Source organism: Dryobates pubescens, chromosome 2, assembly GCF_014839835.1.
Source record: "Dryobates pubescens isolate bDryPub1 chromosome 2, bDryPub1.pri, whole genome shotgun sequence".
In the NCBI taxonomy this organism is placed as follows: Eukaryota; Metazoa; Chordata; class Aves; order Piciformes; family Picidae; genus Dryobates; species Dryobates pubescens.
The window spans coordinates 5,172,692-5,243,111 of NC_071613.1; positions in this window are offsets into that span (position 1 = coordinate 5,172,692).

Consider the following 70,420-nt stretch of genomic DNA (forward strand, 5'->3'; position numbering starts at 1 on the left):
AGCATCAGCTGGATCTGTGCTGCCCCTGGGAAATCTGTAAGGATGTTACATAGAATCATAGAAGTGTCAGGGTTGGAAGGGACCTCAAGGATCAGCCAGTTCCAACCCCCTGCCATGGGCAGGGACACCTCACACTACAGCAGGTAGCTCAGAGCCACATCCAGCCTGGCCTTAAAAACCCTCCAGGGATGAGGCTTCCACCACCTCCCTGGGCTGGAGGTGACCAGACAAGCAGAGGAGGAGTTTAGAAAGAGCATTAATGAGAGCCATGGAATCCTTTCAGCTGCAAGAGCCCTTTGAGATCCTCCAGTCCAACCATTCCCAACTCTGCCAGGGCTGGGACTAAGCCATGGCCCTCAGCACCACAGCTCTGCCTCCCTGAGACACCTCCAGGTTGGTTAAAAGCCCACAGCCTGGGGAAGAGCAGCCTGAGAGGGGATTTTCTGAATGCTGACCAGAGACTCACAGAAGCAGAACTGGAAGGGATTGGAAGGGACCTCCAGGATCAGCCAGTTCCAACCCCCCTGCCATGGCCCAGGGACACCTCACACCAGAGCAGGTAGCTCAGAGCCACATCCAGCCTGGCCTTAAAACCCTCAAAGGATGAGGCTTCCACCACCTCCCTGGGCAACCTGTGCCAGTCTCTCACCACCCTCATGGGGAAGAACTTCTTCCTAACATCCAATCTGAATCCCTTCTCCTCTAGCTTGGATCCCTTCCCCTCAGTGCTATCACTCCCTGACACCCTAAGAAGTTCCTCCCCAGCTTTCCTGTAGCCCACCTTCAGATAGAATCATTAAGGTTGGAAAAGACCTCAAAGATCATCAGCCTCTTCTCACAGGCAACAAGTGGCAGGACAAGAGGAAACAGCTTCAGGTTGTGCCAGGGCAGGTTCAGGTTAGAGATTAGGAAACATTTCTTCCCAGGCACTGGCACAGGCTGCCCAGGGAGGTGCTGGAGGGATGTTGAAGCTGTGGTGCTGAGGGATGTGGTTTGCTGGCAGGGGTGTGAGCTCTGGGCAAGCAGCTGGACTTGATGGCCTCAAAGGTCTCTTCCCACCCCAGCAGTTCTCTGATTCTGTCACCTCTGTGGCCATTGACCCCTGTCCCAAAGTGCCATGCCTGCACTCCACATGGATGCAACAGTCCCAGGGATGAATTCACACATGCACAGCATACCAGGTTGGAAGGGACCTCAAGGAGCTTTTTGCAGCCAGGCTGGAGGTGGCTGTGAGCAACCTGCTGTAGTGTGAGGTGCCCCTGGCCATGGCAGGGGGGTTGGAACTGGCTGATCCTTGAGTCCCTTCCAGCCCTGACACTTCCATAATTCTATGAAGGGACCTCCAAAGCTCATCCAGTCCAACCCCCTCTGTGGTCAGCAGGGACATCCTCCATTAGATCAGGTTGTCCATGTACACCATGCAGTCCAACCTTCCAGGGGAAGAGCACAGTTCAGCTCCTGCTTTGCAACATTCAAAGCTCATCTCCATTAAAGAGGGGGTGGGGGGGGAAATGGTTTTGACCTCAAACTGTGTTCAGTTCACCTTCCAAACCTGCTTTTATGCAACATGCAGAAGCTCAGAACCTTACAGCCATCAGCAGCAGCCTCTCAGTGCTTTCCAGGTGGGTCTGTGTCAGTGGCTTCGCTGATGTGAAGCGACAGAAGGGAGCTGTGAGCACTGAACTCAGCAGCACAGCTGGGTGCTCCTTGAGGCACAGCTCTGCTGGCCCAGGCAGCAGATGACAGATGATGGATTGCTCAGACCTGTTCCCACTGGCCACAGAATAGCTACAGGAAGGGCTGGCCTGCATCAGGAAGATTGTGGCCAGCAGGAGCAGGGAAGTCATTGTGCCCTGTGCTCAGCACTGCTCAGGCCACACCTTGAGTCCTGGGTCCAGTTCTGGGCCCCTCAGGTCAGGCAAGATGTTGAGGTGCTGGAAGGTGTCCAGAGAAGGGCAACAAAGCTGGGGAGGGGTCTGGAGCACAGCCCTGTGAGGAGAGGCTGAGGGAGCTGGGGTTGCTTAGCCTGCAGAAGAGGAGGCTCAGGGGAGACCTTATTGCTGTCTGCAACTCCCTGAAGGGAGGTGGTAGCCAGGTGGGGGTTGGTCTCTTCTCCCAGGCAAGCAGCATCAGAACAAGAGGACACAGTCTCAAGCTGTGCCAGGGGAAGTTTAGGCTGGAGGGGAGGAGAAAGTTCTTCCCAGAGAGAGTTGTTGGCCATTGGAATGTGCTGCCCAGGGAGGTGGTGGAGTCCCCATCCCTGGAGGTGGTTAGGAAGAGCCTGGATGAGGCACTTGGTGCCATGGTTTAGGTAGCCATGAGGTGCTGGGTGACAGGTTGGACTTGCTGATCTCTGAGGAGGTCTTTTCCAACCTTATTGATTCTATGGTGGGGATGGAGCATTACGTGGACATGCTCAGGAGGAAGCTTTAGTAGAGTGCAGCTGTCCCACCATGATTTGGGAATCACAGAATTGCTTTGCTGGAAAGGACCTCTAAGGTCATCAAGTCCAACCTCCCTGGAGATGCTGAAGGCCAGGCTGGATGAGGCCTTGAGCAAGCTGGGCTGGTGGGAGGTGTCCCTGCCTATGGCAGGGGGTTGGGACTGGCTGATCCTGAAGGTCCCTTCCAACCCAAACCTGTCTGTGATTCTGGGATTGATGCTGACCTCCTACATGATTCCCTGCAGTGCTTCACCTCTTCCTACAACTACTCTTAGCTCACTATTTGCTTCCTCAGGATTTGTGTGCCTTTAGCATGCTGCCTGGACTTAAGTTTTCCCCATCACCTCCTGCTTCTGTTTTGGTTTTTTTCTCTCCATAAGTATAATTTATGACTCCATGAAGTGAAAAGGCAGCACAGGCAAGAAGGAGGAGGGGGAGAAAAAAAGAAGGCAAGATTCCATCTCCATGTTTTCATCAATATTAACTCAATCCTCTGCAACCTGTGCTCTGTCTTCACCCATCCAGCTGCTAACTATGAATAATGACAGGCAAAGCAGCAGCAGGCCCTGCTTGTTCTATTATCCACCTCTCTGCCCATCCATCCATCACCCCTAGCACCCAGACCCCTCCACAAACAAAGGAATAGTGATGGATTTGGTGGCCTTAATGCAGCCTTTGGCACCTCTCCCATCCCAGGGCCAGCACTGTGCTGGGCTAGAGCTCTTTGGGTCTTGGTACTTGCTGTCATTAACAAAGAACCACAGAATCACCAAGGTTGGAAGAGACCTCAAAGATCATCCAGTCCAACCAGTCACCCAACACCTCATGACTACTAAACCATGGCACCAAGTGCCACATCCAATCCCCTCTTGAACACCTCCAGGGGTGGGGACTCCACCACCTCCCTGGGCAGGATCTCTAAGATCATCCAGTCCAGCCTTCCACCCATCACCTCCACAACCACTAAACCATGTCCCAAGGTACCACATCTACTTAGATTTTGGACTCCTCCAGGGCTGGGGACTCCACCACCTCCCTGGGCAGCCTCTGCCAGTCCCTAACCACTCTTGCAGCAAAGAAAATCTTGATTGCCAGCCTAATCCTCTCCTAGCACAGCCTGAGGCCAGTTCTTCTTGACCTGGTATTAGTTACTAGGGACAAGAGCCCAACCCCCAGATCATTGCAGTCTCCTCTCAGGGAGCTGTAGAGAGCAATGAGGTCTCCTCTCAGTCTCACAGACTCACCAAGGTTGGAAGAGACCTCAAAGATCATCAAGTCCATCTCCTCCTCTTCAGGCTAACCACCCCCAGGTCCCTTAGAGCTGCTCTCCCAACCCCTCACCACCCTGCCTGCCCTCTGATCTGAGCTACCTCTCACCCTCCAGCCTCGCTGGCTGGCCTAGCAGCCAGATCCCTGAATCCAAGCTGGGAGGTGTCCCTGCCCATGGCAGGTCCCTTCCAACCCAAGCCATTCTGTGGCTCTGGGATCATCCCTGATGGACACAGCCAGCTCTGTGTCCTCATGGGTCTTGCACACTACAGACACAGTGCTTTGACCTCGGGGCTGTTATTTTGCTTACTGATTGCCACAGTATTCTGTTTGCATTGGTTGAAAGCTGCTGCAGGCCCTGCACTCTCCAAGGTCCAGCTGCTTTCCCCTCTCTCTTCAGAGCCATTCTAGGAAGTCATTGGGGAAAAGGAAGGCAAAACAGAAAAATCCATCTCCCACCCCCCACCCCTGCTCCCCTCCCTGAGCTTCTTGGAACAGAAATGTCTGTCCTTAACCTGAGCAATTGGCTGCCACTCTAATTGGCTCACGAAAAGGAAGTGAGCCCCGACCTGCATTCAGATTCAAATGAGCAGACAAGCTGTGCCAGGAGAACGTTCTTCCCATGGGCTCTGGGAGGTATCCGAAGGGAACAATGGTGCTGGGGAAGGGAGAGGAACAAACCTCACTCCCAGCCTTGCTCTTGCTTTTGTGTGCAGGCTGCCTTTGAGCAGAAACCCTGCAACACAGCCGAGGAAAAAGCCTAAACTCCGATGTAAGCCTCTGCCTGGGGTGGGTTAAAGCTCCACCTGCCTTGGGCTGGGCTTATTTTTCAGCCTGCATTCCCACTTTGGCTGCTGAGGTGCCAGAGGCATCGCTGCACTGAATGGTAGTGCTTGGAAGGCACCTCCGGAGTCCTCCTTTCTGGGGGCTTCCCCTACCCTCTCTCCCCCTTGACCAGGGCTTTCCCCTTCCCTCTCCCCCTTGACCAGGGCTTCCCCCCACCCTCTCCCACCCTCTCTCCCTCTTGACCAGGGCTTTCCCCTTCCCTCTCTCCCTCTTGACCAGGGCTTTCCCCTTCTCTCTCCCAGTTGACCAGGGCTTTCCCCTTCCCTCTCCCCCTTGACCAGGGCTTCTCCCCTCCCTCTCCCACCCTCTCTCCCTCTTGACCAGGGCTTTCCCCTTCCCTCTCTCCCTCTTGACCAGGGCTTTCCCCTTCTCTCTCCCAGTTGACCAGGGCTTTCCCCTTCCCTCTCCCCCTTGACCAGGGCTTCTCCCCTCCCTCTCCCCCTTGACCAGGGCTTCTCCCCTCCCTCTCCCCCTTGACCAGGGCTTCCCCCCCTCTCCCTCTGTTTTTTTTTCCTCTCAGCCCTGCCTCCCTGTGCCATAACTTGTTCCTACTCCTTGGGTCTCAGGGGTGACTGATGCTGCCAAGAAAGAGACAGTTGAAACCCTTCTGGTGTCCTTGGACATCCAAGTTCCAGCTCTATACTGACCTCATTCTTACAGAGCATCATCCTGAGCATTGCTGCTTCTCAGCACAAGGAGGAAGAGGTGAGGGGTCTGGAGCACAGCCCTGTGAGGAGAGGCTGAGGGAGCTGGGGTTGCTTAGCCTGGAGAAGAGGAGGCTCAGGGGAGACCTTCTTGCTGTCTGCAACTCCCTGAAGGGAGGTTGTAGCCAGGTGGCGGTTGGTCTCTTCTCCTGGGCAACCAGAACAAGAGGACACAGTCTCAAGCTGTGCCAGGGGAGGTTTAGGCTGGAGGTTAGGAAGAAGATCTTCCCAGAGAGAGAGATTGGCCATTGGAATGTGCTGCCCAGGGAGGTGGTGGAGTCACCATCCCTGGAGGTGTTTAGGAAGAGCCTGGATGGGGTGCTTGGTGCCATGGTTGAGTTGATGAGATGGTGTTGGGTGATAGGTTGGACACTATGATCTCAAAGGTCTCTTCCAACCTGGTCTGGTCTATTCTATCAGTCTCTGAAGCCATCCTGACCCCCAGGAAGTGTTTCCAACAGGGAGGCTTCAGGTTCATTTCCCTGATCCCAGCTTTCCTCTGCCAAGCCTCTGATTTGTTCAGCAGATCAGAAGTGAAAATCAATGATGCCTCTGAGAGTTGGTTTAATCAAGACACACCAATGAATCAGGAGCTCAGTGACCCTTCACATCCTTCCCATCTTATTCCTCCTAGCACAGCTCGGGGGAGGATGCTGAAAATGAGGGCTACAGCTCTCAGGATCAGTCTCAATCACCCAGCAAGACCTTCTGATCCTCTTCTCCTCAACTTTGCATTTGAGGTGTGTGTGTTTGGGTTGGAAAAGACCTCTAAGAGGCCAAACAACAACCCAGCCCCACCAAGGCCACGGCAGCAGGGCCCCCAGGGGCCGTGGCCACTGCAGCAGGGCCCCCAGGGGCCGTGGCCACTGCTTTGTGGAACACTGGAAAAATAAAGGGGTCAGCAAAGGTCATATAGAGGCTCCAAAGGGGTCATCAAAGGTCACATTGTAGCCCTAAGGTCGTGAGGTCACCACAGGGCCCTGATGTCACTCTAGCACATGAGCACTTTAGAACCTCCCCTGTGGGGACAGGCTGGGAGAGTTGGGGCTGTGCAGCCTGGTGAAGAGAAGGCTCCAGGGAGACCTCAGAGGTGCCTTCCAGCACCTGAAGAGGCTCCAGGAGGGCTGGGATGGAAGGGCTGGGAGTGCCAGGATGAGGGACAATGGATTTGAGCTGGGAGAGGGAAGATGGAGACTGGAGATGAGGAAGAACTTTGTGAGAGTGAGGGGGGTGAGACACTGGCACAGGTTGCCCAGGGAGGCTGGGGCTGCCTCCTCCCTGGAGGTGTTCCAGGCCAGATTGGATGAGACCTTGAGCAGCCTGGGCTGGTGGGAGGTGTCCCTGCCCACAGCAGGGGGTTGGCACTGGATGATGTTTGAGGTCCCTCCCAGCCCAACCCATTCTGTGATCCTATGAACAGTTTGATGGAATTCTGATTCCACCAAACCTAAGCAACAACAAAAACCAAAGGGAATTTGCAAACCCTGCAACAGCCCTCTGAGACCTTCCACAAAGCAAAATGATTTCCCCAGGCACAGAAACCATTCCCAGGAGCCAAGGAGCTGAGGATGTTGAAACCATGGTTTAGTAGTCATGAGGTGCTGGGTGACAGGTTGGACTTGATGATCTCTGAGGTCTTTTCCAACCTTCTTGAGGCTATGATTCTATGTTGCTCACCTGTGAAGCCTCTCTCACACTCACAGAGGAAGGTGTTTGGGGTGAGGTTGGTGCAGTTCCCCTTGAGGCATGCCTGTGGCTGGCACTGCCCAACTACCTCTGTACAGTTTTGACCTGAGGCAAAGGAGACAATAACAACAGTTAGCAAAAATTCACCTTCCCTAGCCCCCCAAGCCCCTCTCCCCAGAACAGAATAGAATAAACCAGGTTGGAAAAGACCTCTGAGATCATCCAGTCCAACCTATCACCCAACACCATCTAATCAACTAAACCATGGCACCAAGTGCCTCACCCAGGCTCAACCTAAACGCCTCCAGGGATGGGGACACCACTACCTCCCTGGGCAGCACATTCCAATGGCCAATCTGTCTTTCTGGGAAGAACTTCTTCCTAATCTCCAGCCTAAACCTCCCCTGGCACAGCTTGAGGCCTCTGAAGTCCGTCCAGTCCAACCCCGCTGCCAGAGCAGGGGCACCCGGAATAAACCACCCAGGAACACATCCAGGTGGGTTTGGAATGCCTCCAGAGAAGGAGACTCCACAGCCTCCCTTGGCTGCTCCAGTCCTCTCCAACCTTCCAACCCTCTGCCATGGGCAGGGACACCTCCCACCAGCCCAAGGTCTCACCCAGCCTAGCCTTGAACACCTCCAGGAAGGAGGGATCCACAGCCTCCCCGGGCAACCTGTGCCACCTTCACTCTCACAAAGTTCTTCCTCATCTCCAGTCTCCAACACCCCTCTTCCAGCTCAAATCCATAGTCCCTCATCCTGTCACTCCCAGCCCTTGTCAGAAGTCTCTCCCCAGCTCTCCTGGAGCCCCTTCAGGTATTGGAAGGCAGCTCTGAGGTCTTCCTGGAGCCTTCTGTTCTCCAGGCTGCAGAGCCCCAACTGTCCCCACAGGGGAGGTTCTAAACTACTCATGTGCTAGAGTGACATCATTTTGCTAATGATGTTCTCCCTGATTTATTTCCAGTGAGGGTGGGGAGACTCTGGCACAGGCTGCCCAGGGAGGCTGTGGCTGCTTCCTCCCTGAAGGTGCTCAGGGCCAGGCTGGATCAGGCCTTGAGCAGCCTGGGCTGGTGGGAGGTGTCCCTGCACACGGCAGGGGGTTGGCACTGCATGAGCTTTAAGGTCCCTTCCAGCCCAAACCCACCCCATGAATCCCTGCCATTGTATGATCTGTGCAACATTCACTCCTGGCAGGCAAGAGCCTGACCTGAGAACATGGGAGGACATCTGCACTCGTAGGCACCTCCAGCAAGCTCTGGCCTCGCCGTGCAGGAGCCCTTGTTGCGGCAGGGGTTGGTGGAGCACACATCAAAGCTCTGGCAGAACCTCCCAGAGTAGTGTGAGGAGCAGTGGCAGCGATAGTCTCTGTCCCAGAGGTGGCTCAGGCATCTGCCATGGCCAGAGCACAAGGCTTCAGCCGGGGAGCCTTGGCAGAGCTGCTGCTTCACCGTCACGTTCAGCCGGAGCCCCGCGGGGCACCGAGAGGGACCCCGGCCCTGCAGCTCTGCGAAGTAATGGCTGCCAACACCGAGCCACTTTGGGGCCACCTGCTGCAGCCCTCCAGCCTGGCAGACAAGAACCAGCTGCTTCTGAAGGTCATCTGTGGGGCAGTGAAGGAATTCTTCCCTGGAGACGTTGGCCAAGCTGAAGCCATGGGGCTGGGAGGACGGCTCGGGGGAGATAAAGAGGCTGTCCCCCAGCTGCAGCTGCAAGGGGCAGAGCTGAGGGACACTCAGGGTTGCTGCTTCTGAGCTTTCCCCAGCAGCTCTTGGGTCCATGTTCCAGCACTGGGTGTAGAAGTCAGAGCAGATGTTCTCCCCTGGGCTCCACTTGACGACCTGAGCTCTGGGCTCCAGCCTCCATTCAGCAGTGGTTTGCCTCTCACATATCCCCTGCCCTCCTGCAGCCCCCAGCTGGAGCATCCACACCACCAGGACGGCTGCTGAGGCTGTGCTCATTGTTCCACCTGGGGCTGCCTCCTGCTTCAGTGCTGGGCACACCTTCAGAACCCTTCTTCCTCAAGGTTCAGCTCCACTTCCCATGGCAGCCTAGCAAGGGATGCAAAAGGAGGAAAACCTTTGTGTTCACAGCAAGTATGGCTGAAGATCAAAGCCTCACTGAACAAGAGAAAAGACACAACAAAGCAAAGGCTCCACCTGACTACACTGATGGGAAACTGCACTAAGTGCAAGGAGGCCACCAGCAGACCTCAAAGCTCCTCAAGTCCAACCTGCCACCCAACACCTCATGACTACTAATCGATGGCACCAAAGTGCCACATCCAATCCCCTCTTGAACACCTCCAGGGATGGGGACTCCACCACCTCCCTGGGCAGCACATTCCAATGGCCAACAACTCTCTCTGGGAAGAACTTTCTCCTCCCCTCTAGCCTAAACCTCCCCTGGCACAGCTTGAGACTGTGTCCTCTTGTTCTGGTGCTGCTTGCCTGGGAGAAGAGACCAACCCCCACCTGGCTACAACCTGGGAGTTGGAGAGAGCAAGAAGGTCTCCCCTGAGCCTCCTCTTCTGCAGGCTAAGCAACCCCAGCTCCCTCAGCCTCTCCTCACAGGGCTGTGCTCCAGACCCCTCCCCAGCCTCATTTCCCTTCTCTGGACACCTTCAAGAGTCTCAATGTCCTTCTTAAGCTGAGGGCCCCAGAACTGGACACAGGACTCAAGGTATGGCCTCACCAGTGCTGAGAACAGGGCACAATGACTTCCCTGCTCCTGCTGGCCACACTGTTCTTGATCCAAGCCAGGATGCCATTGGCCTTCTTGGTCCCCTGGGCACACTGCTGGCTCCTGTTCAGCCTACTCTCAACCAGTACCCCCAGGTCCCTCTCTGCCTGGCTGCTCTCAGCCACTCTGCCCCCAGCCTGTAGCACTGCCTGGGGTTGCTGTTGCCAATGTGCAGAACCTGGCACTTGGATGTGTTCAATCTCCTGCCCTTGGCCTCTGCCCATCTGTCCAGCCTGGCAAGGTCCCTCTGCAGAGCTCTCCAACCCTCTAACAGATCAACTCCTGCCCCCAACTTGCTGTCATCTGCACATTTCCTGCTGATGGACTCAATGCCCTCCTCCAGACCATCAATAAAGACATTGAACAGGCTGGGGCCCAGCACTGATTCCTGGGGGACTCCACTGGGGACTGGCCTCCAGCTGGATCACCTACCAATGTGATCCTCCAGGCCCCCATCACGAACAACCATCCCAGGGAGTTACCTTCTGCTGACACCAGTGCCTCGGTGTTCCTGGAAGGCTGTGCAGACTCCTGCTGAGTCAGCAGGTTTCTTGTCACCCTTCTGAGTTGCAGAAACACCTGAGGAGAGGAGAGAGAGTTTTAGGCAGCTCTGATGAGCTGCTGCTCGAATTCAATTGCCTGCAAAGATCTGGTTTGGGCCCTCCTGCTGCTTTTATTCAGGTGGTGATTTGCTGCAGCTCTATTTGTGTTCCCAGTCAAAGGAGCAAAGCTTCTGAGCTCAGAGGAAAAGGTAAAATGCATCAAAATTCATCCATGAGGCTTGGCTGAGCCTTGGTTGCTTTGCAGTGCCTGCACTGCCAGCGCTCCAGTGGCAGCTGTTGGATGGGCGAAGGGCATCTGCTCTGCTCAGGTTCTCATCACCATCTCAGCAAATTCATTTCTCAGGCAGCTCTGAGAGGTTCCTAGCTGCAGAGAGCAAGGAGGTCTCCCCTCAGCCTCCTCTTCTCCACTCTAAACACCCCCAGCTCCCTCAGCTGCTCCTCCCCAGCCCTGCTCCCCGCGCCTGTGCCACACAGGGACGTGTTTCACCCCGAAGGAGCTGCCTGTGCCAGAGCAGCGTTCAGCTGGGAGGGCAGCGAGCAGCCTGCAGCTGTCAGAGCAAAGCAGGAGCTGCTTCCATGCTCCCTGCTGAGAGCACTTCACTCTTCTCAGGAGGCTTTGGTAAAAGCAGAGAGAAAAGGGCAAAAAAACCCCAACCCAACCCAACAAACCCCCCCCCAACCCCAAACAAACCCCAACCCCATACAAACAAAACCCCATCCCCAAACGAACAAAACCCCACCCCAACCCCAAACAAAACCCCAACCCCATACAAACAAAACCCCACCCCACCCCCAAACAAAACCCCAACCCCATACAAACAAAACCCCATCCCCAAACAAAACCCCACCCCACCCCCAAACAAAACCCCAACCCCATACAAACAAAACCCCATCCCCAAACAAAACCCCACCCCAACCCCATCCCCAAACAAAACCCCACCCCAACCCCATACAAACAAAACCCCATCCCCATACAAACAAAACCCCACCCCAACCCCAAACAAAACCCCAACCCCATACAAACAAAACCCCATCCCCAAACAAAACCCCACCCCAACCCCAAACAAAACCCCAAACAAAACCCCAACCCCATACAAACAAAACCCCATCCCCAAACAAAACCCCACCCCAACCCCAAACAAAACCCCAAACAAAACCCCAACCCCATACAAACAAAACCCCATCCCCAAACAAAACCCCATCCCCAACCCCAAACAAAACCCCAAACAAAACCCCATCCCCATACAAACAAAACCCCATCCCCATACAAACAAAACCCCAACCCCATACAAACAAAACCCCATCCCCATACAAACAAAACCCCATCCCCATACAAACAAAACCCCAACCCCAACCCCAAACAAAACCCCATCCCCGTACAAACAAAACCCCATCCCCATACAAACAAAACCCCAACCCCATACAAACAAAACCCCAACCCCAACCCCAAACAAAACCCCAACCCCAACCCCAAACAAAACCCCAACCCCAACCCCAAACAAAACCCCAACCCCAACCCCAAACAAAACCCCAACCCCATACAAACAAAACCCCAACCCCATACAAACAAAACCCCATCCCCATACAAACAAAACCCCATCCCCATACAAACAAAACCCCATCCCCAAACAAAACCCCATCCCCAAACAAAACCCCAACCCCATACAAACAGAACCCCATCCCCAAACAGAACCCCATCCCCAAACAGAACCCCATCCCCAAACAGAACCCCATCCCCAAACAGAACCCCATCCCCAAACAGAACCCCATCCCCAAACAGAACCCCACCCCAACCCCAAACAAAACCCCAACCAAAACCCCAACCCCATACAAACAAAACCCCATCCCCAAACAAAACCCCACCCCAACCCCAAACAAAACCCCAACCCCATACAAACAAAACCCCACCCCCAAACAAAACCCCAACCCAACCCCAAACAAAACCCCATCCCCAAACAAAGCAAACCCCAACCCCACCCCAAACAAAGCAAACCCCAACCCAAACCCCAACCCCATACAAAACCCCAACCCCAACCAAAACCCACCAAACCCCCAACCAAACCCAACCCCAACTCAAGCCCCCAACAAAAGCCCAACCCCATACAAAACCCCAATGAAAACCCCAACCCCAAACAAACAAAACCCCAAGCCAACCCCAACCCAAACCCCAACCTCACCCCAACCCAAGCCCCAACCCCAAGCCAACCTCACCCCAACCCAACCCCAACCCATACAATACCCCAACCCCAAACAAAGCCCAACGAAAACCCCAAAGCCCCAACCCCAACCAAAACCCCAACCCAAGCCCCAACCCCAAGCCAACCTCACCCCATACAAAGCCCCCAACAGACAATACCCCCAACCCCAAACAAACAATACCCCAACCCCAAACAAAGCCCAATGAAAACCTCAAAGCCCCAACCCCAACCAAAACCCCAACCCAAGCCCCAACCCCAAGCCAACCTCACCCCATACAAAGCCCCCAACAGACAATACCCCCAACCCCAAACAAACAATACCCCAACCCCAAACAAAGCCCAATGAAAACCTCAAAGCCCCAACCCCAACCAAAACCCCAACCCAAGCCCCAACCCCAAGCCAACCTCACCCCATACAAAGCCCCCAACAAACCATACCCCCAACCCCAAACAAAGCCCAATGAAAACCCCAAAGCCCCAACCCCAACACAACCTCAACCCAACCCAAAACCCAACCCCACCCCACACCCCACCAAACAAAACCCAACCCCCACCCAACACCCCACCCAACCCCCACCAAACAAAACCCAACCCCCACCCCAAACAAAACCCCAACCCCAAAGCCCCAACCCCAAACAAAACCCCAACCCCAAACAAAACCCAACCCCACCCCCCACCCCACCCAAACAAAACCCCACCCCACCCCAAACAAAACCTAACCCCCAACCCAACCCCAACCAACCCCAACTCGCCCAAGACCCCACCAAAACTCCACCCAACCCCCCACAAAACACACCCCACCCCATCCCAACCCCTCAACAAAACCATATCAGAAGCCAAACCAACCAAGCAAGCAAAACCCTCAAAATAAACAAAGAAAACTCCTCCCCCCCCCAAATATCTGATCAAGATGGGGAAAAAAAACCCAAAACAAACCAAAAGGGAAGGAAAATATCTCAAGAACTTCTAAAGCTTAGAAACTGAGCCCAAATCAGCCCCCAGGTTTGAAAGAGGGAAGGTGCTCCCCATGGTTTCCAGCAGCCAGAGGGTCTGGGATAAGAGATCTCTAAGCTGGAGGTGACCAGACAAGAAGGGGAGGAGTGTAGAAAGAGCACTAATGAGAGCCATGGAATCCTTTCAGCTGCAAGAGCCCTTTGAGATCCTCCAGTCCAACCATTCCCAACTCTGCCAGGGCTGGGGCTAAGCCATGGCCCTCAGCACCACAGCTCTGCCTCCCTGAGACACCTCCAGGTTGGTTAAAAGCCCACAGCCTGGGGAAGAGCAGCCTGAGAGGGGATTTTCTGAATGCTGACCAGAGACTCACAGAAGCAGAACTGGAAGGGATTGGAAGGGACCTCCAGGATCAGCCAGTTCCAACCCCCCTGCCATGGGCAGGGACACCTCACACTACAGGGACACCAGGTTGCTCAGAGCCACATCCAGCCTGGCCTTCAAAACCTCCAGGGATGAGGCTTCCACCACCTCCCTAGCACCTGGGGCCATGGTTCAGTGGCCATGGTAGGGTTGGGTTGCTGGTTGGACTGGATGGTAGAATAGAATCGAATTGAATCAACCAGGTTGGAAAAGACCTTTGAGATCATGGAGTCCAACCTATCACCCAACACCATCTCATCAACTAAACCATGGCACCAAGTGCCTCATCCAGGCTCTTCCTAAACACCTCCAGGGATGGGGACTGCACCACCTCCCTGGGCAGCACATCCCAATGGCCAATCTCTCTTTCTATGCTGATCAGTCTCACAGAATCAGAACTGTCAGGGTTGGAAGGGACTTCAAGAATTATCCAGTTCCAAGCCCCCTGCCATGGGCAGGGACACCTCACACTACAGCAGGTTGCTCACAGCCACATCCAGCCTGGCTGCAAGCCCCTCCAGGGATGAGGCTTCCACCACCTCCCTGGGCAACCTGTGCCAGGCTCTCACCACCCTCATGGGGAACAACTTCTTCCTAACATCCAATCTGAATCATTTCTCTAGCTTGGATCCATTCCCCTCAGTCCTATCACTCCCTGACACCCTAAGAACTTCTTCCTAAGATCCAATCTGAATCTGGTCTTGTTCCATCCCAGTCCTCTCACACCCTGACACCCTCCCCAGCTTTCCTGCAGCCCCCTTCAGATACTGGAAGGCCACAACAAGGTCTCCTTGGAGCCTTCTCTTCTCCAGACTGAACAGATCCACAGCTGAAGGATGGAGGCCAAGAGGATGGGGCTGAGCTCTTCTCAGCGGTGCCCAGTGACAGGGCAAGGGGCACAAACTGGAACCCAGAAAGATTCCCTTGAACTTAAAGGAGAAACTTCTTTACTCTGAGGGTGACAAAGCACTGGGCAGGCTGCCCAGAGAGGTTGTGGAGTCTCTTCCTCCAGAGAGATTCCAGAGCCACCTGAGCATTGTCCACTGACCCTGCTTCAGCAGGGTGTGGGGGGGTTGACCAGATGGTGGCCAGAGGTCCCTTCAGTCCCTGCCACTGTGATTTTGTACCTTGCAACACTCCACACATTGAAAAATGATAGGAAAAAACCCCTACAAGAGAGACCCCCTCAGGGCTTTCCCAGAGAAATGCATTCCTGCTGCATTTGCCTGCAGAGCTGAGCAGGCCTTCGTACAAACACATGCATTGGTATAGCTTGGCAAAGCCCTCTGAGATCACCCAGCCCAGCCATCCCCCCAGCCCCACCGTGGCCACCAAACCCTGGCCCCAAGTGCCATGGCCACAGCTTGCTGCAACCCCTCCAGGGCTGGGGACTCCACCACCTCCCTGGGCAGCCTCTGCCACTCCCTGACCACTCTGGCAGCAAAGACATTTTTCCTCCTCTCCAACCTAGCCTTCCCTGGCAAAATTCCAGGACCTTTCCTTCTATCCCTTGTTCCTGGGGAGCAGAGCCCAACCCCCAGCTCCCTGCAGCCTCCTCTCAGGGAGCTGCAGAGAGCAAGGAGGTCTCCCTCAGCTGCTCCTCCCCAGCCCTCTTCTCCAGACCCTTCCCCAGCTCTGTTGCCCTTCTCTGGCCCTGCTCCAGCCCTCAAGGTCCTCCTGGGAGTGAGAGCCCAAACCTGAACCCAGCACTCGAGCTGTGGCCTCCCCAGTGCCCAGCCCAGGGGCACAATCCCTGCCCTGCTCCTGCTGCCCACAACCATTGCTGCTCCAGGCCAGGCTGCTGGTGGCCTCCTTGGCCACCTGGGCACCCCCTGGCTCATCTGCAGCTGCTGGCACCCAGCACCCCCAGGGCCTTTCCTGCTGGGCCCTTTCCAGCCACTCTGTCCCCAGCCTGGAGCCTTCCTGGGGTGGTTGTACTCCTCTCCAACCTAACCCTCCCCTGGCACAATTTCAGGCCATTCCCTCTCCTTGCATCCCCTGAGTCTAGGCAGATGAGGCCAAAACCCATCTGGCTCCAACCTCCTCTCAGTGAGCTGTAGCCAGCCTTCAACTCAAATCCTTCCCCTTCCTCCCTCCCCACTCCTCCTCCTTTTATCCCTTGGTTGCTTTCCCTTTGGCTCCTCTGGACAAAGAGATTTTTGTGTCCTCACCCTGGAGTGGTTGAAAGCCTCTTTTTTGTTTTTGTGGCTCACTTCCTCCTTCCTTTCCCCCACTGGCAGCTCTGAGAGGGATTTCCCCATGCTGCACATTGCCATTATTGCTCTGTGCCCAGCACCTTGCCTGCTGAGCTCAGGCTGCAGCTTCCTTTTGTGGAGCTGCTCTCTGGGGACGAAAGGGGACGTTTGAAAACTGTCGAAGGTTTGACTTCTAAGCCCTGAGACTGACATCCCGTCAGAATTAAGGCTGAAAGCGGTGTCCTGACACCCTCCCCAGCGAGTAATCCTCTTAACGAGCTCCTTTCTTTCCATGCTCAGGCTTGCAGTTGAAACAGGAAATGATTCTAATCCCTTTAAGCAGCACAAGTGCATTAAGTGCAGTCCTCACACAGGGACACTGGAATGGTGGAGACAGAGGGAAAGAAGAAGAGGAGCAACCACCTGGAGTCCTCCAGTGGAGTTTTGGAGCCCTCACTACAACAAGGAAGAAAATGAGGGGCTGGAGGAGGTCCAGAGAAGGGCAACCAAGCTGGGGAAGAGGTTCACCAAGGCTGAGCCCTGCACCTGGGGCACAACCACCCCAGGAAGGCTCCAGGCTGGGGGCAGAGTGGCTGGAAAGGGCCCAGCAGGAAAGGCCCTGGGGGTGCTGGGTGCCAGCAGCTGGAGATGAGCCAGGGGGTGCCCAGGTGGCCAAGGAGGCCACCAGCAGCCTGGCCTGGAGCAGCAGTGGTGTGGGCAGCAGGAGCAGGGCAGGGATTGTGCCCCTGGGCTGGGCACTGGGGAGGCCACAGCTTGAGTGCTGGGTTCAGGTTTGGGCTCTCACTCCCTGAAGGACCTTGAGGGCTGGAGCAGGGCCAGAGAAGGGCAACAGAGCTGGGGAAGGGTCTGGAGAAGAGGCCTAGGGAAGAGCAGCTGAGGGAGCTGGGGGTGTTGAGTGTGGAGCAGAGGAGGCTGAGGGAGACCTCCTTGCTGTCTGCAGCTCCCTGAGAGGAGGCTGCAGGGAGCTGGGGGTTGGGCTCTGCTCCCTAGGCTCAGGTGATAGAAGGAGAGGAAATGGCCTGGAATTGTGCCAGGGGAGGCTTAATTTGGAGAGGAGGAAAAATGTCTTTGCTGCCAGAGTGGTCAGGGACTGGCAGAGGCTGCCCAGGGGGGTGGTGGAGTCCCCATCCCTGGAGGTGTTGCAGGAAGCTGTGGCCATGGCCCTTGGGGCCAGGGGTTGGTGGCCATGGTGGGGTTGGGTTGGTGGCTGGATGATCTCTGAGGGCTTTTCCCCCCTTAATGACCCTGTGATGAAGAAGAGAGTCATGAGCAGGATAAAGCTTCCCCAAACCTCACAATTTCACCCTCACCTTCTGCAGGCTCTGTTTCCACTTCAGTGACTCTCTTGCTGCCTTTCCCCCAACCCAGTCCCTCCTAGGGAATCTCCTCTCCTCGAGCAGCTGCTCTGCCTGCCAGGCTGAGCACAAAGGTGCCTCTTGTGAGGTGCAGAAGCATCTGGATTCCTTAGTAGGAGCTAAAGGGAGTCTCAGGCAGTGCCTAATGAATTTGCACCAAGTTCTGCTCCCTTGTGCCATTTGTGATTTCCATCAGCTCCCCATTTCCAGTCATAATCTTCATCAAAATGAGGACTATTAACGAGCCACACTTCCAGCAGCTCATCTCTTTTAGCTGGGTGACAGCAATTTCCCCTGCTGCCTCTGGGACTTGTTCTGGAAGGGCCTTCTGTTGTGGTTTTTTAAGCTGGCTACAAAGAACAGCTCAGCATCCTCCCTCTAAAATGAGGGAAATAAAGGAGAACACAACCCCCCCTGCAAAGTGAAAATCAATATCCTGGCAGGTAAGGAAATGGGGGAGAAAATGATCCAAGTATTAAATGTCCCAGCTTTGATTGTTGCTCCTTCTGTGTAAAAGGAAATTACTACCATTTTCCAGCCCCATGTGACAGAAATTGGCAAGGATGCTGCAGCAGGAAGGCCTAGAATTTGTCAATTTGAAGGTAGAATCCCTGAGGCACACAGGCACAGAATCATAGAACCAGTCAGGATTGGAAGGGACCGCAAGGATCAGCTGGTTCCAAGCCCCCTGCCATGGGCAGGGACACCCCACACTAGATCACAGTATGACAGCATCACAGAATCACCAAGGTTGGAAGAGACCTCAAAGATCACCAAGTCCAACCTGTCACCACAGACCTCACGACTAAACCATGGCACCAAGTGCCACATCCAATCCCCTCTTGAACACCTTCAGGGATGGTGACTCCACCACCTCCCTGGGCAGCACATTCCAATGGCCAACGACTCTCAGTGAAGAACTTTCTCCTCACCTTCAGCCTAAACTTCCCTTGGCACAGCTTGAGACTGTGCCCTCATGTTCTGGTGCTGGGTGCCTGGGAGAAGAGACCAACCCCCACCTGGCTACAACCTCCCTGCAGGGAGTTGCAGAGAGCAAGAAGGTCTCCCCTGAGCCTCCTCTTCTCCAGGCTAAGCAACCCCAGCTCCCTCAGCCTCTCCTCACAGGGCTGTGCTCCAGACCCCTCCCCAGCTTTGTTGCCCTTCTCTGGACACCTTCCAGCAACTCAACATCTTGCCTAACCTGAGGGGCCCAGAACTGGACACAGGACTCAAGGTGTGGCCTGAGCAGTGCTGAGCACAGGGCACAATGACTTCCCTGGTCCTGCTGGCCACACTGTTCCTGATGCAGGCCAGGATGCCATTGGCTTTCTTGGCCACCTAGGCACCCTGCTGGCTCATGTTTAGGCAGCTGTCAATCAGCACCCCCAGGTCCCTTTCTGTTTGGCAGCTCTCCAGCCACTCTGAGCCCAGCCACTCCATCACCCCCAGCTCCCTCAGCTGTTCCCCCCCCAGCCCTCTTCTCCAGACCTTTCCCCAGCTCTGTTGTCCTTCTCTGGACCTGCTCCAGCCCTCAATGTCCTTTTAAGAGTGAGGGCCCCAAATCTGAGCCCAGCTCTCGAGATGTAGCATAAGGGAAAGCTGTAGGAAAGGAGAACACAGGGCTGGATGCTGCCTGCCCTGTCAAACCTCTCTTTGGGAGCTGAGTATGAACCTTCACATCCCTGAAAGTCTTGGGCAGTAACCAAGCAGGCAAAGCAAGAACAGCTTTGAGACACTAAAGCATCATCCAGAGCAGCTGCACAGACCACACCTCCTGCAGCAAAGCTCCCTCAGCCTCAACATCTCCTCCTGACTTGCAGTTTTCCCACCAGGAAGCACTCAGCCTAACCACCCCCTGCCCAAAGCAGCTCTAATGCTAATTAGACATTGCCCCAGCCCAGGGGCTGGGCTTCAGCTGCAGGAGAGCTCTGTGCAGCTCAGCAGCCCAACATCATTTGAGTATTAAGCTGCTGAGCTACTGCACACCGAGTTCTTTTGTGCTCCTGTGTGTTTGGTGGAGCAGCAGCTGCTCTGCTATCCAGGAGGCTCTTGTCTAGCCACTGAGCTAGGAAATACAGCAGGGCTTTGAAGGGCTGCTCCAGGAAATACTGCAGTGGCTGTCTGCAGCTAGATCCACCAGGCTGTGTCCCCCCAGGGAATCCAAAATGGGTGTCTAAAGAGCTCTTGTAGAGGAAGGTGATTTAAAGCTCTCAGGTCAAAAATTCAAGTCAGACACATCAGATGGTTTGACCCCTGAGTACTTCACAGACTCATCTTTAAGGCCCCTTCCAGCCCAAACCATCCCATGAACCCATGGCAGGGGGTTGGAAGGGACTTCTGCAGATGGAGTCCAAACCCCTGCCAAAGCAGCATCACCTGGAGAAGGTCACAGAATCACCAAGGTTGGAAGAGGCCTTAAAGCTCATCAAGTCCAACCTGGCCCCACAGACCTCATGACTAAACCATGGCACCAAGTGCCACATCCAGTCCCCTCTTGAACACCTCCAGGGATGGGGACTCCACCACCTCCCTGGGCAGCACATTCCAATGGCCAACAACTCTCTCTGGGAAGAACTTTCTCCTCACCTCCAACCTAAACCTCCCCTGGTGCAGCTTGAGACTCTGTCCTCTTGTTCTGGTGCTGGGTGCCTGGGAGATGAGACCAACCCCTACATGGCTACAACTTTAATGATCTCAAAGGTCTCTTCCAAGCTAGTGAATTCTATTCCTATTCTATTCCTATTCTTTGATGAGGTTTTGATCAGGTCTTTACATTTCCACTTGTGCCTGCAAGCTCTGGTGGTGGGCAGCTCTTTCCAACCCTGTCTCCCAACTATCCTCATTTCAGAACCCCACTCACCCAACCCCAGATCACTTCCCTTCACCATTCAGCCTGATCAATACTGCCAGCTCCAATGTCTGGAACCTTCCTCCCCTAATTGTAAATGTTCTTAGCTTCTGAGCATCCAATAGCTCCCACAGGGTAGAATCATAGAACAAATAAGGTTGGAAAAGACTTCAAAGATCATTAAGTCCAACCTGGCACCCAACACCTCATAAATACTACACCATGGCACCAAGTGCCACATCCAATCCCCTCTGGAACACCTCCAGGGACGGGGACTCCACCACCTCCCTGGGCAGCACATTCCAATGGCCAACAACTCTCTCTGGGAAGAACTTTCTCCTCACCTCCAGCCTAAACCTCCCCTGGCACAGCTTGAGACTGTGTCCTCTTGTTATGGTGCTGCTTGCCTGGGAGAAGAGACCAACCCCCACCTGGCTACAACCTCCCTTCAGGCAGTTGGAGAGAGCAAGAAGGTCTCCCCTGAGCCTCCTCTTCTGCAGGCTAAGCAACCCCAGCTCCCTCAGCCTCTCCTCACAGGGCTGTGCTCCAGACCCCTCCCCAGCTTTGTTGCCCTTCTCTGGACACCTTCAAGTGTCTCAATGTCCTTCTTAAACTGAGGGGCCCAGAACTGGACACAGTCATACAGGAACAAGGCCAGGTGAATGTGGAAAGCCTGCAGGGATGGGGACTCCACCACTTCCCTGGGCAGCCTGCTCCAATCCCTCCTGCAGGACACAATTCTGTCCTGCTCTCCTCCCTAAGCCTCCCCTGGCAGCCACCAGTTCATCCAGGTAAGACCCTCACAGGCTGCTCCTCCTCCTTTCACCATTCCCAGTTGGATTTTCTTCTCCCTGACTGCTCAGTTTTCCATTGGCACCCAGCTGGCTGCTCTCCACAAGGCTTTGGATTTACTTCCTGGCTTTTCACTCTGCTGTGAGCAAAGAGTTGCAAAGCTTGTGCTGGAAGGTGTCCAGAGAAGGGCCATGAGGATGAGCAGAGGCTGGAGAAGCTCCCCTGTGGGGACAGGCTGGGAGACTCGGGGTTGTTCAGCCTGGAGAAGAGAAGGCTCCAGGGAGACCTCAGAGCAGCCTTCCAGTACCTGAAGGGGCTCCAGGAGAGCTGGGGAGGGACTTTGGGCAATGGCTGGGAGTGCCAGGATGAGAGGCAATGGATTGAACCTTGAGCTGTGCCAGGGGAGGTTTAGGCTGGAGGTGAGGAGAAAGTTCTTCCCAGAGAGAGTTGTTGGCCATTGGAATGTGCTGCCCAGGGAGATGGTGGAGTCACCAGCCCTGGAGGTGTTCAAGAGGGGATTGGATGTGGCACTTAGTGCCATGGTTTAGTCATGAGGTCTGTGGTGACAGGTTGGACTTGATGAGCTTTGAGGTCTCTTCTAGCCTTGGTGATTCTGTGGCCTTCCAGTATCTACAAGAAAGCTGGGGAGGGACTCTGTAGGGTGTCAGGGAGTGATAGGACTGGGGGGGATGGATCCAAGCTAGAGAAGTGATTTAGATTGGATGTCAGGGAGTGATAGGACTGGGGGGGATGGATCCAAGCTAGAGAAGTGATTTAGATTGGATGTCAGGGAGTGATAGGACTGGGGGGAATGGATCCAAGCTAGAGAAGAAGTGATTTAGATTGGATGTTAGGAAGGATTTGTTCCCCATGAGGGTGGTGAGAGACTGGCACAGGTTGCCCAGGGAGGTGGTGGGAGCCTCATGCCTGGAGGCTTTGAGTACAGGCTGGATGAGGCTGTGAGCAACCTGTTGGTTAGTTTGGGATCATTTTTGGTTTGATATGGGTCTTCCTGGAGTTATTTTTGGGTTTGGTTGGTTGGGGTTTTTTTGTCCTGCTCATTTTGTTTGGTTTTGGCTTTTGTGTGGGTTGCTTTGGGTTTTCTTTTAGGCTTCTTTTTGCTGGCTTGGGCTCTCTGTTGGTTTATTTTGACTTGATTTGGGTTCTCTTTTAGTCTTTTTTTTTTGCTGGCTTGGGTTCTCTGTTGGTTTATTTGGATTTGGGTTTTCTTTTAGGCTTCTTTTTGCTGGCTTGGGTTCTCTTTTGGTTTATTTTGATTAGGTTCTCTTTTAGGCTTTTTTTTTGCTGGCTTGGGCTCTCTGTTGATTATTTTGATTTGATTTGGGTTCTCTTTTAGTCTCTTTTTTGCTGGCTTGGGCTCTCTGTTGATTATTTTGATTTGGGTTTTCCTTTCAGGCTTCTTTTTTTTGCTGGCTTGGGCTCTTTGTTGGTTTATTTTGACTTGATTTGGGTTCTCTTTTAGTCTCTTTTTTGCTGGCTTGGGCTCTCTGTTGGTTTATTTGGATTTGGGTTTTCTTTTAGGCTTCTTTTTGCTGGCTTGGGCTCTCTGTTGGTTTATTTTGACTTGTTGTGGGTTCTCTTTTAGGCCTTCTTTTGCTGGCTTGGGCTCTCTGTTGGTCTATTTTGATTTGGGTTTCCCTTTCAGGCTTCTTTTTTTTGCTGGCTTGGGCTCTCTGTTGGTTTATTTTGACTTGTTGTGGGTTCTCTTTTAGGCCTTCTTTTGCTGGCTTGGGTTCTCTGTTGGTCTATTTTGATTTGGGTTTCCCTTTCAGGCTTCTTTTTTTTTGCTGGCTTGGGCTCTCTGTTGGTTTATTTTGACTTGTTGTGGGTTCTCTTTTAGGCCTTCTTTTGCTGGCTTGGGTTCCCTGTTGGTCTATTTGGATATGGGTTTTCCTTTCAGGCTTCTTTTTTTTCTGGCTTGGGTTCTTTGTTGGTTTAGTTTGATTTGGGTTCTCTTTTAGGCCTTTTTTTGCTGGCTTGGGCTCTTTGTTTGCCTATTTTGACTTGATTTGGGTTCTCTTTTAGTCTCTTTTTTGCTGGCTTGGGCTCTCTGTTGGTTTATTTTGACTTGTTGTGGGTTCTCTTTTAGGCCTTCTTTTGCTGGCTTGGGTTCTCTGTTGGTCTATTTTGATTTGGGTTTCCCTTTCAGGCTTCTTTTTTTTGCTGGCTTGGGCTCTCTGTTGGTTTATTTTGACTTGTTTTGGGTTCTCTTTTAGGCCTTCTTTTGCTGGCTTGGGCTCTCTGTTGGTCTATTTGGATATGGGTTTTCCTTTCAGGCTTCTTTTTTTGCTGGCTTGGGCTCTTTGTTTGCCTATTTTGACTTGATTTGGGTTCTCTTTTAGTCTCTTTTTTGCTGGCTTGGGTTCTTTGTTGGTTTAGTTTGATTTGGGTTCTCTTTTAGGCCATTTTTTGCTGGCTTGGGTTCTCTGTTGGTCTATTTTGATTTGGGTTTTCCTTTCAGGCTTCTTCTTTTTTTGCTGGCTTGGGCTCTTTGTTGGTTTATTTTGACTTGATTTGGGTTCTCTTTTAGTCTCTTTTTTGCTGGCTTGGGTTCTCTGTTGGTTTATTTGGATTTGGGTTTTCTTTTAGGCTTCTTTTTGCTGGCTTGGGCTCTCTGTTGGTTTATTTTGACTTGTTGTGGGTTCTCTTTTAGGCCTTCTTTTGCTGGCTTGGGTTCTCTGTTGGTCTATTTTGATTTGGGTTTCCCTTTCAGGCTTCTTTTTTTTGCTGGCTTGGGCTCTCTGTTGGTCTATTTGGATATGGGTTTTCCTTTCAGGCTTCTTTTTTTGCTGGCTTGGGTTCTTTGTTGGTTTAGTTTGATTTGGGTTCTCTTTTAGGCCTTTTTTTGCTGGCTTGGGCTCTTTGTTTGCCTATTTTGACTTGATTTGGGTTCTCTTTTAGTCTCTTTTTTGCTGGCTTGGGTTCTTTGTTGGTTTAGTTTGATTTGGGTTCTCTTTTAGGCCATTTTTTGCTGGCTTGGGTTCTCTGTTGGTCTATTTTGATTTGGGTTTTCCTTTCAGGCTTCTTCTTTTTTTGCTGGCTTGGGCTCTTTGTTGGCCCATTTTGACTTGATTTGGGTTCTCTTTTAGTCTCTTTTTTTGCTGGCTTGGGTTCTCTGTTGGTTTATTTGGATTTGGGTTCTCTTTTAGGCTCTTTTCTTGCTGGCCTGGGCTCTCTGTTGGTCTATTTTGATTTGGGTTCTCTTTTAGGCTTTTTTCTTGCTGGCTTGGGCTCTCTGTTGGTCTATTTGGATTTGGGTTCTCTTTTAGTCTCTTTTTTGCTGGCTTGGGTTCCCTGTTGGTCTGTTTGGATTTGGGTTTTCCTTTAGGCTTCTTTTTTTTGCTGTCTTATGTTCCTTGTTGGTTGATTTTGATCTGATTTGGGGTTTTCTGGAGTTCTGGTTTGGTTTCTTTTTGTTGTGGTGGTGGTGGGTTGGGGTTTTTGTTTAGGTGGGTTGTTCCTTGTTTGGGGCTTTCTTGTTTGCTTTTGGTTTGATTGATTTTGTTGCCTGTTTGGGGTTTGGTTTTGTTTTGAGGTGGTAGGGTGGGTCTCTTTGGCCCTTGGGTTTGGGGGGGTTGGGTATATTTGACCCTTGGGTTTGGGGGGGTTGGGTCTCTTTGACCCTTGGGGATTGGGGGGAGTTGTTCCTTTCACCCATGTGGTATGGAATGGGTTCCCTTTACCCCTGGGGTTGGGGGGGTGTCCCTTTACCTTTGGTGGGGAGGGGTTCCCTTTACCTTTGGAGGTTGGAGGGGGTTCCCTTTACCCTTGGGGGTTTTGGGGTGGGGTCCCTTAAGTTTGTTTGTTGTTGGCTGGGGGCTTTGTTGCTTGTTTAGGGTTCCTTTCATTGGTTTCTTTTTCTCTTTGGTTTGTTCTTAGTGTGTGGTTTTTGTTTGCTCATTGGGTTGGTTAAGTTTGGTTGAGGTTTGCCCCTCTGGCTCTCATGAAGGCTTTGCGTAAACCTTGCTAAAGATAAGAACATTCTTCCCTCTAATCAGAACCCAGCCAAGCACCCCTCAGCTTGCTGGCATCTAGGAGTGGGGAGCAGTGCCATTTTCTCTCCCCAGAGGCCATTGCAAGGAAGAGTTCAAACTGCTGAGGCTATAAACACAAAGGCAGATCTCAGACCTGGCTGAAGGCAGTGCAAGGCTGCTTCCTTCCCCATGAAATCATTAGGAACAGAAGCAAGAGGAAAGAAACTGTAGGCAGGAGCAGTTCAGCTGTGAGGGTTCAGCCAGCAGATGGCAAGGGATGCTCAGTGAAGGAACACAAGCAGGCTGGAGATCTGCTGCTGAGCAATCCCTGCTGGGTATGAGGGTGCCTCACCTATCCAACTATACTTTGGCCACCATGAGAAGGGAGAGAAGAGGCTCTCATGCACTCCACCTCCAGGATAGGATGTTGGAGACAGAAATGATTCCTTTGTGGTGAATCTGGTGGGGTGGGAGGCTTTGTTTCATGCCTGCTGGGAGTTCCCACCTGCAAAGGGTTCATTTCCCTGTGCTTTGGGGCAGTCATCTCTTATTGAGTTGCCTGAGCACGCTGAGGGACATGCAGTGTGGAAACAGAACAGCACAGTTAGGGAAAGCTAAAGCACAAGAAAGGTCTGCTCCAACCAACATTGATCTATCAGTGCTTCAGGCTGGGGGCAGAGTGGCTGGAAAGGGCCCAGCAGGAAAGGACCTGGGGGTGCTGGGTGCCAGCAGCTGGAGATGAGCCAAAAAGGCCACCAGCAGCCTGGCCTGGAGCAGCAATGGTGTGGGCAGCAGGGCAGGGATTGTGCCCCTGGGCTGGGCACTGGGGAGGCCACAGCTTGAGTGCTGGGTTCAGGTTTGGGCTCCTCACTCCCAGAAGGACATCGAGGGCTGGAGCAGGGCCAGAGAAGGGCAACAGAGCTGGGGAAGGGTCTGGAGAACACACACACACAGAATCACCAAGGTTGGGAGAGACCTCAAAGATCATCAAGTCCAAGCTGTCACCACAGACCTCATGACTAAACCATGGCACCAAGCACCCTATCAAGTCTCCTCCTGAACACCTCCAGGGATGGGGACTGCTCCAGGGCTCAGCAGCCTCACAACCAAGAAATTTCTCCCCCTGTTGAGGTGGAACCTCCTGGCTTCCTGTTTGCACCCTCTGCCCCTTGTCCTGTCCCAGGACACCACTGACCAGAGCCTGGCCCCATCCAACTGGCCATCACATTTCAGGGAACAGAATAGAATAAACCAGGTTGGAAGAGACCTCAAAGATCATGAAGTCCAACCTATCACCCAACACCATCTGATCAACTAAACCATGGCACCAAGCACCCTATCAAGTCTCCTCCTGAACACCTCCAGGGATGGGGACTCCACCACCTCCCTGGGCAGCACATCCCAATGGCCAACAACTCTCTCTGGGAAGAACTTCTTCCTCACCTCCAGCCTAAACCTCCCCTGGCACAGCTTGAGACTGTGTCCTCTTGTTCTGGTGTTGGTTGCCTGGCACAAGAGACCAACCCCCACGTGGCTACAACCTCCCTTCAGGTAGTTGTAGAGAGCAAGAAGGTCTCCCCTGAGCCTCCTCTTCTGCAGGCTAAGCAACCCCAGCTCCCTCAGTCTCTCCTCACAGGGCTGTGCTCCAGACCCCTCCCCAACCTTGTTGCCCACTGCTGCTCCAGGCCAGGCTGCTGGTGGCCTCCTTGCCCACCTGGGCACCCCCTGGCTCCTCTCCAGCTGCTGGCACCCAGCACCCCCAGGGCCTTTCCTGCTGGGCACTTTCCAGCCACTCTGCCCCCAGCCTGCAGCCCTCCTGGGGTTGGTGTGACCCCAGAGCAGGACCTGTTAAAGCTTTATTTCCCTCAGTGGAACAGCTGTGGAGTGTCCTCAGCAAATCAGTTTGTGCCCTCAGAGGTGGCTTAAGAGAGTTTGGGTTCAGTTTTTTTTGGGGGGGAGGGGGTTGGTGTATTTAATCCATCCCATTAGCCTTAGAAGTTATTAAGTGTGTCTCCATGCCTGCTAGGAGCTAATTGATTCCAGCTTCAGACACATAATCAGCAATTTGAAAGGATTCCTACTTAATGATCAATTGAACTGAAGGAGAATCCAATCAATCCAGCACCACAGCCAAGATGGCTCAGGGAAGAAGCTATTAAGCAGGGAGAGCTGTGATGATCTTGCACAGCCACCAGCATCACTCCTCAAGTTCATTTAGACAGTTGGTGATGTCATGATGAATGAATTGGCTTTTGACAATTCATTAACTGCCCCACAGAAAGGTTTCAGTTGGAGCTGTAAGCTCAGCCCAACCCAACCCTGCTCTGCCTCTGCCCTGCCTGGGGCTCACCCATGGCCCTCAGCACCACAGCTCTGCCTCTGAGACACCTCCAGGGGTGGGCACTCAGCCTCCTCCCTGGGCAGCCTGGGCAACTCTTTCAGGCCAGAAGGTTCTGCTAATGCCCAACCTAACCCTCCCCTGGGTCACCTTGAGGCCATTTCCTCTCCTCCTGTCACTTATTCCTAGGCAGAAGATAGCTGCAGTCCATCAACCTCAGCTATGACAATAATTAACCTATTGCTTTGTAACCAGGGATGGGACTGCTCAGTACCCTGCACTGCCACAGGCAGTGGGGCCCTCACTACAGCAAGGAGGAACTTGAGGTGCTGGAGCAGGTCCAGAGAAGGGCAACAGAGCTGGGGAAGGGTCTGGAGAATACCCAACCCCAGCATGGCCACCAAACCCTGGCCCCAAGTGCCATGGCCACAGCTTCCTGCAACACCTCCAGGGATGGGGACTGCACCACCCCCCTGGGCAGCCTCTGCCAGTCCCTGATGACTCCTTCAGTGAGGAAGTGTGTCCTAAGACCTAAAATAGATGATTGTGCATTTCAGGACACAGGATCAGTGTTCTAGCTCAGGGAACAGAATAGAATAAACCAGGCTGGAAAAGACCTTACATATCAAGTCCAACCTATCACCCAACACCATCTAACCAACTAAACCATGGCACCAAGCACCCCATCCAGTCTCCTCCTAAACACCTCCAGGGATGGGGACTCCAGCACCTCCCTGGGCAGCACATCCCAATGGCCAATCTCTCTGTCTGGGAAGAACTTCTTCCTAACACCCAGCCTAAACCTCCCCTGGCACAGCTTGAGACTGTGTCCTCTTGTTCTGGGGCTGGGTGCCTGGCAGAAGAGACCAACCCCCACCTGGCTACAGCCTCCCTTCAGGGAGCTCCCTTCAGAGCAAGAAGGTCTCCCCTGAGCCTCCTCTTCTCCAGGCTAAGCAGCTCCCCAGCTCCCTCAGCCTCTCCTCACAGGGCTGTGCTCCAGACCCCTCCCCAGCTTTGTTGCCCTTCTCTGGACACCTTCCAGCACCTCAACATCTTTCCTAACCTGAGGGGCCCAGAACTGGACACAGGACTCAAGGTGTGGCCTGAGCAGTGCTGAGCACAGGGCACAATGACTTCCCTGCTCCTGCTGGCCACACTCTTCCTGATGCAGGCCAGGATGCCATTGGCCTTCTTGGCCACCTGGGCACACTGCTGGCTCATGTTCAGCTGTCCCCAGGTCCCTCTCTGCCTGGCTGCTCTCAGCCACTCTGACCCCAGCCTGTAGCACTGCCTGGGGGTTGCTGTGGCCAAAGTGCAGCACCTGGCACTTGGACTTGTTGAATGCCATCCTGTTGGACTCTGCCCATCTGTCCAGCCTGTCAAGGTCCCTCTGCAGAGCTCTCCAACCCTCTAACAGATCAACTCCTGCCCCCAGCTTGCTGTCAGCTGCACATTTACTGCTGATGGACTCAATGCCCTCCTCCAGATCATCAATAAAGCTATTGACCAGGCTGGGGCCCAGCACTGATCCCTGGGGCACACCACTGGTGCCTGGCTGCCAGCTGGCTGTCGCACCATTCCCCACCACTCTCTGGGCTCAGCCTCCAGCCAGTTCCTGACCCAGCTCAGAGTGCTGCTCTCCAAGCCACTGTACCAGCAGCCTACTGTGTGTGGTAGCCTTCCTGTGTCTCAGCATGGGGAAGCCTCTGTGGAGGCATCTTGGAGCCTCTGCCTTCAGCGTTTGATCACAGACTTTTCAGCTGTATTGCACACCTCCAAGGGTTGCCCCAGGACAAGGACAAATGGCCACAGACTCAAACCCAGGAGGTTCCAGGCAGACATCAATACAGTTCTTCACTCTGAGGGTGGCAGGAGGAGGTGAGGAGCTGGAGCAGAGGAGGTGCCACAGGAACAGAAGGGAAATCTTGGTCCCTGTGAGGGTGCTGAGCCCTGGAGCAGGCTGCCCAGAGAGGTTGTGGAGTCTCCTTCTCTAGAGGCCCTCCAAACCCACCTGGATGTGTTCTGGGTGCCCTGCTCTGGCAGGGGGTTGGACTGGCTGAGCTCCAGAGGTCCCTTCCAACCCCCTGCATCCTGTGACAAAGTAGGAGGCTGGATTTATTAGGTGATAAAAATGTCACAGCTATGGTGTGACCTTTCCACTCATATGCCAACCAAATGTCACTGCTCAGCACTCTCAAACACAAACTTCACAGTGCTGTCATGATTTAGTGCCCCACACAGCTGCTCCTTCACCCTCCAGCCCCTAGGCAGGGGAAGGAAAGAAATCTGGATCCTCCTGGCTTGAGAACTGAACAGGTAAAGCTAAAGCTGTGCCCCTGCCCATGGCAGGGGGGTTGGGGCTGGGTGACCCTGGAGGTCCCTTCCAACCCTGACCATTCTAGGATTCTAAAGCTGCCCATGAAAGCCAAGCAGGAGGAGGAATTCATTCAGCAACAGGCCCTCCCCAGGAAAGCAGAGCTCCACACCACTCCTGCACATGGTTTAATGGCCAGGGGGATGTTGGCTTGATGGTTGGACCCTCCAGACCCTTCCCCAGCTCTGTTGCCCTTCCCTGGACCTGCTCCAGCCTGAAACAAGGGTACAGCAGCTGTGAGTGAAGGACCTCTACCACACAGACCCAGCCTCACCCCAGCCTCCCTTCAGGGAGTTGGAGAGGGCAAGAAGGTCGAACCTCAGCCTCCTCTTCTCCAGACTAAGCAACCTTCTGCCCTGCTGAGGCCACATCTGGAACATGGTGTCCAGCTCTGGGCCCTCAGCTCAAGAAGGAGCTCAGGGAACTGCTGGAGAGAGTCCAGAGCAGAGCCACAGAGCTGCTGCAGGCAGTGGCACAGCTGCCTGTGAGGCCAGGCTGAGGGAGCTGGGAGCAGAGGAGCCTGAGGGCTGCCCTCATAGCTGGGGATAAAGAAGTGCAGGGCTGGAGCCAGGCTCTGCTCAGGGATGTCCAAGCACAGCACAAGGGGCACTGGGGGCAAGCTGGAGCAGAGGAGGGGCCACAGGAACAGGAGGGGAAACTTCATCCCTGTGGGGTGCTGAGCCCTGGAGCAGGCTGCCCAGGGAGGTTGTGGAGTCCCCTCTGGAGCCTTTCCAAACCCTCCTGGCTGTGTTCCTGTGTGACCTGCCCTGGGTGCCCCTGCTCTGGCAGGGGGCTTGTCCTGGATGACCTCCAGAGGTCCCTTCCAACCCCTACCAGTCTGTGAACCCCAGCTCCCTCAGCTGCTCCTCCCCAGCCCTCTTCTCCAGACCCTTCCCCAGCTCTGTTGCCCTCCTCTGGCCCTGCTCCAGCCCTCAAGGTCCTTCTGGGAGTGAGAAGCCCAAACCTGAGCCCAGGTCTCAAGCTGTGGCCTCCCCAGTGCCCAGTCCTGCCCTGCTCCTGCTGCCTACACCACTGCTGCTCCAGGGGCATCATCCCTGCCCTGCTCCTGCTGCCCACACCACTGCTGCTCCAGGGGCACCACCCCTGCCCTGCTCCTGCTGCCCACACCACTGCTGCTCCAGGGGCACCACCCCTGCCCTGCTCCTGCTGCCCACACCACTGCTGCTCCAGGGGCACCACCCCTGCCCTGCTCCTGCTGCCCACACCACTGCTGCTCCAGGGGCATCATCCCTGCCCTGCTCCTGCTGCCCACACCACTGCTGCTCCAGGGGCACCACCCCTGCCCTGCTCCTGCTGCCCACACCACTGCTGCTCCAGGGGCATCATCCCTGCCCTGCTCCTGCTGCCCACACCACTGCTGCTCCAGGGGCACCACCCCTGCCCTGCTCCTGCTGCCCACACCACTGCTGCTCCAGGGGCACCACCCCTGCCCTGCTCCTGCTGCCCACACCACTGCTGCTCCAGGGGCATCATCCCTGCCCTGCTCCTGCTGCCCACTGCTGCTCCAGGGGCATCATCCCTGCCCTGCTCCTGCTGCCCACACCACTGCTGCTCCAGGGGCATCATCCCTGCCCTGCTCCTGCTGCCCACACCACTGCTGCTCCAGGGGCATCATCCCTGCCCTGCTCCTGCTGCCCACACCACTGCTGCTCCAGGGGCATCATCCCTGCCCTGCTCCTGCTGCCCACACCACTGCTGCTCCAGGGGCATCATCCCTGCCCTGCTCCTGCTGCCCACACCACTGCTGCTCCAGGGGCATCATCCCTGCCCTGCTCCTGCTGCCCACACCACTGCTGCTCCAGGGGCATCATCCCTGCCCTGCTCCTGCTGCTCACACCACTGCTGCTCCAGGCCAGGCTGCTGGTGGCCTCCTTGGCCACCTGGGCACCCCCTGGCTCCTCTCCAGCCAGCTGTTGATCAGCACCTCCAGGTTCTTTTCTGCTGGATCACTGTCCAACCACTTTTCCCCCAGCCTGGAGCTTCCACAGGGTCGCTGTGACCCAGGAGGAGCACCCAACAAGGCCCCCTGAGTCGAAATGCTTCCTGCAGCTCAGCAGCTGGCACCCACACGAGCAGCAGCAGGTTAGAAACCAGCCTCACAATAAAACCTGGATGCCCTAAGTGCCAAGGAGCTCAGCTCCTCGCCCCTCTGCTGTGCCCTCTGCTAAACTCTGCATCGATTCCTGAGCTCAGGCAGCTCTGGAGCCTGCCTGGGGGGATGCTTCAAAGCTCCCTGCAGTCAATGGGCAGCTGTTTGCATTGCAAAAGCAAACTTAGTGAAACCTCTGGCTACAGCTGTCAACCCCCCTGCAAGCTGCTATTGATAAAGCCCCATCTCATCACCCAGGCAGCATTTGGCTTTGCTTCAAGACCTGCACGGGTGCAGGGCTGTTCAATCTGTTCACCAACGACCTGGCTGAGGGCACTGCCAGCCAGTTTGCTGAGGACACACAGCTGGGAAGGGTGGCTGATCCCCCCTCTAACCCCCCCAAGGCTGTGCTGCCATTGAGCAGGACCTGGACAGGCTGCAGAGCTGGATGGGGAGAGGTGGAATGAAATCCAACAAGGGCAAGGGCAGAGTCTGGCAGCTAGGAAAGAACAACCTCATGGAGCAGGACAGGCTGGGGGCTGAGCTGTTGGGGAGCAGCACAGAGAAGAGGGAGCTGAGGCTCCTGGTGGGCAGAAGGATGCCCAAGAGCCAGCAATGTGCCCTGGTGGCCAAGGAGGCCAAGGACAGCCTGGGTACATTAGAAGGGCTGTGGTAAGTAGGGTCCAGAGAGGTTCCTTCTGCTCTGCCCTGCTGAGGCCACATCTGGAATATTGTGGCCAGTTCTGGGCCCCTCAGCTCAAGAAGGAGCTCAGGGAACTTGAGAGAGTCCAGAGCAGAGCCACAGAGCTGCTGCAGGCAGTGGAACAGCTGCCTGTGAGGCCAGGCTGAGGGAGCTGGGAGCAGAGGAGCCTGAGGGCTGCCCTCATAGCTGGGGATAAAGGTAGAATCAGTAAGGTTGGAAAAGACCTCAGAGGTCATCAAGTCCAACCTGTCACCCAACACCTCATGGCTACTAAACCAGGGCACCAAGTGCCACATCCAGTCCCATCTGGAACACCTCCAGGGATGGTGACTCCACCACCTCCCTGGGCAGCACATTCCAATGGCCAACAACTCTCTCTGGGAAGAACTTTCTCCTCACCTCCAGCCTAAACCTCCCCTGGCACAGTTTGAGACTGTGTCCTCTTGTTCTGGTGCTGCTTGCCTGGCAGAAGAGACCAACCCCCACCTGGCTACAACCTCCCTTCGAGTAGTTGTAGACAGCAAGAAGGTCTCCCCTGAGCCTCCTCCAGGCTAAGCAACCCCAGCTCCCTCAGCCTCTCCTCACAGGGCTGTGCTCCAGACCCCTCCCCAGCTTTGTTGCCCTTCTCTGGACACCTTCCAGCAACTCAACATCTTGCCTAACCTGAGGGGCCCAGAACTGGACACAGGACTCAAGGTGTGGCCTGAGCAGTGCTGAGCACAGGGCACAATGCCCTCCCTGCTCCTGCTGGCCACACTGCTCCTGATGTGCAGGGCTGGAGCCAGGCTCTGCTCAGGGATGTCCAAGCACAGCACAAGGGGCAAGGGCTGCAAGCTGGAGCAGAGGAGGTGCCAGGGGAACAGGAGGGAAAACTTTGTCCCTGTGAGGGTGCTGAGCCCTGGAGCAGGCTGCCCAGAGAGGCTGTGGAGTCTCCTCTGGAGCCTTTCCAAACCCTCCTGGCTGTGTTCCTGGCAGAGGGCTTGGATTCAATGCCCTCCAGAGGTCCCTTCCAACCCCAGGACTTCTGTGACTGACTCCAGCAGACAACATTCCTCTTTCCCAGGCTGTGATGCTCTCAAAAGAGGAGGAAACTCAACCACAATGAAGCCTGAGAGGACATTTTCAGCTTTGGGGGAGAGGTGGGGGCTGGGAATCAATAGATTTCAGGATGATTCTCTCTTCCCCCCCCCCCTCCCTCTCCCATGTTTTCCTTTCACACACCTCAGAGGGAAAAGTTTTCAATCAGGCTACAAATTAGCCCTGAAGACCCAGAATGAGAATTTTACCTGGCAGAAGGAAAAGGGTTGAATAAAATCTCTCTCTCTCTCATTTGTGAGCACAGAGATAACCTCAGGTAGGCCACAGACCTCATTAAGGAATTTTATGCTGCTGAATAGGATATTAAGAGCTGAGATGTGGAATAAATTTCACAGTGGGAAGATATTGAAATATTAACAGTTTTTTTTTTGGGGGTGCCTAAATGAACAGTAATTTCTGTGTTAGGCTCCTTTTTCCTCTGATAATAACCTTTTCTATTTTACATCAGGGTTATGGAATTGTCTCCTAGGCAAAGCCCTTACAGCTCAGCCCAACCCAACCCTGCTCTGGCTCTGCCCAGGCTGGGGCTCACCCCTGGCCCTCAGCACCACAGCTCTGCCTCTGAGACACCTCCAGGGATGGGCACTCAGCTACCTCCCTGGGCAGCCTGGGCCAGGCTTGGAGAGCCCTCACAGGCCAAAAGGTTCTGCTAATGTCCAACCTAAACCTCCCCTGGGTCACCTTCAGGCCATTTCCTCTCCTCCTATCACCTGAGACTGGGGAGCAGAGCCCAACCCCCAGCTCCCTGCAGCCTCCTCTCTGGGAGCTGGAGACAGCAAGGAGGTCTCCCTCAGCCTCCTCTTCCCCACACTGAACACCACCAGCTCCCTCAGCCCCTCCTTACCAGACCATAATAGATTTAATTATGGGGAACACTTTCTTTTAATCCTCTCACTTTTTACCAGGGAGCAGAGCCCAACCCCCAGCTCCCTGCAGCCTCTCCTCAGTGAGCAATGAGGTCTCCCCTGAGCCTCCTCTTCTGCAGGCTAAGCAACCCCAGCTCCCTCAGCCTCTCCTCCCAGGGCTGTGCTCCAGACCCCTCCCCAGCTTTGTTGCCCTTCTCTGGACACCTTCCAGCAACTCAACATCTTGCCTAACCTGAGGGGCCCAGCACTGGACACAGGACTCAAGGTGTGGCCTGAGCAGTGCTGAGCACAGGGCACAATGACTTCCCTGCTCCTGCTGGCCACACTCTTCCTGATGCAGGTCAGGATGCCATTGGCCTTCTTGGCCACCTGGGCACACTCCTGGCTCATGTTCAGCCTACTCTCAACCAGTACCCCCAGGTCCCTCTCTGCCTGGCTGCTCTCAGCCACTCTGCCCCCAGCCTGTAGCACTGCCTGGGGTTGCTGTGGCCAATGTGCAGAACCTGGCACTTGGATGTGTTCAGTCTCCTGCCCTTGGCCTCTGCCCATCTGTCCAGCCTGGCAAGGTCCCTCTGCAGAGCTCTCCAACTCTCTAACAGATCAACTCCTGCCCCCAGCTTGCTGTCATCTGCACATTTACTGCTGATGGACTCAATGCCCTCCTCCAGATCATTAGTAAAGATATTGACCAGGCTGGGGCCCAGCACTGATCCCTGGGGCACACCACTGGTGCCTGGCTGCCAGCTGGCTGTGGCACCATTCCCCACCACTCTCTGGGCTCAGCCTCCAGCCAGTTCCTGACCCAGCTCAGAGAACTGCTGTCCAAGCCAGGGGCTGACAGCTTGGCCAGGAATTTGCTGTGGGGGATGGTCAGGCAGGACCTGCCCTTCCTAAATCCATGCTGGCTGGACCTGATCCCTTGGCCATCCTGCAGGTGTGCAGTGCTTGCCCCCGAGATGATCTGCTCCATCACTTTCCCTGGCACTGAGGGCAGGCTGACAGGCCTGCAGTTTGCAGCTTCCTCCATCCAACCCTTCTTGTGGATGGGCATCACATTGGCAGCTTCCAGTCATCAGGGACCTCTCCAGTGAGCCAGGACTGGAGGAAAATGATGGAGAGAGGCTTGGCCAGTTCATCTGCCAGCTCTCTCAGCACCCTAGGATAGGTCCCATGGACTTGTGAGTATCCAAGTGGCTCAGCAAGTCCCTAACTAATTCCTTCTGACCTTCCAGCCTAGTCCCTGCTACCCTTTCTTCTCCTCTGCCTTGAGAGGTTCTCAGGTAAGAGCCAGCAGAAGAAGAGTTCTGCTTCAGAATGCTCTTGAGCAAGCCTCTGCCAGCAGCTTGATGCCAATTACCTGCTTTGTTTAAGCAGGAAGCTGCTCCATCCCCACTTGCAAAGGAGTTTACACCTTCAGCTGCAGCCACTCTCTCAGAGGGGGCTAAAACTCCACACAGAGGACAGAAAGCCCCTTTCAAGCTCTTACTCACACAAAGACCCTGGAAGCAGGAGCCAAGTTGGCTTTTGTCTCTCTTCCCTCCCCCACGGAGCCTTTGTGGCCATGTCTGGCCATCCACCTGCATAAGGCTGGCAGGAGGCTGCCTCAGAGCAGCTGCCTGATGCACTTCTCCTAATGAACAAAACTCTCTCTCCAGGCACTGACATCAGAAGCTGTCTTCAAGGTGAGGCAGCGGCTTCTGAAGAGCTCCCGGTGCAAAACGCCAGATATAGCTTCTTGGAAGTCCTATCTAGGGCAGGCTTTGAAGAGAGCTGGGCCAGGGGAGGCAGCAGGGAATGGATCTTCACAGAGCTAAAATGGAGCTGCTTGGACCCAGGGAAACAGCTGAGTGGCCTCCAAGAGGGGGCAGGAAGGCCAGGGAGGAGGGAGAGATTCTTGCCAGTGAGGAGCGCTGGCACAGGTTGCCCAGGGAGGCTGTGGATGCCTCCTCCCTGGACATGTTCAAGACCAATCCCACCTCTAAGCCATGTCCTCAAGACCACCACATCTGCCATCTTTTGAACACTTGGAGGCCTGGGCATTCAGCCACCTGCCTGGGCCAGGCTTGAAGAACCCTTCCAGGCAAGGAGGTTCTGCTGAAGTCCAACCTAAGCCTCCCCTGGGCCAACCTGAGGCCCTTCCCTCTTGTCCTATTGCCTCCATTCAGCACAGAGCTGGGGCTAGGCTCCAGCAGGGGCTCCAGCAGGGGCTCCAGCAGGGGCTCCAGCAGGGGCTCCAGCAGGGGCTCCAGCAGGGGCTCCAGCAGGGGCTCCAGCAGGGGCTCCAGCAGGGGCTCCAGCAGGGGCTCCAGCACACAGCAGCCCCTTCCCAGCACAGAAAGGGAGAGGGAGAAACAGAGCAGAGCCACAGGGGTGGGATGAAAATGGATTGAAGGAAGCAGCCAACCCCCCCTCCAGCACAAGGGACAGAAAGGGACACCCAGCCCAGGCTAGGGCAGCACTCACAGCATGCAGGCAGGCTCCAGGAGCTGGGGAACTGAGCTCTCCTCCCCCAGGCTGCCCTTTTGTCCTGGCTGTGCTGCTGAGCTGATGAGACAACACACCTGTGACCTAACTGCACTCAGCTGGGAGGCTGCCACAGAGCATTTGTAGAAGGGGGGGGGGGAAAGGGGGAGGGAATAAAGATGGCTCTTTGTCTCTCTCTTTTAATTAACAAATAATTATGATGATTTATAATTGCTGCAATGATTGGACTGATCCAGGGACTCGAGGCTCAAGAGTTATTGATAGCTGGTGAAACAGCTTCTTCAGCATCTGCCTTGGAGATCCTGATTAACCTTCAACATCTTTCACTGCTTCCCTGATTTTTTAGGGTGAGCTGTGCATTAAATACAACCTGAGGAGGAAAGTGCCTTTGGCTCCAGCTCTTGTGCCAGGCAGGATCAGCAAGCCACACCTCCAGCACCATGAGGGACAGGCCATGGGCTCATCTGGCATCATGGAATCCAATAATGGCTTGAGCTGGAAGGGACCTTCAAAGCTCATCCAGTTCCCACCCCCGCTGCCATGGGCTGGGACGCCTCCCACCAGCCCAGGCTGCTCAAGGCCTCATCTTGAGCACTTTCCAGGGGGTGTCTCAAACACTTCACAGTAGGCTTCTTCCCCAAAGGAGTGGTGTTGACTGGTGAAACCAGGGCCATGATTTGGCTTTCTCTATCAGCTGTCCAGGGCTAAAAGAGCAGCAGGAGCTTGGGGCTCAGGTGTCCCTCGTGTGGCTGGGACAAGAGAATGGATGCTGGACTGACAGGGTAGGGGGGAGTCACGGAATCACTGAGTGGCAGAGGTGGAAGGGACCTCCAGAGATCATCAGGGCCAACCCCCTGCTCAACAAGGGGCACCCAGAACACAGCCAGCTGGGGCTGCAAAGCCTCCAGAGAAGGAGACTCCACAACCTCTCTGGGCAGCCTGCTCCAGGGCTCAGCACCCTCACACCAAGGAAGTTTCTCCTCCTGCTGAGGTGGAACCTCCTGGCTTCCAGTTGGTGTCCACTGCCCCTTGTCCTGTCCCAGGACACCACTGACCAGAGCCTGGCCCCTTCTTGCCCCCCACCCCTCAGATATTCACAGACATTGCTCAGATCCCCTCTCAACCTTCTCTCCATCCAAAATGCATCAGTGCTGACAGGAAACCATCCTCCTGCTGCACCTATCACAGTCAGCTCCTGTCAGCACATCCATCCTGTCACAAGCCTTATTGTCTCACTAAGCTTCCTTCTGCCTGCCAAGGAGGTATGGGGAACAATAACACTGGAAAAATGATGTCAAGAATCAGAAATCACAAACCAAGGCAATGTAAAACACCAGAGAGGAAATCAACTCTCCCCAATGACTGTGGGAACACAAATGTCCAGGTTTCTATTTGCCAACCCAAGCCTCCCCTGGCACAGTTCCAGGCCATTTCCCTTCATGCTATCATCCCAGACTGGGAAGCAGAGCCCAACCCCAACCAGATCATCCAGTCCAACCTTCAACCCAACCCCACCACAGCCACTAAACCCTGGCCCCAAGTGCCATGGCCACAGGTTTCTGGAACACCTCCAGGGCTGGGGACTCCACCACCTCCCTGGGCAGCCTCTGCCAGTCCCTGGCCACTCCTGCAGCAAAGACATTTTTCCTCCTAATCTCCAACCTAACCCTCCCCTGGCACACTCCAGACCATTTCTTCTCATCCCATCCCTTCTTCCTAGGAAGCAGAGCCTAACCCCCAGCTCCCTGCAGCCTCCTCTCAGGGACCTGCAGAGAGCAAGGAGGTCTCCCTCAGCCTCCTCTGCTCCACACTCAACACCCCCAGCTCCCTCAGCCCCTCCTCCCCAGCCCTCTTCTCCAGACCCTTCCCCAGCTCTGTTGTCCTTCTCTGGCCCTGCTCCAGCCCTCAATGTCCTTCTGGGAGTGAGGAGCCCAAACCTGAACCCAGCACTCAAGCCTCCTCTTCTCCACACTGAATACCCCCCAGCTCCCTCAGCTGCTCCTCCCCAGCCCTCTCCTCCAGCCCCATAAACCCTTTTAGGGAACATCTCTCACCCTGCCCAGTTTCTGCTCCAGCAAAAGCAAAGCTTCCCCAGCATGCACCACCTCACACCAGCCAACAGTGAGCTCTGTCCCCTCTCCCTCTTCACCAAGCAAGCTCCTGAGCCTGCCTGCAGCTCTATATTTAGCCCAGACTTTATCTTTTGTAATCTGCTGATGGCTTACAGCAGGCCACCATCTGCTGTGCTCCTCCACCAGCAGCAGCAGCAGCAGCAGCAGCAGCTAAAGCACAGCCTTGGCATTTCAGAAGCACAAACTTCACTTACCACTTCTTTTGCAGGCACTGAAGGGATGAGATCAAACCTGGCAGAAAACCAAAACACAGAAGCAACAGCAAAAAAAAACCCACCCCACCCCCAAGCCCTGGAACCCAACAAGAGCCAAAGGTAGCAAAGCCAGGGTCAGAGGAGCTGGGCTGGTTCCAGGGCTCCTGCTGTGGACTGGGAAGCTGGGAGAGCTCTTTTGTTGCTAGGGAAACCTGACGCTGAGGATTTGTTGACAGCATCAGAGGGCATTTGTTGGGCTGGAGGCTGCCCTGGCTGGAGGGGCCAGGCAGCAACCCTGCTGCTGAGAGAGAAGCAGCAACTCCAAGTGGCTTCAGTTTGCTCCCCTGGAAGGATCCTTTTCCCCTGCCTCACCTCTCATCACGGGATCAGAGATGCAAAGGGCTGCTCTTAATGTTAGGAAAAAGAAATGTATATATATATGTATTAGTGACACATAATCTGTCTGGCTGCTCCCAAGGCAGGTAGCTCACCCTCCTAAAACCTTTACTCAGGTTCATAGAATCAATATAGATGGTTCAATAGAAGGTTCATAGAATCAATAAGGTTGGAAAAGACCTCAAAGATCATCAAGTCCAACCTGTCACCCAACACCTCAGGACTACTAAACCATGGCACCAAGTGCCACATCCAGTCCCCTCTTGAACACCTCCACCACCTCCCTGGGCAGCACATTCCAATGGCCAATCTCTCTTTCTATGAAGAACTTCTTCCTCACCTCCAGCCTAAACCTCCCCTGGCACAGCTTGAGACTGTGTCCTCTTGTTCTGGTGCTGGGTGCCTGGAGAAGAGACCAACCCCCACCTGGCTACAACCTCCCTTCAGGGAGTTGGAGACAGCAAGGTGGTCTCCCCTGAGCCTCCTCTTCTGCAGGCTAAGCAACCCCAGCTCCCTCAGCCTCTCCTCACAGGGCTGTGCTCCAGACCCCTCCCCAGCTTTCTTGCCCTTCTCTGGACACCTTCAAGAGTCTCAATGTCCTTCTTAAACTGAGGGGCCCAGAACTGGACACAGGACTCAAGGTGTGGCCTAACCAGTGCTGAGTACAGGGCACAATGACCTCCCTGCTCCTGCTGGCCACACTCTTCCTGATGCAGGCCAGGATGCCATTGGCCTTCTTGGCCACCTGGACACACTGCAGGCTCATGTTCAGCCTGCTCTCAACCAGTACCCCCAGGTCCCTCTCTGCCTGGCTGCTCTCAGCCACTCTGCCCCCAGCCTGTAGCACTGCCTGGGGTTGCTGTGGCTAATGTGCAGAACCTGGCACTTGGATGTGTCCAATCTCACATCTAAGTGCTGGGTGTAATTTCACTGCTTATGTTTCAGTTCAGTAATTATTGTTAATATGTCATTATGCTTGAGCCCATCATTGGTAGTAAGTTATGTTTAGGTTCACTGTTGTTGGTAAGTTGCTGTGTTTGAGTTCATTATTGGTAGTAAGTTATATTTAAGTCCATTATTGGTAGTAAGTTATGTTTAAGTGGTGTCCCTCAGGTGTCCATACTGGGAGCAGTGCTGTTCAGTGTCCTCACCACTGACACAGAGGCTGAGGCACCCTCAGCAGGTCTGCAGGTGGCACCAGGCTGAGTGGTGAGGTTGGGAGCACTGAAGGATAGGTTGGGAGCCATCCAGAGGGACCTGGGCAGGCTGCAGAGAAATGAGCTAAGAAGAACCCCATGAAGTTCAGTGCAAGTGAAGTGCAAGGTCCTGCACCTAAGGTTGGAGCTGTTCAGAAGGGGCTGTGGGGATAGGGCAAGGGGCAGGGGTTTGGAACTGGAGCAGGGCAGGGTTAGGCTGGGCATCAGGAGGAAGTTCTGCACAGTGAGGGTGGGGAGACAGTGGAGCAGGCTGCCCAGGGAGGTGGTGGAGGCTCCATCCCTGGAGACTTTCAAAGGTTCAGCTCCTCTCAGCTGCTCCTCTCCAGCCCTGTTCTTCAGACCCTTTACCAGGTTCATTGCCCTTCTCTGGACCTGCTCCAGGACACAGCAAGTTCCATCTAAACATGAGGAGGAAGTCCTTCATTTTTGAGGCTGGCAGCCCTGGAGCAGGCTGCCCAGAGAGGTGGTGGAGTTGCCTTCTCTGGAGACTTCCCATCCTCACCTGGCTGTGTTCCTGTCTGACCTGCCATGGGCTAACCTGCCTTGGCAAAGGCTTTGGGCTCAACCTCCAGAGGTCCCTTCCAGCCCCTACCATCCTGTGACTCTGCAGGTGGTGACAGCCAGTCCTGGTCTAACTTTGCTCCACCAACAGAGCCGGAGCAAAGCCTGGGCTCTTTCCTAGCTGCCTGAAATTTCTCTGGGCACCTGAAGCGAGCTGCAGAGATAAATGCCTCCCTTGTTTTGTCCAAGGAGCGGCACGTTGGTGCTCTGCAGTGGCTGGCTGCCGCCTGTGAGCGCGGCTCAGCCCCTGCAGCTGGCCTGCGGAGGGGATGACACATCACTTAAGTTTCAATTAGCTCCCTGGCTGCGGAATTGCAATGGGATTATGCGAGGCTTAAGCCCTTGCTGCCACGGGCTGCTGCCAGGTGATTTACAGCCCCAGAAATGAAAGGCAAACAGCTAAGCAGCCACAGATTCCTGTGCTCCAGCAGCCTCCTGGCTTCTGTCTTTCTTTTCCCTCCACGAATTTAGTGATCCTGGAATATAAGATTTTTAGTTCTTTCTTTCCTTCTTTCTTTCCTTCCTTCTTTCCTTCCTTCTTTCCTCCTTTCCCTCCTTTCCTCCCTATCCCCCCTCTCCCTTCTTTCCCCCCTTTCTCCCTTTCCCTTCTTTCCCCCCTTTCCCCCTTTCCCTTCTTTCCCCCCTTCCCTCCTTTCTCTCCTTCCCTCCTTTCCCTCCTTTCTCCCCTTCCCTCCTTTCCCTCCTTTCCCCCTTTCCCTCCTTTCCCCCTTTCCCTCCTTTGCCCCCTTTCCCTTCTTTCCCCCCTTCCCCTTCTTTCCCCCCTTCCCCTTCTTTCCCCCCTTCCCTCCTTTCCCCCCTTTCCCTTCTTTCCCCCTTTCCCTCCTTTCCCCCCTTTCCTCCTTTCCCTTCTTTCCCCCTTCTCCCAGGCAGCCAGCACCAGAACAAGAGGACACAGTCTCAAGCTGTGCCAGGGGAGGTTTAGGCTGGAGATGAGGAGAAAGTTCTTCCCAGCCATTGGAACGTGCTGCCCAGGGAGGTGATGGAGTCACTGTCCCTGGAGGTGTTCAAGAGGGGATTGGATGTGGCATTTGGAGCCATGGTTTAGTAGTCATGAGGTGTTGGGTGACAGGTTGGACTTGATGATCTTTGAGGTCTTTTCCAACCTTATTGATTCTATGATTCTATGATTCTTTCATGGTGCTGAGCCCTGGAGGAGGCTGCCCAGGGACCTGGTGGAGTCTCCATCTCTGGAGTCACTCCAAGCCCATCTGGATGTGCTCCTGTGTGACCTTCTCTAGCAAACCTGCTTTGGCAGGGGGGTTGAGCTGGATCTCCAGGCGTCCCTTCCAACCCCTGCCATCCTGTGTGGTGCTTAAGGCTCACAGAGGGAACTTTTATCACCATTTAGAACAGGAAATGCAATAGAACAGGATGGAATGCCATAGAACAGGATGGAATGCAATAGAACAGGATGGAATGGAATTAACCAGGTTGGAAGAGACCTTTGAGATCATCAAGTCCAACCTATCACCCAACACCATCTACTCAACTAAACCATGGCACCAAGCACCCCATCCAGTCTCTTCCTAAACACCTCTAGGGATGGGGACTCCACCACCTCTCTGGGCAGCACATTCCAATGGGCAATCTCTCTCTCTATGAAGAACTTCTTCCTAGCATTCAGCCTAAACCTCCCCTGGTGGATTGGCAGAAGGGGTCTTTTGCTTGTGACAGTTACAAGGTGGCAAGGGAGCTCCACCAAGGCCCTGGGGAGATGACAAAACAAAAGGACAGTTTCTCCCTGCTCCTGGGAAGCTGAACCACTCATTGATTGTTAAATTAGCCTCCATTCTTACAAGCCCCTTTACAGCTGCCTTTGATCCACTGCCTTCTTCCTCAGAGAAATAACTTGGCCCCTGCCACAAAGCTCTGCTGGAACAGGGAGCTCCAAAGTGTAAACTCTGGTCCAGTGCTCCTCTGTGCTCACATATTACACTGTCACAGAACCTTCTGGCTTGGAAGGGACCCCCAAAGGTCACCCAGGAGTAAAACCACTGCTGGAATATCTTGCATTGGTGTAAAGCTAACCAATGCAATCTCTGCCTCTGCTTGCTTTCAGCCTGGAAAAGACATTGAGGTAGAACCATGGAATTGTCTGAGTTGGAAAAGCCCTTAGAGATCCTCCAGTCCAACCTTCAACCCAACACCACCACCAGCCACTAAACCCTGGCCCCACGTGCCATGGCCACAGCTTTCTGGAAGACCTCCAGGGATGGGGACTCCACCACCTCCCTGGGCAGCCTCTGCCAGTCCCTGACCACTCCTGCAGCAATGAAATTTTTTCCTCCTAATCTCCAGCCTAACTCTTCCCTGGCACAAGTTCAGGCCATTTCTTCTCATCCTATCCCTTGTTCCTAGGGAGCAGAGCCCACCCCCCAGCTCCCTGCAGCCTCCTCTCAGGGAGCTGCAGAGAGCAAGGAGGTCTCCCTCAGCTGCTCCTCCCCAGCCCTCTTCTCCAGACCCTTCCCCAGCTCTGTTGCCCTTCCCAGGACCTGCTCCAGCCCCTCAATGTCCTTCTGGGAGTGAGGAGCCCAAACCTGAACCCAGCACTCAAGCTGTGGCCTCCCCAGTGCCCAGCCCAGGGGCACAATCCCTGCCCTGCTCCTGCTGCCCACAGCATTGCTGCTCCAGGCCAGGCTGCTGGTGGCCTCCTTGGCCAGCTGGGCACAGCAGTGATTCTTCTGCTCCATCTCCTCTCTACCATGCACACCAGGCTGTGCAGATGCCAGCTGACACTCTGGAGTGAAAAGCTGAACACTTATGTAGCAAACAGAAATTAGCATGGAAACCACACAGCCTGCAAGGTTCAGCCTCCTGCTGCAGGGGGAAGGGGGGGGGGGGGAAATGGGATTTTGGGCTCCTGTAGTTGCTGTATTCAAATGTGCCTTTGAAATGGAGATTTCACATCTGCTATCTCCTCACCTGTGTCTCAGCCTTGCCTGGGAGAGAGTTGTTTGGCCTCCAGGCAAAGCCACAGCAGGGCCTGAGCTAGCAAAAGGAATGGCCAGGCTGATAACCTGCCCTAGGGGAGTAGTCTGCCACAGAACAGCTTCCAAAAGCCTTCCTGCTCTTAGAACCTCTGCCCAAAGAGCAGAACCTCTGGAGGGCTTAGCATCAAAAGAAGCAACACACACAAGCCATGCCTGAAAGGAAAAAGAATTGGAACAGCAAGAAAACTTGCCCCAGGGGAGGGTTAGGTTGGACTTCAGCAGAACCTTCTGGCCCAAAAGGCTTCTCCAAGCCTGGCCCAGGCTGCCCAGGGAGGTGGCTGAATGCCCATCCCTGGAGGTGTTTCCCAGAGGCAGAGCTGTGGTGCTGAGGGCCAGGGGTGAGCCCCAGCCTGGGCAGAGCCAGAGGATGGCTGGGCTGGAGGATCTTAAAGGGCTTTTGGATCTTAAATGATTCCATGATTCTAAGATACAAGCCTGTCATGCTGTCAGAAATGGGCTCCATTGCACAGTGTGTCCAGCTTCTTCATGTCTAGCTGCTTCAGAATGTCAAGGCACCTCCACAGCTCACCCACTCCAACCCCCTGCAGCCAGCAGGGACATCCTCCACTGGATCAGGTTGCCAGAGCCCTGTCCAGCCTCACATTGAATGTCTCCAAGGATGGAGCCCCAGCCACTTCCCTGGGCAACCTGTTGCAGTGTTCCAGCAGCCTCCTGGTGCAGAACTTGTTCCTCACAGCCAATCTCAATCTGCTCTGCTCTCTTAGGGAGCCACATCCAGTCTGATCTTGAGTGTCTGCAGGGATGGAGCCTCAACCACCTCCCTGGGCAACCTGTTGCAGTGTTGCAGCAGCCTCCTGGTGCAGGACTTGTTCCTCACAGCCAATCCCAATCTGCTCTGCTCTAGTTTGAAAGGTTCTGAGTGCAGCTCAGTGCATTGTCCACAGGTTGCTTCCCACCTCTTCTTTCCAGTATTTGATGTGGCTCTTCCTCATGAGGTTTCAGGGTTGTGCCTTCACAAGGAGTCACAGATTGATTCACAGACTGCACTGGGTTGGAAGGGACCCTCCAAGGGCATCCTGTCCAACCCCCCTGGCAGGCAGCAGGGACACCTCCAACTAGAGCAGCTTGCCCAGAGCCTCACCTTGAATACCTCCAGGGATGGAGCCCCAACCACCTCCCAGGGCAGCCTGTTGCAGTGTTCCAGCAGCCTCCTGGTGCAGAACTTGTTCCTCACAGCCAATCACAATCTGCTCTGCTCAGCTCTCTTAGGGGGCCACATCCAGTCTGTTCTTGAGTGTCTGCAGGGATGGAGCCTCAACCACCTCCCTGGGCAGCCTGTGCCAGTATTTCCCCACTCTTATTGTGCACACTCCTGGTGTCCTGACTCCCAGACTTGGCTCTTCAGCTCTAAGTAGAGCAGGGAGTGTCAGGAGCACAGCCTGGCCTGCTCTGCTTGCTCCCTGCTCTCCTTGATGGCTTTATAGCCCATGCTAAGAGTGGTCCTTTGAGCCATGCCCTTTCAGAGTCCATACCTGCAACACCACAGATGAGTAATGGTAAGGGAATAAAAACCCAAACCAAACAACCCTGACAGCCTTTAGTGGGCCACAAAGCCTGAGTTTGGGTTTTATTGTCAGCTCCTTGCTGCTGTAGGTCACTGATAACCACCTGGGAATGGGAAATGCTTTGCTAGCCTCCCTCTGCAGTGGGAGCAGAGTCAAACACAAAGACCTTGCCAAGGATTCTCATCAGCTCAACAACAAACCATGCTCCAGCCTCTGCCCTTTGAAGCCATTAAAGAGTTGGTGAGATTGTGGTGGGGGTTTTTTCCCTCCCCCCCCTCTCAGCAGGAGCATTAACCCCAGTGTCCTGGAGCAGCTCCAACAGCAGTAATCACACTGGGCCAGGCAATCTCTCTGCTTTTCATGCAGACACCACACTAAGTATCACAGAATCAGTCAGGGTTGGAAGGGACCACAAGGATCAGCTAGTTCCAGCCCCCCTGCCATGGGCAGGGACACCCCACACTAGATCAGGCTGGCCAGAGCCTCATCCAGCCTGGGCTTAAACACCTCCAGGGACGGGGCCTCAACCACCTCCCTGGACAACCCAGTCCAGGGCTTCACCACTCTCATGGGGAAGAACTTCCTCCTCACATCCAGCCTGAATCTCCCCACCTCCAGCTTCACTCCATTCCCCCTAGTCCTATCACTACCTGAGACCCTGACAAGTCCCTCCCCAGCCTTCTTGTAGCCCCCTTCAGATACTGGAAGGCCACAATAAGGTCACCTCAGAGCCTTCTCTTCTCCAGACTGAACAGCCCCAACTCCTTCAGTCTGTCCTCACAGGAGAGGTGCTCCAGCCCTCTGATCATCCTCCTGGCCCTGCTCTGGACACCTTCCAGCACCTCCAGATCCCTCTTGTAACAGGGGCTCCAGAACTGGAGGCAGTACTGCAGGTGGGGTCTCACCAGAGCTGAGGAGAGGGGGAGAATCCCCTCCCTTGCCCTGCTGGCCACACTTCTCTTGCTGCAGCCCAGGATCTGATTGGCTTTCTGGGCTGCAAGTGCACACTGAGAGCTCCTGGTGAGCTTCTCCTCCCCCAGCACCCCCAAGTCTCTCTCCTCAGGGCTGCTTTCCAGCCAGTCCCTGCCCAGCCTGGATTTGTGCCTGGCATTGCCTTGAGCCAGCTGCAGGACCCTGCCCTTGGTCTTGTTGAACCTCCTGAGGTTGGCTTGTGCCCACCTCTCCAGCCTGTCCAGGTCCCTCTGGCTGGCATCCCTTCCCTCCAGCTGTCTGCTGCACCACACAGCTTGGTGCCATCAGCAAACTTGCTGAGGGTGCACTCAGTGCCACTGTCCATGGCACCCACAAAGATGTTGAACAAGCCTGGTCCCAGGACTGATCCCTGAGGGACTCTGCTTGTCCCTGGCCTCCACCGGGACATGGACCCATGGACAGCCACTCTTTGGCCATCAAGCCAGTTCTGTATCCATCTAGTGGTCACCCATCCAACCCAAGTGTCACCAGCCTGGAGACCAGGCTGTGGTGCAGGACAGTGTCGAAGGCTTTGCTCAGGCCCAGGTAAATGACAGCAGTTGCTTGCCCCTCAGCTATTGATGTTGTCACCTGTGCAGACAAGGCCACCAGGTTTGTCAGGCAGGATTTGCCCTGGGTGAAGCCATGCTGACTGTTGCCAATCACCTCTTCACTATTCTTCTGAGCCAGCAGTGCCTCCAGGAGGATCTGCTCCATGATCTCTCCGGGCACAGAGGTGAGACTGCCTGGCCTGGAGTTCCCCTCTTTGGGGCTGTGGTTGGGCTTAGTGGGTTTGGGAAGGATTTTTTTTGTTGCCTAGTCAGACATCAGGTGAAGGTTTGCTGAGCATTGTGAGGGCAGGGGTGGAGTTTTAATGCCAGTGGCTTCGTTTCGAGGGTGTCTGATCCCTCCACGATGCAGCAGAGGCTCCGTGGAGCAGTTTGCTGCTCCCCTCTGGACAAGGAGGGTTACAGGCTGCAGGGGTTTGTGATTTGATCCTCAAATGCATGCAGAGGGGTGGTAAAGAGGCACAAGAATTTAAGCAGCTCTCAGCAGAATGCCCTCAAGTGCTCTTCAGAAGTTCTCTCTGTCTCATTTTGAGCAGTGCTGGGCTGAACATTTTCTTCCTCTCTGTAACTTCTCAGCATCTCAACCAGCTCCCCCTTGCAGGGCAGAGGGAAGACATTGCTTAGAATGTTACCTATGGGGAGCAGGGTGGGCTGGCTTCCAACCCCCTGCCCAGGGCAGGGACACCTCCCACAGCTCTGCCTCTGGGAAACACCTCCAGCCTCTGCCCAGGGAGGTGGTGGAGTCCCCATCCCTGGAGGTGTTCAAGAGGGGATTGGATGTGGCACTTGGTGCCATGGTTTAGTAGTCATGAGGTGTTGGGTGACAGGTTGGACTTGATGATCTCTGAGGTCTTTTCCAGCCTGGTTGATTCTATGATTCTCCAGGGATGAGCATCCAGCTACCTCCCTGGGCAGCCTGGGCCAGGCTTGGAGAACCCTTTCAGACAAGAAGGTTCTGCTGAAGTCCAACCTAAACCTCTCCTTGAGGCCATTTCCTCTCCTATCACCTGGTCCTAGGGGGCAGAGCTCAACCCCCAGCTCCCTGCAGCCTCCTCTCAGGGAGCTGCAGAGAGCAAGGAGGTCTCCCTCAGCCTCCTCTGCTCCACACTCAACACCCCCAGCTCCCTCAGCTGCTCCTCCCCAGCCCTCTTCTCCAGACCCTTCCCCAGCTCTGTTGCCCTTCTCTGGCCCTGCTCCAAGCCCTCAATGCCCTTCAGGAAGTGAGGAGCCCAAACCTGAGCCCAGCACTCAGGCTGTGACTCCAGCGTGGGTTAAGCTTTATTTCACTCATTTTGGAGCAGCTCACAGGGCTGTAAAATGAAAGCCTTGAAGTAACCTGTGAGCTCATTTGGATTTTCATCACTGAATTAGCATGAATTAATCATGAGTCATTAGGAAACACTCTCACAGCACTGTGCAAACACAGTGCAGCTCTGGTTTCCACCAGCTGCTGACTGGGGCAGAGCCTCTTGGCTCTTTTGATGCTCTGAGGCCTCTGCAAGGGAGGACTCTGAAGGTGCAAAGTCAGGGCTGGCCCTGAGCACATTTCTCTGATGTTCCTGGAGGAATTCCCTCTGCACCCCCCTTCTGTGCCATGGTCTTCCCTCTGCACCCCCATTCTGTGCCAGGGTCTCTCAGGTGCACCCCCCTTCTGTGCCAGGGTCTGCCCTCTGCACCCCCCTTCTGTGCCAGGGTCTGCCCTCTGCACCCCCCTTCTGTGCCAGGGTCTCCCCTCTGCACCCCCCTTCTGTGCCAGGATCTCCCCTCTGCACCCCCCTTCTGTGCCAGGGTCTCCTCTCTGCACCCCCCTTCTGTGCCAGGGTCTGCCCTCTCCCTCTGCAGCCCCCTTCTGTGCCAGGGTCTGCCCTCTCCCTCTGCAGCCCCCTTCTGTGCCAGGGTCTGCCCTCTCCCTCTGCAGCCCCCTTCCCTGGAGCCTGGTTCCTCTGTGTTTGACTCCTGAGGTACATTTCTCCAAGGCCACTGAGTTCTGAGCCCTGTGCTGTTGATTTTGATATCACTGCAACCACTAAGAGCAGTGACATTGCCATGATCCCAGGGCTGGAGCAGCTCTGCTGTGAGGCCAGGCTGAGGGAGCTGGGGGTGCTCAGCCTGCAGAGGAGAAGGCTCCAGGGGGACCTCAGAGCTGCCTGCCAGGACCTGAAGGGATCCTGCAGGAAGGCTGCAGGGAGACTTCTCCTGAGGGTGTCTGGGACAGGCCAAGGGGGAATGGTTTGGAGCTGAGGCAGAGCAGGGGCAGAGTGGAGCTGAGGAAGAAGTTGTTCAGTGCCAGGGTGCTGAGACTCTGGCACAGGCTGCCCAGGGAGGCTGTGGCTGCCTCCTGCCTGGGGGTGCTCAAGGCCAGGCTGGATGAGGCTCTGAGCAGCTGAGCCTAGCTGAGAGGTGTCCCTGGGCATGGTGGTAGAGGGGATGAGCTCTGAGCTCCCTGCCAGCCTGAGCCAGCACAGCATTCTGTGATGCTTACTGCTACAACTGTTTTTATCCCCAGAGAAAGCTCATTGAACCTTTCAGTGGCAGTGCACAGAGCCTGGCAGAGGACAAACACATCCAGGTGCTTTTCACTCCTCACCTATCCCCTGTGCTGCAGGATCTGCCCTCACCTGCAGGCTGCAAGAAGACCACAGCAGACAAGAGGACCCTCTGTGAGCATGCCAAGCTAATGGACTTCCCAAGGTGAGCAGGCAGGAAGGCTTCTCAGCAGCTGCAGAGGGGGGACTCAACATCTGTCTTGGTCAGAATTCAATGCTTTTCCTGTCTGGATGTGAGTCTTAAATCTGCAGAGCTGCCAGGAGAAGAGAGCCTTTAATTTATGAACTGGGAACAGGAAGCAATAAGGTAGCCAGAGTAAATAACTGGGGGAGTGATTAATCAATCAGGGGGAAATATGACAGGCATAAACAAGAGGGTAGCTTCATGCTGCTTCCAAACAACAGAAATTAAGTGCTGCCCATAATTAAATCTATTATGGGCTGGGGAGGAGGGGCTGAGGGAGCTGGGGGGGGTTCAGTGTGGAGGAGAGGAGGCTGAGGGAGACCTCCTTGCTCTCTGCAGCTCCCTGAGAGGAGGCTGCAGGGAGCTGGGGGTTGGGCTCTGCTCCCCAGGAACAAGGGATAGGAGGAGAGGAAGTGGCCTCAAGGTGACCCAGGGGAGGGTTAGGTTGGACATTAGCAGAACTTTCTGGCCTGAAAGGCTTCTCCAAGCCTGGCCCAGGCTGCCCAGGGAGGTGGCTGAATGCCCATCCCTGGGGGTGTTTCAGAGAGGCAGAGCTGTGGTGCTGAGGGCCAGGGGTTAGCCCCAGCCTGGGCAGAGTTAGTCTATTGCTCCTTGTCCTACCACAGGATACCACTGAACAAAGCCTGGCCTCTTGGATCTCAAAGGTCTCTTCCAACCTGGTCTGGTCCATTCCATTCCATTCCATCCCATTCCATTCCATCCCATCCCTTTCCATCCCATCCCATCCTCTCTTCTTCTTGACACTCACCTTTCAGGTAGTTGTCAGCATTGCTCAGATCCCCCTCAGGATGCCCTTCTCCAGGCTCAACAGCCCCAGGGCTCTGCCTTTCCTCATCAGAAAGATCTTCCAGTCCCTTCAGCATCCTTGTAGCCTCCATTGGACTTTCTAGGATGTCCTCTGTCCCTCTTGACCTGGGCAGCCCAGAACTGGACACAATCCTTCAAATGTGGCCTGGCCAGGGCAGAGCAGAAAAAAACTGGTCACCAAACCAGTCAGCAGAGCAGTCACCAAATCCATCACCAGCCTGCCCAAGGCCTCATCCAGCCTGGCCTTGAACACCTCCAGGGAGGAGGCAGCCACAGCCTCCCTGGGCAGCCTGTGCCAGAGTCTCCCCACCCTCACTGCCAAGGATTTCTCCCTCCTCTCCACTCTCAGTCTCTCCTCTCCCAGCTCAGAGCTGTTGTCCCTCACCCTATCCCTAGCAGCCCTTGCCTACAGTCCCTCCCCAGCTTTCCTGGAAGCCCATTTCAGGTGCTGGTCCTTTCATGAGGTCCCTGGGTTGTAAACAAAGCATCCACAAACGACTCCTGCCTGCAAGGCTGCTTGCAAAACTGTTCCACCGGTGTACAAAGCAGAGCTGGGGCTTGTTTTGCCTGGGTGTGGGGTGCACACACACACACAGCCCCACAGAGAGCAATATTTACACTCCCAAGGAGCTTGTTTCCCTGCCCTTGCTACACCTCTGCACCAGACACAGATGCTGGTGGCTGTGGTGGCTCAGCCCTGGCCAACAGCCAGAACTCCAGCTGGCTGCCTGCTTGCTCCTGCTCTGCTGGAGCAGGCTGGAGGGGGGAGAAAAACAAGAGGGAAAACCAGGAATCAGAAAGATTGTGCCTGGAGGTGGTCTCAAGTGTCTGTCTGCAACTCCCTGAAGGGAGGTTGCAGCCAGGTGGGGGTTGGGCTCTTCTCCCCGGCAAGCAGAACAAGAGGACACAGTCTCAAGCTGTGGCAGGGGAGGTTTAGGCTGGAGATGAGGAAGAAGTTCTTCCCAGCAAGAGAGACTGGCCATTGGAATGTGCTGCCCAGGGAGGTGGTGGAGTCACCATCCCTGGAGGTGTTTAGGAAGAGACTGGATGGGGTGCTTGGTGCCATGGTTTAGTTGATCAGATGGTGCTGGGTTGGGCTTGATCTTTTCCAGGTCTTTTCCAACCTGGTCCATTCCATTCCATTCCATTCCCACCAAGGGAAGGCTTAGGGTGGAGATCAGAAGAAAATCCTTGCCTGCAAAGGTTGTCCAAGCCTGGCCCAGGCTGCCCAGGCAGGTGGCTGAAACCCCATCCCTGGAGGTGGTTCAAGCAGAGTCAGAGTTCAAGAAAGGCTTGGATGTGGCACTTGGAGCCATGGTTTAGTTGTCAGGAGGTGTGAGGTATTAGGTAACAGGTTGGACTTGATGATCCCTGAGGTCTTTTCCAACCTGGCTGATTCTATGATCTGTTGATGGAACACTGAAAAGGATGCCACAGAGTCATGGAATACCTGGAGCTCGAAGGAGCCCAGGAGGGTCACTGAGTCCTTGCTCTTCACAGGACTACCTACAACTAAACTATGTGACTACAAGCATTGTCCAGAGGCTCCTTGAGCTCTGACAAGTAGTCCTATGGGGACAGGCTGAGGGAGCTGGGGGTGCTCAGCCTGGAGAGGAGAAGGCTCCAGGGGGACCTCAGAGCTGCCTGCCAGGAGCTGAAGAGATCCTGCAGGAAGGCTGCAGAGAGACTGTCCCAAATTAAAAGGACAAGAGGCAATGGTTTGAAATGAGAGCAGAGCACATTGAGATTGGCTGTTAGGAACAAGTTCTGCACCAGGAAGTTGCTGGAACACTGCAACAGGTTGCCCAAGGAGGAGGTTGAGGCTTCATCCCTGGAGATATTCAAGGTGGGGCTCTGGGCAGCCTGATCTCTTGGTGCTGTGGTTTAGTTGATGAGATGGTGTTGGGTGATAGGTTGGACTTGATGATCTCAAAGGTCTTTTCCAACCTGGTTAATTCTATTCTATTCCATCCCATTCCATCCCATTCCATTCCACTCCCCTCCATCCCATTCTATTCCACCCCACCCCACCCCATCCCATTCCATTCCACCCCACCCCATCCCATTCCACTCCACCCCACCCCATCCCATTCCACTCCATCCCACCCCATCCCATTCCATTCCACCCCACCCCATTCCACTCCATCCCATCCCACTCCATCCCATCCCACTCCACTCCACTCCATCCCATTCCACTCCACTCCATCCCATTCCACTCCACCCCACTCCACCCCATCCCATCCCATTCCCCTCCACCCCACCCCACTCCACTCCCCTCCACCCCATCCCATCCAGTGGAGGATGACCCCACTGACTGCAGGAGGCTTGGACTGGGAGGGCTTTGGAGGTCCCTTCCAAGCCAAACCATTCTCTGCTCCAATGCAAGGGGAAAACATTTGTTCCAATGGCCTAGGGCAGGACCAGCAGAGCTGGCTGCTGGCTGTCAAGGAACTGCCTGGGAGAAGGCAGTAAACTATCAATACCCCAGGGGGGAAAAAGTTTGAGGCCGAGGGAGGAGGCTTTTTGAGAGCTCAGGATTCAGCTGAGCTGATGCTCTCCCTCTGTTATCCTTAGTCATCCTCTTAGTCATTTGGCAGAAACTGGCAGTTGCTGTCAGCCTAGCCCCAGTTTTGCTCAGACATTTGCTGATTACCCATCATTTGGGGCTTTTTTCCCTCCCCCCTCCCCTTTTTCACATGGTGGTTTTTTTTTCCCTTCTTCTTTGGCTTTTCTTTTCCCTCCCCCCTCCCCCTCTGACTGAACCCTTGGAGGCAATCACTGCAGGCTGCAAATGTCATTGAGCCCTTCCATGCAAAAGAGGGTTTGAATGGCTGAAATAAAGGCTGAAGGAGGCAAAAGAGCAAATTAGACAGTGGAGGAATGGCAAGCTTCTCACAGCCTCAGGTGGGGGGGGGGGGAACCAACCACCAAAAAGAGAGATAAAATAACCTTTAGACAAAGTTGCTCCTGGCAGCCCTTGTTAGGATAATCATTACAGGCAGATTTGCTGTCCCTGGCCAGCTCTTTCTGGTTTTTTTTCCCTCTGGAGGAGGGGTTGGAAGCATTTCTTAGAATGAGTGGTTAGGCAGCAAGTCCATGAGGCCAGGAAGGAGCCCAGAGCTGTTCAGAAGGGGAAGGGAATTTAGAATGGAGTGGAATGGAATAGAATGGAGCAGAGCAGAATACAACAGAATAGAATAGAACAGAACAGAATAGACTAGACCAGGTTGGAAAAGGCTTTTGAGATCATTGAGTCCAACCTGTCACCCAACACCATCTAATCAACTAAACCATGGCTCCAAGTGCCACATCCAATCCCCTCTGGAACACCTCCAGGGATGGGGACTCCACCACCTCCCTGGGCAGCACATTCCAATGGCCAATCTCTCTTGCTGGGAAGAATTTCTTCCTAACATCCAGCCTAAACTTCCCCTGGCACAGCTTGAGACTGTGTCCTCTTGTTCTGGTGCTGCTTGCCTGGCACAAGAGACCAACCCCCACCTGGATACAACCTTCCTGCAGGGAGTTGCAGACAGCAAGAAGGTCTCCCCTGAGCCTCCTCTTCTGCAGGCTAAGCAACCCCAGCTCCCTCAGCCTCTCCTCACAGGGCTGTGCTCCAGACCCCTCCCCAGCTTTGTTGCCCTTCTCTGGACACCTTCCAGCAAATTAATCTCCTTCCTAACCTGAGAGGCCCAGAACTGGACACAGGACTCAAGGTGTGGCCTGAGCAGTGCTGAGCACAGGGCACAATGACTTCCCTGCTCCTGCTGGCCACACTGTTCCTGATGCAGGCCAGGATGCCATTGGCCTTCTTGGCCACCTGGGCACACTGCTGGCTCATCTTCAGCCTACTCTCAACCAGTTTTAAAGGTAATTCAGAAAGAGGGCATGAAAAAAAAGGCAAAAGAAAGAGAAATCAGCTGGTGGTAGGTGCAGAATGGAAAAATAGGCTCCTAGAATGGCTCAGGTTGGAAGGGATCTTAGGGATCATCCAGTTCCATTCTCCCTGCCATGCCCAGGGACACCTCTCAGCTAGGCTCAGCTGCTCAAGACCTCATCCAGCCTGGCCTTGAGCACCCCCAGGCAGGAGGCAGCCACAGCCTCCCTGGGCAGCCTGTGCCAGAGTCTCAGCACCCTGGCACTGAACAACTTCTTCCTCAGCTCCAGTCTGCCCCTGCTCTCCTGTTCACTGTGGAGATTGGTGTTCAGTTTGAGGGAGGCAATGGTTTGAAATGAGAGCAGAGCAGATTGAGATTGGCTGTGAGGAACAAGTTCTGCACCAGGAGGCTGCTGGAACACTGCAACAGGCTGCCCAGGGAGGTGGTTGAGGCTCCATCCCTGGAGATATTCAAGGTCAGGCTCAACAAGTCTTTGAGCAACCTGCCCTAGTGGAAGGGCAGAGGTGGAACTAGATGGCCTTTAGGGTCCCTTCCAGCCCAAACCCTGGAGGCATTCAAGGTGAGGTTCTGAGCTATTCAAGGTGAGGCTCTGACCAGCCTGATCTAGTGGAGGATGTCCCTGCTGGCTGCAGAGGGGTTGGACTGGATGAGCTCTGGAGGTGCCATCCAACCCAAACCATTCCATGATGCTCAATCAGCCCTGCTAGAGAGAAGGAGGAGAGAAAATAAGAGGGGAAACAGTAAAGGAGGCCAAGTGACACCATTTCCCAGGCATTTTACACTGCAGATCTATGTGACAGGGTCTCCATGGAGGGATCCCAACTTGGTTCCTACCCAACAGAGAGTGTGGGGTAGCTGATTGATTTTACTGAGCTCCTTCTGGTGAAATCAGCTTTAATCTGCTGAGAGTTTCATTGCCTTTATTGGCTGATTAATTGTGTCAGAGCCCTTTGGAGCCTTGCACAGGCTTTTTCTTCCCCCCACCCCACCCCCCCTTTCCTTTTTAAGCAATAAATTTCCAGCTGATTAAGATTAAAAATCAGGAACAATATTTTAAAGGCATTATAATAATAATGGAAAAGGAAAGAAAGAAAAAGGCAATCATTGGAATCTTGGAGGATAAATGAGAGCTCTGTTCTGGGCTTTGCAGGCTGAGGGAGCTGGGGCTTGCTCAGCCTGGAGAAGAGAAGGCTCCAGGGAGACCTCAGAGCTGCAGCTCAATGTCTGCAGGGGAGCTGCAGGCAGGCTGGGGAAGGACTGCTCAGAAGGGGCTGTGGGGAGAGGATGAGGGGCAAGGGTTTGGAACTGGAGCAGGGCAGGGTTAGGTTGGACATCAGGAGGAATCCCTCTGGCTGGAGGCTGAGCCCAGAGAGTGGTGGGGAATGGTGCCACAGCCAGCTGGCAGCCAGGCACCAGTGGTGTGCCCCAGGGATCAGTGCTGGGCCCCAGCCTGGTCAATATCTTCATTGATGATCTGGAGGAGGGCATTGAGTCCATCAGTAGTAAATGTGCAGATGACAGCAAGCTGGGAGCAGATGTTGGTGAATTAGAGGTCAGAAGCGCTCTGCAGAGGGATCTTACCAGGCTGGACAGATGGGCAGAGTCCAACAGGATGGCATTCAACAAGTCCCAGTGCCAGGTGCTGCACTTTGGCCACGGCAACCCCATGCAGAGCTACAGGCTGGGGTCAGAGTGGCTGAGAGCTGCCAAACAGAGAGGGACCTGGGGGTGATGATTGACAGCTGCCTAAACATGAGCCAGCAGTGTGCCCAGGTGGCCAAGAAGGCCAATGGCATCCTGGCCTGCATCAGGAAGAGTGTGGCCAGCAGGAGCAGGGAAGTCATTGTGCCCTGTGCTCAGCACTGCTCAGGCCACACCTTGAGTCCTGTGTCCAGTTCTGGGCCCCGCAGGTTAGGAAAGAATTTGAGCTGCTGGAAGGCGTCCAGAGAAGGGCAACAAAGCTGGGGAGGGGTCTGGAGCACAGCCCTGTGAGGAGAGGCTGAGGGAGCTGGGGTTGCTTAGCCTGGAGAAGAGGAGGCTCAGGGGAGACCTTCTTGCTGTCTCCAACTCCCTGAAGGAAGGTTGTAGCCAGGAGGGGGTTGGTCTCTTCTCCCAGGCAACCAGTCCCCATCCCTGGAGGTGTTCCAGAGGGGATTGGATGTGGCACTTGGTTTAGCAGTCAGGAGGTGTTGGGTGACAGGTTGGACTTGATGATCCTTGAGGTCTCTTCCAACCCTGGTGATACTGTGAAGCTCTGCAGAGTGAGGGAGGGAAGACACTGGAACAGGCTGCCCAGGGAGGTGGCTGAGGCCACAAGGCATTCAAGGTCAGTCTTACTGCATCCTTGTCAGCCTGCTCTGGTTGGAAGTGTCCCTGCTGCCTGCAGGGGTGGGTGGGGACGAGCTGGGCTTTGGAGGGTCCCTTTCCAGCCCAATGCAGTCTGTGAAGCTGTGACTTTCTCTTCCTTCCCCCTCCCCCCCACCCCCACTGGAACCCAAACCTCTGCTGTTTCATTTTGCAAAGGCACAATTAAAACAAGAAGAAGAATCTTTCAGCCACATCTGCTGTGGGGAGGGCTGCAGGCTTGACAGTCATGCAGGAGGAGGCTTCAGTGGGCTGGAAGTCATGAAATAATTGAAAAGGCTGGTTAGTGCCCTCCAGGTGGGCAGAGCTGACACCCTGGGTCTCATCTGGCTGTCAGAAGGAGTTCCCAGGCAAAGCAGAGAGGCGAGAGGCAGGCTGACAAACATCTTTTGGGCTCCCTGAAGAGATCACAGCTGTGGCATGACAAGAGAGAGGAAAGGGCAGGGATGGTAAAGTCTCCTCTTCCATTTGCATACCTTGAGCAGTTCCCTGGGGGTTTCCTCCTGCAGAAGAAACCCCTGCCTGCTGCTGGGGGTTTAAAGGTTGCATGTTGCAGGGACCAAAGGGATGTAGGTGGCCACTCTGTGGCCCCTGGTCCTCCAAGGGATCCATCTCTTCATGCTGTGAGTAATTTACACCTGTGGATTCCACACAGGGAATGAAGCTGGACAGTTGCACAGTCACAGCACGGTGGGAGTTGGAAGGGACCCCTGGAGACCACCTACTCCAGCCCACCCAGAGTAAATCACACAGGGACACATCCAGGTGAGGCTGGAAAGAGAAGGAGACTCCACAACCTCTCTGGGCAGCCTGCTCCAGGGCTCAGCAGCCTCACAACCAAGAAATTTCTCCCCCTGTTGAGGTGGAACCTCCTGGGTTCCTGTTTGCACCCTCTGCCCCTTGTCCTGTCCCAGGACACCACTGACCAGAGCCTGGCCCCATCCAACTGGCCATCACATTTCAGGGAACAGAATAGAATAAACCAGGTTGGATGAGACCTTTGAGATCATCAAGTCCAACCTATCGCCCAACACCATCTCAGCAACTAAACCATGGCACCAAGCACCCTATCAAGTCTCCTCCTGAACACCTCCAGGGATGGGGACTCCACCACCTCCCTGGGCAGCACATCCCAATGGCCAACAACTCTCTCTGGGAAGAACTTCTTCCTCACCTCCAGCCTAAACCTCCCCTGGCACAGCTTGAGACTGTGTCCTCTTGTTCTGGTGTTGGTTGCCTGGAAGAAGAGACCAACCCCCACCTGGCTACAACCTCCCTGCAGGGAGTTGCAGACAGCAAGAAGGTCTCCCCTGAGCCTCCTCTTCTGCAGGCTAAGCAACCCCAGCTCCCTCAGCCTCTCCTCACAGGGCTGTGCTCCAGACCCCTCCCCAGCTTTCTTGCCCTTCTCTGGACACCTTCCAGCAACTCAACATCTTGCCTAACCTGAGGGGCCCAGAACTGGACACAGGACTCAAGGTGTAGCCTAACCAGTGCTGAGCACAGGGGCAGATCTTTGAGGTCTTTTCCAACTTTATTGATTCTATGATTCTAAGATCAAGTCCAACCATTTCCTAGCTCTCTCAGGTCTGCCTCATGGCCCTCAGCACCACAGCTCTGCCTCTCTCAAACACCCCCAGGGTTGGGGTCTAGTGAGAGTGCCCTGCCCAGGGCAGGGGAGTTGGAAGTAGAGGATCTTTAGGGTCCCTTCCAAGCCAACCCATTCCACAGTCCTGTGAATCTATGAATCTGTGCTGCTGTGATTCATTCTCTGAAGCTATGATTCCACATTTTCATGGCCCTATGCTTCTGTGAGTCAATGATTCTGTAACTCACTGATTCCGTGGCCCTATTATTCCCTCCTCCTCTGAGTGAGGAGGAGCCTCAGGGGTGTCCTTATTTATGTTGATAAAGATGTGCAGGATGAGTGCCAAAAGGATGGCACCAAGCTCTGCTTGGTGATGCCCAGTGACAGCACAAGAGACAATGGTGGAGATTGAGGCATAGGAAGCTCCATGGAAATAGGAGGAAAAATGTTTTCCCTGTGAGGGTGACAGAGCCCTGGAACAGGCTGCCCAGGGGGGTTGTGGAGTCTCCTCTGGAGATATTCAAAGCCCACCTCCATGTGGTCCTGTGTGGTGATCCTCCTCTCTTTGGGGGGTTGGACTAGATGATCTTCAAGGTCCCTTCCAGCCCCTAAATTCTGTGATTCTTTCCCCCCAAAGTCCCTGAAGGCTTCATCTAAAGCACACAGAAATTTCTGTGATTCATCAGACCCTTGTCTCTGGCCACCTCGGTGTGAGCTTGCCTGTGCTCTAACAGCGATGATGAGTGGAGGGCAGGAAGCACAGGAGCTGCACAGGCAGCTGTGCCATCCCCTAACCTACTTAAGCTGATGTTTCAGGGAAGGGTTCCCAGGAGCACCTGCCAAAGCCTCAGGTAGGCCAGCACAGAAACGCCTCTGACTCCCCTCCTGCCTAATTCAGGTCTCCTGAAAGGGGAATTGAGTCAGAAGAAATATGTCAGCCCTTTGAGAAGTAAAAATAGCTCAGGCTTCACCTACTTTTAAATCACCTCTGGCAGGACATCACCTCTCAGAGGAGGGTTGCTGGAAAACATCTTTCCAAAGAGACTCCTTGAAATGGAAACTCTTCCCTGGCTGCTGCTGTCTTGGAGGAGAGGAGCTCCCTGAGGGACTGCTCTGGCTCTGCTTCCCCCTAGCCTTTACATCTTCTAGATTAATATGACACATTGATCTCTGCTTCAAATGGAGAACTCTGCTGGCTGCTTCTCTTTGCAGGGTTGAGAACATACAGAGCTAGTGGCTGATATTCACACAGGCCAAGTGATGCTGCCTCTTCATGGGACATTGAGACTCCTGAAGCTGTCCAGAGAAGGGCAATGAGGCTGGGGAGGGGTCTGGAGCACAGCCCTGTGAGGAGAGGCTGAGGGAGCTGGGGTTGCTTAGCCTGGAAAAGAGGAGGCTCAGTAGAGACCTCCTTGCTCTCTCCAACTCCCTGAAGGGAGGTTGTAGTCAGGAGGGGGTTGGTCTCTTCTGCCAGGCACCCAGCCCCAGAACAAGAGGACACAGTCTCAAGCTGTGCCAGGGGAGGTTTAGGCTGGAGGTGGGAAGAAGTTCTCCCCAGACAGAGAGATTGGCCATTGGGATGTGCTGCCCAGGGAGGTGGTGGAGTCCCCATCCCTGGAGGTGTTTAGGAAGAGCCTGGATGTGGCACTTGGAGCCATGGTTTAGTAGTCATGAGGTATTGGGTGACAGGCTGGACTTGATGATCTCTGAGGTCTTTTCCAACCTTCTTGATTCTATGATCCTCTGGTGAGACTTCACCTGGACTGCTGTGCCCTGCTCTGGGGCCCTCAATGCAAGAAGGACATGGACCTGATGGGGAGAGGGTCCAGAGGAGGCCACAAAGATGATCAGAGGGCTGGAGAACCTCTCCCCTGGAGAAAGGGGGAGAGAGGTGAGGTGAGGTTGTTCAGCCTGGAGAAGACAAGACCTTAGAGCAACCTTCCAGCACCTGAAGGGGCCTGCAAGAAAGCTGGAGAAGGAATTTTTCCAAGGGCTTGCAGCACCAGGACAAAGAGAAATGGTTTGAAACTGGACCAGGGCAGGTTTAGGTTGGACATGGGGAAGAAGCTCTTTACCATGAGGGTGATAGAACACTGGAACAGGTTGCTCAGGGAGGTGATGCAAGCCCCATCCCTGGAGACAGTCAAGGTTAGTCTCCATGGGGTTCCAAGCAACCAGATCTAATTGGGGAAGCCTCCTGTTGCCTGCAGGGAGGTTGGACTAGATCATTTCCAGAGGTCCCTCCAACCCCTTCCATTCTGTGACTCTGGCCTCTACTCCAGCTGAGGTCTCCCCAGAGCTGTTGAACCTCAGCCCCCTGGCCTCAGCCCATAGATGCAGCCTGGCCAGATCCCTCTGCAGAGCCTTCCTGCCCTGAAGTAAACCAACTCACCCTCCCAGCTTAGTGCCAGCTGCAGACCCACCCAGGGTGCCTCAATCTCCTCACCCAGCTCACTGGTGATGAGATGGAGGAGAACTGACCATCGGAATGTGCTGCCCAGGGAGGTGATGGAGTCCCCATCCCTGGAGATGTTTAGGAAGAGCCTGGTTGAGGCACTTGGTGCCATGGTTTAGTTGATTAGATGGTGTTGGGGGATAGGTTGGACTTGGTGATCTCAAAGGTCTCTTCCAACCTGGTTAAATCTATTCTAACTGGCCCCAGCACCAAGCCCTGGGGGAACACCACTGGTGACCAGCTGCCAACAGGCCCTTAGTGCCTGTGAGTGATGTGTGGTGTGGCAGTGATGCTCAGCAAGCATGGAAGTGACAGCTGGAAGATGGATTTGGGAAGAGATTGGGAGTGACAGGGAGGCTGACTCTGTGTGCAACCTTTTTGTGTGTGTGGAAATGAGCTAAAAGAAACATCTCAGCCACTGTCACTCCTCTTGCTGCTGGCAGCTATTCATATAACTCCAGGAGAGTAAGGAGGACAGAGCTGAATTCTATAGAATACAATGAACCAGGTTGGATGAGACCTTCAAGATCACCAAGTCCAACCTATCATCCAACACCATCTAATCAACTAAACCATGGCACCAAGTGCCTCATCCAGGCTCTTCCTAAACACCTCCAGGGATGGGGACTCCACCACCTCCCTGGGCAGCACATTCCAATGGCCAATCTCTCTTGCTGGGAAGAACTTCTTCCTAACCTCCAGCCTAAACCTCCCCTGGCACAGCTTGAGACTGTGTCCTCTTGTTCTGATGCTGGCTGCCTGGGAGAAGAGACCAACCCCCACCTGGCTACAACCTCCCTGCAGGGAGTTGCAGACAGCAAGAAGGTCTCCCCTGAGCCTCCTCTTCTGCAGGCTAAGCAACCCCAGCTCCCTCAGCCTCTCCTCACAGGGCTGTGCTCCAGACCCCTCCCCAGCTTTGTTGCCCTTCTCTGGACACCTTCCAGCACCTCAACATCTTGCCTAACCTGAGGGGCCCAGAACTGGACACAGGACTCAAGGTGTGGCCTGAGCAGTGCTGAGCACAGGGCACAATGACTTCCCTGCTCCTGCTGGCCACACTGTTCCTGATGCAGGCCAGGATGCCATTGGCCTTCTTGGCCACCTGGGCACACTGCAGGCTCATGTTCAGCCTACTCTCAACCAGTACCCCCAGGTCCCCCTCTGCCTGGCTGCTCTCAGCCACTCTGCCCCCAGCCTGTGGCACTGCCTGGGGTTGCAGCTGAAGGCAATACCCTATTTGCTGTACCCACAGTGGCACCAACTAACCTTCAGGGAGAAGTTAGGGCACTGAGACCCTCAAAAAGTGACCTTCGCTAACACTGCCCCCATGGCTCTTGCTAGCTCTGAGCACATCCTTAGGCTGCATCAGGTTGGAAGGGACCCTCCAAGGGCATCTTGGCCAACCCCCCTGCAGGCAGCAGGGACACCAGGCCTTGAAGTGACAGGATGAGGGGCAAGGGTTTGGAACTGGAGCAGGGCAGGGTTAGGTTGGGCATCAGGAGGAAGCTCTGCACAGGGAGGGTGGAAAGACACTGGAACAGGCTGCCCAGGGAGGTGGCTGAGGCTCCATCCCTGCAGACATCCAAGCTCAGCCTTGCTGTGTCCCTGGGCAGCCTGCTCTGGCTGGAGCTGTCCCTGCTGCCTGCAGGGGGTTGGGCAAGGTGCCTTTGAAGGGTCCCTTCCATTCTGATGCAATCTGTGACAGAAAAGCAAAGCAAAACTCCCAAACCAACCAACCAAGCAACCAAATACCCAAAGCAAGCCAGCTCCTGACTTTCCAAAGTGTGTTTGGGAAGCAATCTCAGTAGCAAAATAATGTCCTAGCTTAATTTTGCACCTTGAGCCTCTTCTGCTTGTCTTTAATAAGAATGGAAGCCTCCTGCTCAGTGTTATTGCTTCAGCTCCTTCCTAAGCCCCTCTAATGTCTGCTCCTTAATCCCAGAGCTCTGGAATCCTATCCCACCAAGGCAAATGTAATAAAGCTCTGGGGTGCATCCTCCAATCCTTCCCTCCTGACTGCAAATAAATGCCAGCTGGGGCCACAAAGGGCTTGAAAAGACACCAACCCCAAAGAGCCACAGAGCTGGAGCCACTCTGGATTGTGCAGGGCTGCAGCTGAGAGGGAGGGTTTGCTGGCAAAGCTGGCATTCAGCTTTGGGCCACAGACTCCACTGCATTTACTTGTTAACCAGGGAAAGAGCAGGGTGGGTTTGGAGCTTGTTACCTGAGGGAGCAGGACTTTGGCTCCTGGGCACAGGGTTCAGAAATTCATACAAATAAATTCATGTCCAATTTATTTTTCCCTAGGTAATGACAGAGGGGAGGGGAGCAGGGAGCAAGGGGAGGGGAGGGGAGCGGAGCCCAGGGGGAGGGGAGGGGAGGGGAGGGGAGGGGAGGGGAGCAGGGAACAGGGGGAGGGGAGGGGAGCAGGGAACAGGGGGAGGGGAGGGGAGCAGGGAACAGGGGGAGGGGAGGGGAGCAGGGAACAGGGGGAGGGGAGGGGAGGGGAGCAGGGAACAGGGGGAGGGGAGGGGAGGGGAGCAGGGAACAGGGGGAGGGGAGGGGAGGGGAGCAGGGAACAGGGGGAGGGGAGGGGAGGGGAGCAGGGAACAGGGGGAGGGGAGGGGAGCAGGGAACAGGGGGAGGGGAGGGGAGGGGAGCAGAGAACAGGGGGAGGGGAGGGGAGGGGAGCAGGGAACAGGGGGAGGGGAAGGGAGGGGAGCAGAGAACAGGGGGAGGGGAAGGGAGGGGAGCAGAGAACAGGGGGAGGGGAAGGGAGGGGAGCAGAGAACAGGGGGAGGGGAAGGGAGGGGAGCGGAGAACAGGGGGAGGGGAAGGGAGGGGAGGGGAGAACAGGGGGAGGGGAGGGGAGGGGAGCAGAGAACAGGGGGAGGGGAGGGGAGGGGAGCAGAGAACAGGGGGAGGGGAGGGGAGGGGAGCAGAGAACAGGGGGAGGGGAGGGGAGGGGAGCAGAGAACAGGGGGAGGGGAGGGGAGCAGAGAACAGGGGAGGGGAGGGGAGCAGAGAACAGGGGGAGGGGAGGGGAGCAGAGAACAGGGGGAGGGGAGGGGAGCAGAGAACAGGGGGAGGGGAGGGGAGCAGAGAACAGGGGGAGGGGAGGGGAGCAGAGAACAGGGGGAGGGGAGGGGAGCAGAGAACAGGGGGAGGGGAGGGGAGCAGAGACCTAACCAGGTTGGAAAAGACCTTTGAGATCACCAAGTCCAACCTATCACCCAGCACCATCTAATCAACTAAACCATGGCACCAAGGGCCTCAGCCAGACTCTTCCTAAACCTCCCATGGCAGCACATCCCAATGGCCAGTCTCTCTTGCTGGGAATAATTTCTTCCTCACCTCCAGCCTAAACCTCCTCTGGCACAGCTTGAGACTCTGTCCTCTTGTTCTGCTTGCCTGGGAGAAGAGACCAACCCCCACCTGGCTACAACCTCCCTTCAGGGAGTTGCAGACAGCAAGAAGGTCTCCCCTGAGCCTCCTCTTCTCCAGGCTAAGCAACCCCAGCTCCCTCAGCCTCTCCTCACAGGGCTGTGCTCCAGACCCCTCCCCAGCTTTGTTGCCCTTCTCTGGACACCTTCCAGCAGCTCAAATTCTTTCCTAACCTGAGGGGCCCAGAACTGGACACAGGACTCAAGGTGTAGCCTAATAAGTAATTAGAGCACCAAGCCTGTGGTTCCCTCAGCCTGTGGCATCTCCTGTGTAAAATCAGGGTAATGATATCTGCCAAACCTGCAGCACAAGGCAGTGACACACACAGGGTTAACTGGGGGGATGCTTGCATCAGGGAGAGATAATCCCCCCCCAAATTAAATGTAACTCTGGAATTGAAAGGAAGAAACACATTTAAAACAGTCTGATTTGATACTGTCCAGACAATGATGCAAAGACCAAATTCAAAGTCATAGAAAGGCTTGAGTTGGAAGGGAGCTCAGAGCTCATCCCCTCCACCCTCCCCACCATGCCCAGGGACACCTCTCAGCTAGGCTCAGCTGCTCAAGGCCTCATCTAGCCTGGCCTTGAGCACCCCCAGGCAGGAGGCAGCCACAGCCTCCCTGGGCAGCCTGTGCCAGAGTCTCAGCACCCTGGCACTGAACAACTTCTTCCTCAGCTCCACTCTGCCCCTGCTCTGCCTCAGCTCCAAACCATTCCCCCTTGGCCTGTCCCAGACACCCTCAGGAGAAGTCTCTCTGCAGCCTTCCTTCAGGATGCCTTCAGGCACTGGCAGGCAGCTCTGAGGTCCCCCTGGAGCCTTCTTCTCTCCAGGCTGAGCACCCCCAGCTCCCTCAGCCTGGCCTCACAGCAGAGCTGCTCCAGCCCTGGGATCATCTTTGTGGTCTCCTCTGGCCTCACTCCAGCAGCTCTGTGTCCTTGTCCTGCTGGGGACAGCAGAGCTGGAGGCAGGACTGGAGGTGAGGTCTGAGCAGAGCAGAGCCCAGGGGCAGCATCCCCTCTCCTGCCCTGCTGCCCACACTGCTCTGGCTGCAGCCCAGCACACAGCTGCCTGCTGGGCTGCAGGAGGGCACTGCTGGCTCCTGTTCAGCACCCAGCACCCCCAAGGCTCTTCCTGCATGGCTGCTCTTACCGACTGCCTAGGCAGCCTCTCTGCAGCAGGCACAGCAGCTGCAGGTCAGCAGGTGAAGGAAAGCAATCCCCAAACTTGTTTAACTGTCTTTGAAGAGCCTGCCACGACCACAGTGGAGCTCATTATTGTCAGGACAGAGCTCTGCTAACACTGCCATTCATCCTGGGCTTGCAATGCCCAGCAGAAGTGCTGCTGCAGGAGGCCTCCCAGCACTGATTCTTTACTGCCTCTGACTCTTCCTGGAAAGGTCAAATCCATCAAAACAAACTTAATAAAGGAGAAAAATGGTCCCCTCTACATGGCCACATAGATCCCCAACTGTCACCTTCTGGGTCCTCTGTACCAGTTGTTGTGCAGCAGCAGTGGAGGCAAAGCCCAGCAGCATTTTAAGTGCCCTTTGGGCTGATCAGTTGGCAGCCATCGAGAGCCCGTCCCACCGAGGCTGTAAACGTGGAGCTGGGCTTGACTGGCAAAAGGCAAAGCAGCACAAGGTTGAGCAAGATGGAAATGCAAGTTTCAGCCAAGGAGGCTGGTGATGGAGGAGTGGTGAGGGGCTGGAGCAGGCTGCCCAGGGAGGTGGTGGAGTCACCATCCCTGGAGGGGATTCAAAATGCAGCAGGTGTGGCGCTTCAGGGACATGGTCCAATGGTCACAGATTTACAGACTCCCAGGCTGGGAGGGGTTGGAAGGGACCTCCAGAGATCATCCAGTCCAAATCCCCCCTGCCAGAGCAGGGGCACCCAGGGCAGGGCACCCACTCATCCAGGTGGGGCTGGAAAGTCTCCAGAGAAGAGATCCAGTCTCTTTCTAAACAGCTCCAGTGATGGGGACTCCACCACCTCCCTGGGCAGCACATTCCAATGGCCAATCTCTCTCTCTATGAAGAACTTCTTCCTAACATCCAGCCTAAACTTCCCCTGGCACAGCTTGAGACTGTGTCCTCTTGTTCTGCTGCTGGTTGCCTGGGAGAAGAGACCAACCCCCACCTGGCTGCAACCTCCCTTCAGGCCAACCATCAACCCAACACCACCACAGCCACTGCACCATGGAAGCAAGCTACCATTAAGGCTGGAAAAGCTCTCTAAGATCAAGTCCAACCATCCACCCATTCCAGCTCAAACTTATTCCCCCTCATCCTATCACTAACAAGTCCTTCCCCAGCTCTCCTGGAGCTCCTTCAGGTACTGCAAGGCTGCTCTAAGCTCTCCCTGGAGCCTTCTCTTCTCCAGGCTGAACAGCCCCAACACTCTCAGCCTATCCCCACAGGGGAGGTTCTCCAACCCTCTGATCCTCTCCAACCCTCTGGACCCTCCCCAGCAGCTCCAGGTCCTTCTTGTGCTGGGAGCCCCAGAGGTGTAAGCAGTGCTGCAAGTGGGGTCCTCATGAGAGCAGAGCAGAGGGGCAGAATCCCTTCCCTCAACCTCCTGGTCACACTCCTTGCCATCCACCAACTTCTCTCCAAGGGGAAAAGAGGCTTCACAGTGTGCTGAGAATGTCATCCTCTGCTGGTGCTGATTGATTGACCTTTCTCCTCCTTGAGGAGCTCAAAAGTTGGATGCCATTAATTACTGAAAGCTCTGGAGCCCACAGTGAAGCTATTAGCAGCCTTTGCTGTTCTATTAAGTGGGCAAGAATGAATGAGAGGGAGAGGAACTGGGAAAGCTGAGGCTCAGGAACGTGAGGAGACTTTCCTGGGGTCACAGTGTGGACCTCTGTGACCTTCTGGCTTGCAGAGCCATATTTAGTTCCTTCTCCAGCTTAATCCCATTAGGAGCTTGCTTCTCAGTTCAGCCCCAAGGAAAATTCTCTCTGGCCATCTGTTTTTGTCTTGAAGTAGCTGAGCCTGACCTACAAGCTCTGTTGGAGAAGGGCAAGCAGCTCTAGGTGACCCTGCTTGAGCAGAGGGGTTGGCCTAGGGGATCCCTGGGGGTCCCCTCCCAGCCCCTTTCGTTCTGGGACTATGGGCTAAGAGTCATTGCCTCCTGTGGTGCCCATCATTTGCTGGCTCCTGGGTTGCTGCTCAGCACCCAAGAGTCATTGCCTCCTGTGGTGCCCATCATTTGCTGGCTCCTGGGGAGCTGCTCAGCACCCAAGAGTCATTGCCTCCTGTGGGGCCCATCATTTGCTGGCTCCTGGGGAGCTGCTCAGCACCCAAGAGTCATTGCCTCCTGTGGTGCCCATCATTTGCTGGCTCCTGGGGAGCTGCTCAGCACCCAAGAGTCATTGCCTCCTGTGGGGCCCATCATTTACTGGCTCCTGGGGAGCTGCTCAGCACCCAAGAGTCATTGCCTCCTGTGTTGCCCATCATTTGCTGGCTCCTGGGGAGCTGCTCAGCACCCAAGAGTCATTGCCTCCTGTGGGGCCCATCATTTACTGGCTCCTGGGGAGCTGCTCAGCACCCAAGAGTCATTGCCTCCTGTGGTGCCCATCATTTGCTGGCTCCTAGGTTGCTGCTCAGCACCCAAGAGTCATTGCCTCCTGTGGTGCCCATCATTTGCTGGCTCCTGGGGAGCTGCTCAGCACCCAAGAGTCATTGCCTGCTGTGTTGCCCATCATTTGCTGGCTCCTGGGGAGCTGCTCAGCACCCAAGAGTCATTGCCTCCTGTGGGGCCCATCATTTGCTGGCTCCTGGGGAGCTGCTCAGCACCCAAGAGTCATTGCCTCCTGTGGTGCCCATCATTTGCTGGCTCCTGGGGAGCTGCTCAGCACCCAAGAGTCATTGCCTCCTGTGGGGCCCATCATTTGCTGGCTCCTGGGGTGCTGCTCAGCACCCAAGAGGCATTGCCTCCTGCGGGGCCCATCATTTGCTGGCTCCTGGGGAGCTGCTCAGCACCCAAGAGTCATTGCCTCCTGTGGGGCCCATCATTTGCTGGCTCCTGGGGAGCTGCTCAGCACCCAAGAGTCATTGCCTCCTGTGGGGCCCATCATTTGCTGGCTCCTGGGGTGCTGCTCAGCACCCAAGAGGCATTGCCTCCTGCGGGGCCCATCATTTGCTGGCTCCTGGGGAGCTGCTCAGCACCCAAGAGTCATTGCCTCCTGTGGGGCCCATCATTTGCTGGCTCCTGGGGAGCTGCTCAGCACCCAAGAGTCATTGCCTCCTGTGGGGCCCATCATTTGCTGGCTCCTGGGGTGCTGCTCAGCACCCAAGAGTCATTGCCTCCTGTGGTGCCCATCATTTGCTGGCTCCTGGGGAGCTGCTCAGCACCCAAGAGTCATTGCCTCCTGTGGGGCCCATCATTTGCTGGCTCCTGGGGTGCTGCTCAGCACCCAAGAGTCATTGCCTCCTGTGGGGCCCATCATTTGCTGGCTCCTGGGGAGCTGCTCAGCACCCAAGAGTCATTGCCTCCTGTGGGGCCCATCATTTGCTGGCTCCTGGGGTGCTGCTCAGCACCCAAGAGTCATTGCCTCCTGTGGGGCCCATCATTTGCTGGCTCCTGGGGAGCTGCTCAGCACCCAAGAGTCATTGCCTCCTGTGGGGCCCATCATTTGCTGGCTCCTGGGGTGCTGCTCAGCACCCAAGAGTCATTGCCTCCTGTGGTGCCCATCATTTGCTGGCTCCTGGGGAGCTGCTCAGCACCCAAGAGTCATTGCCTCCTGTGGGGCCCATCATTTGCTGGCTCCTGGGGTGCTGCTCAGCACCCAAGAGTCATTGCCTCCTGTGGGGCCCATCATTTGCTGGCTCCTGGGGAGCTGCTCAGCACCCAAGAGTCATTGCCTCCTGTGGGGCCCATCATTTGCTGGCTCCTGGGGTGCTGCTCAGCACCCAAGAGTCATTGCCTCCTGTGGTGCCCATCATTTGCTGGCTCCTGGGGAGCTGCTCAGCACCCAAGAGTCATTGCCTCCTGTGGGGCCCATCATTTGCTGGCTCCTGGGGTGCTGCTCAGCACCCAAGAGTCATTGCCTCCTGTGGGGCCCATCATTTGCTGGCTCCTGGGGAGCTGCTCAGCACCCAAGAGTCATTGCCTCCTGTGGGGCCCATCATTTGCTGGCTCCTGGGGTGCTGCTCAGCACCCAAGAGTCATTGCCTCCTGTGGGGCCCATCATTTCACAGAATCATAGAATCAATAAGGTTGGAAAAGACCTCAGAGATCATCAAGTCCAACCTGTCACCCAACACCTCATGACTACTAAACCATGGCACCAAGTGCCACATCCAGTCCCCTCCAGGGACAGCAACTCCACCACCTCCCTGGGCAGCACATTCCAATGGCCAACAACTCTCTCTGGGAAGAACTTTCTCCTCACCTCCAGCCTAAACCTCCCCTGGCACAGCTTGAGACTGTCCACTGCAGAGCTGCCTTGGTGGTAGTCAGCAGGACACCTGTGGTGCCTCCCTGGTGACCTTGCATTCTGTGCAGCCACTCACATCCTGCCAAGGAGCAGA